We start from the raw sequence: 72,089 nt of genomic DNA on the forward strand, positions 1-72,089 counted from the left end.
GAAAATTCCATTATCAAAACTCCACAACTAAAATCCTCTTAGTGAATTGGAAAGTTCCCGAGTTTTGTCCTTTTTTTTCTATTTGTTTTCCTTAGTTTTAAATTCACAGCAAGTATAATATTGTTCCTAGAATTACATCCCAAGAGCTAACAATTATTCCATTTAGTTACCACATTAGCTGAGAGGGAAAATGGAGTAAATAACACAATAAAAGAAAAAGCAAAAGGAAATTTAATTAAAGCTTAGCAGTGGCACACAACTAATTTTTAAAGATTAGGCAGTTGCTTGCTCTCCTCGCTAGTTTACATCTATTATTAATGATTTCCCACCAAGTAACATCAAAATTGAGTCCATATACTGACAATATTTGCTTATTGGCAATATTTGCTTATTGACATGACAATGTTACATAAAATCAACACATTCATTCATTCCCATACAGGAAAACATCCTTGCACTAAAAACATATGGTCCTGCTGAAAATACCCTCTGATCACCTAGCCATGCACTAAAGAGACTGGGCATTTTCCAACAGAAAATTCACCTCTGCCACAGTGAATCGATAACTCCCTATATAACATTCTGAATGAAAAGCTGAGATTGTGCATGAAAAAGGGTTTTTTGTTTGTTTGTTTGTTTGTTTGTTTTAAACATTTCCACTGACCCCAGAAAACAGAAGTTGTCTTAATTTGGGCAGCAGTGTCACATGTCCTGAGGACAGAGAACTAAGGCACAGAATGGTAAAGGAGCAGGCACAACACTCTTTCTCCAGGATTAAGGCCTAAATCTGGAAAGCTCTCAGAACTGGGAAGGTTCTCCCAGCTGAATTTACATGTCTGATTATGCCACATGCTTACATAGCTGTATCTCTTTCTTTGTCTGTTCTGTTTCCGTGTTCAAAGCAAATTTCAGAGAAGAATTAGAATCATTTTATTTATGCCATTGCAATGGAGGGAGTATCTACTAATGGAGAACATCCAAAAATGTGCGAGGAAGCTTGGGATTATATAACAAGGTGGTCATTGAGAAAGACTGGTGCTTTATCACAGAACATGCAAGGTCATGTAGGTCCTCTAAAACAAAATAATTGTGGAAGTCTTTCAAGGCAACCAGAACCCAGCCCTTAATTCATGTTTTCAGAGTCAAGGTGGTTAGAGAAGACTTCAAAGGCTTGGTGTTTGCAACAGTACAACTTCTAGCAAAGGCTTAAATGGGGGAATCATGGAAACAAAGACCCATTGCTTTTGATGAATCTGTGAGCCTGTGGGTCTCTATAAACATTAAGAATGAAGAAAATTCATTGTAACAATAGATGGTTGTTACTTAGAAGATAACTACATTTACTATGGAGTACTTTTCTGACTACAACATATTGTGATAGTAAAGAGAATTTGGCATATATATGTAATATATAATACAAATACATAATACATGTATAATATTATACTATATAAATATATGCATATATATGTAATATATGTGTGTGTGTATATAAGATAGTATATTGGTAAAATTATTGATTCTGTAAATATACCTAAATTTGTACTCACTAAAATTTTGTAAAGTGACCAATGGTATATAAAAAGTCAAAGTAAATTTCAAGAAAATGTGCCAGGGACAGTTTTAAGCAACTGGGAGCAGGGCATGTGGAGATCAGATGACACTGTATCAATCTATTAAAATGACATTGAGTTATTTTACAAAAAAAAAAAAAACCCTTTTCATCAAGAAGTTAAGTGTGGTTGATATTAGGCAATATACTGATATATTTTTCACTATAGAAACTGACAAAGAGAAGAACACTAGAAGCTGAAAGGTATTTCTTCAAAATATTCAATAACCATTTTCTGAAACCTCATAATGGAGTAAGAATAAAGAAAATCAGCTCAAATTTGTTTAGCAGTATCTTTCAGAAACCTCGAGTAAGCATCATTCTTAATATTAAATGATAAACAAATTCCCCGTGTGAAGGGATAACAAATTGTCTTATGGTTTTCATTTTTTCTAAATTGCTTCGATTTCTTTGTTAGCCTCCAACTAATATGTAGCAGGAACTGACATGTTTGATTTTGTACAACTTAATTAAAAAATACAATGAGACCCAATAATTTGAATAGTTTCACTAGAAACAAGTCAGTGTCAATTCAATATGATATTTTGATTTTTTTCGTCAACTTTGAATATTTAGTTTGTTTTCTATTGTCCTAGCTCTTGACACAGCAGCTAAAGAATAAGAAGTTTTTCAGGAACTGTGGGACAACTGAAAGAAAGGTTCCTTTTGGTTTCAGATGTACCCTGAGGCACACATACATCATGAGCCATCTGAGGCATACGTTCTGTTCTTGTCTCTATTCAACCTGTGTTCCTTAGCTTGCAGTCCCCTCCTGTTGCCAGTACTATGTTCAGTAACTGTTCTTACAGTTCCCCTTTGTTTAAGCATCTCTTTCCGAGCTGCATGTTCTCTCTTTCCTGGATCCCAGATTAGAGCACTTGTCCCTTAGCCTCTCATCTTGCCACTACAGTTCTTGTGGTATACTTTCTTGATCTTATCTCCACACTTGGGCAATACCATAACTACAAAACCCTAACTGATTCTGTCTCTACAAACTCCCTAACTGATTCTGTCTGTACAAAATCAAACTGCCTTCAACTAGGATCTCTGTTGCTGCAAATCCAGCCTGCAACAGAGTAGATGGAAAATCAATGGGAATCCCTGTTCCTACCCAACAGGAATAATAAATGGAAAGAAAGATGGTGGCCAAAGGAAAGGTTAATAAAATAGAACTCAGACTCACTCACTTACTCACAAAGGTCAGAAAGCCAGTTTCCACAAAGCTACTTATAATGGTCAATAAACATAGAAAATGAATACCTACCCAGCATCATTGGCAATCAGCAAAATAAAAAAAAAATCAAAATAAAAAACCCCCAACTTTTCTTTTGTGAAAAACATAAGGATATAAATTAGCCTAATACAAGGACCCAAAAATGATTCTGCCCTAAATTTTAATGCTAGGTCCATGACCAATTAGTTATGGAATCATAATAAGGAGAGTAATATGTAATCTTACAGGGTTGCCTTGATGATAAAATTAGTTAACATGTTAGCAGTGTTTAGAACAGCATCCAATGAATAATAAGCATCCTTGATGTGCATAGACATAGAGAAATGAGTTATATGCCAGTTATTTTCAGATTTCTTCACACGGGCCAACTCTTGTTCTGGGCATCCAGGATACTAGATGGCAGATCACCCTCGGGGTATAAGCAATCTAATAAAAAAAAGAACATGGGGAAACACCTCCATAAAATGAGTTTAATTAGATAATTCTGGTAGAGAAGGCAAGGAATGGTGAAATGAGAGAGAGAGAGAGAGAGAGACAGAGAGAGAGAGAGAGAGAGAGAGAGAGAGAGAGAGAGAGAGGAGATAAGCCATTTTTGCTCCAGTGGTTAGGGATGATTTCTTAGTAGGGGCTTCAGTTGAGATCTGAATGAAACAAAGAACTCAGACTGACAGCAGATGGAGAAAAATCTATACCAGTCTCAGAACCGCAAGGACAATGAGCAGGATTCTTCCAAATGATTCCTCAGCAGCTGGGCTGATATGACCTATTAGCAAGGCCATCTGATGGTGTCTGTCAGAATGTGCACACTCCCTGACCCAATGGTTTCAACTCCCAGTGTATATCCTGCTGAAAAAGTGCACAAAACATTTGCATAGGACTTCATAATATAATTTTTATAATAGGAAAAATAGAAGCTACCTCACATTGATAGAAAGAGCAAAAGTGTATCATTGGCCTAAAATATGAGACATCAAGTCATTAATTTAAAAAAAAAGAAAGAAGAAATAGAACAGCAACTTGAACTAGAAACCACTCTGCTTCTAAAAACAGAGTATAGAATAGTCAGTGTCCAGCCTGGAATAAGTAGGCTGAAAACAAAAGAAAACAAAACAATCAACCAAACAACCAACCACCACCACCAACAAAACCCAAGTTTCTAGTTCCTAGCATTTAGGGGGAATTTCACTAGCACCTGAGGACCTTACATGCTACAATTACTTGTAGTCGGAGCACTACTGGGTATGAGATAGGCAGAATGAGTGCTGGCCTGTCCACAACCAACAAAAAAACTAACTTCGGTGCCACCTGCTCACAAGCCCTAATCATTAGCAGAACCCACGATGGAGAGTAGTCGAATATTTGATTCTAGTTTTAGTTTCTATGAATGAAATCTGAGAAAATACAGTCATCACAAGATAAGCAGAGACATCCAGAGCATAGGAATAGACAAGTCATTCTAGTTAAGAGAAGCCAAAGTCCAATAATCAAAATCCAAAGTGAGAGTAGAGGTCACAATTCAGGTAAAACTAATCAATCCAACTCAGACATACATGAGCCAGCTAGTTCATAAGAATGATGTGAACCACGGAAAAAAAAAGCATTTCCCCAAATGAATACCAGCATATAGAAAATCTGAACCTAATGAGGCTGGCTTAAAAGTGAGTGGCTGAACCTACAGTTTGATGTCTCTTCTCATTATGAGTCCAAGGAAGAAAGGAATTCACTAACATGGAGAAAGTCACTTCCCTTAGCAAGAGCCAGCATGACTATGCTCACTAAAGCTCTTTGTAGATGAACCAAATAACATTGTGGTACCTAAGGGAAACTTTCTACTTCCTATGAGCCCCTCGCTCATCGCCTCCCACTATTGATACTGTGATAGTGTGTGTATCCCCCAAGAAGTAGAAAAGTGGGCTCCCTTGTTAAACTCCCAAGCACAATGTTCCACTGTGATCAAATTAAGAAGTCATGGCCACAACTGACCCACAGGAACTGAATCCCTTCACACCCAATGATGCTCCCAGGAGTAAGGATTACTAGATGGCTTCAGCAATGATTTGAATAAGCGAACATAAGGCAGGCAGACAACATTGAGAGCCAAGAAAAAAGAAGATTGAATCAGTCAAGACCTTGATAGAATGCTGTGGGAGGCAAGGACTTTCTAGGAGACCTTCGTGTTCCAAGATGATGCTACCCAAATCCTCAGAGCCTTCTGTCTCAGAGATACCACATTCTACTATGTAGAGAACCAAGAGGGAGAGACCGGCTGCCTACTGACAAGAGCTTCCTGTTGGCCTTTGTCACAAGGGCAGGTGTATTGACTGGTTTAGTCTTTGTTTCATGTGACTTAGTTTGTACTCACTCTCAGAAGCCTGCACACTCTCCCCTCCCCCCCCCCCCACAGTGGAGTGGATTTATCAAGAGTCACATACCAGCTCTCAGAAGTGTCTTCCAGACAATCAATATGCTGAAAGGCTGGAAGGGAGGCGATAGCCATCACAGCATGTCCAGTTTCTTTGTGTTTTCACTTTTACATTTGCTAAAGGTCAGAGACTATATTTATCACAATCAGACATACATGGATATGGAAAAGAGATCTTTGTGAGCACACTGCTTGAAGTGGGGTGCCGTGTGGAAAGGCTTCCTCTGGCTTCTGGAAACTTTACATTAAAGCACATTACATGTTTATGTGCTTCATTCCATCAAAGGATTCCAAAGTACTCAAACAACTTTAATTAAGTTACTCTAGCATCGCTCAGGAGCAAATCGATATCTTTCATACTACTTGTTACAGGCTAGGGAAATAAGCCCTGGCCCCCTAGCTCAGATTTAAAATTCATTCCCTGAGATATGGAAAAATTCTTCTTGAATATATTTAATTACAAGAGACTGGTTTTTTTCCTGTTAATGTATGTTATGCTTTTTCCTCAGAAATATGGGGTCTGAATGGGGGAGCAATCACTGAAGAAGAAATATAAGAAAATAGGATTTGAAGAAGCCAGGGTATTAAAAAAGCAAAAACAAACACATTTTCATCTCTGGGCATCACAGGAGGATACTTGATGTTGGCTTTTTATTTTTGTACTCTATAAACAAAACAGATATAGTCCTATTTTTAAGACCTCCTCCCCAAAGGTAAAAATTGTTGATTCATAAAGGCAGCATGATCAACATTGTACCCATGCAATTGTCCATGCCCCAATATGAATCTTTGGAAGGATTCAGAATGGTTCCCATACAACTCTGGGATGCTAGCTTGAGGGAAGGGGATGGTATTTGCTTTTTTTTTTTTTTTTTTTTTTTTTTTGCCTTTGTGAGATAAATGAGTGTTCTGTGGCTCAGGATAAAGTGCTTAACTATACCATTGGACTTCTGCTGTGTCCAGTAGAAGCTGGGCTCTATGCAGAGTGCCAGGAAGACAGGGGAAAGAAGGTTGGCCTGCTCAGGGGTATATTGGGGATCCTGGGAAAAATAATCTAGGAGATAAAAGCAAGAAAGCCACTCACATCTCCACCTGGGGGCTGCCATAGGAATCAAATTGCTGTACTAAAAGCTACACTTGCGCCACCATCCTCAGTTCACCTTGGAGACTGATTGAAGCTTCAGCATTGGAGGTGTTTTGCTGTTAAAGTGAAACGCATGAGCAAACAGCTCTGCCACAGTGGCTTTGGGAAGCCAGGCCTTTTGTGTCTCTTGCTGGGGAAACTGAATCTGAAAGCATCCCAACCAAACTGTATCTAGACTTGCACTTGACAACAACTTCCAGGACGTTGAATAAAGTCACTCTTGATTTGCATTCTCTGCCCATAGCACAAAGAGAGGAGAAATCTTGTCTTTTGACAAGATCAGCTGACATTTTAGGATTATAGCTAGTTTCTCCTGGCTGGGTGATTCATTGAATCTTTACCATAATTACTCTCTATGATAGGCTTGGTAAAGGGTAGTGTCCAAGAGGAAGTTGGCCCTTGTCCCATTACACCTGTATTGTCAGAGCAAGAAAGATAGTAGCTTTCTCACCTGTGTGCACAGGTGTGATGGGATGCGTTGATGGCCAGGCCAACAGAGGATAGCATTTTTTTTCTCCCTCCAGACAAAGGAAACTACATTGTGTCCCCACAGATCCATTTGGGAAGGCCTACTTTGAATGAAAGTACTGAAGAAATGAAACCTATTCCCACTCGGTACAAACAAAACACGTTTGTGAACATGATTCCTCAATCCAATGTAATCAGCTCTGCACTCACTGTCTGGCTGGTTTATGGTACAATTGAATTCTGACAGTATCTACCCGGAAGAACAGCAGGTTAAAAGCTCAGAAATAAGACTGGTTTCCACTTCAAATGCCTTTTTAAAGCCCCAGGTTGTGAATCATCCTCATCCGCAAGCTGCTGGGATTTCCACAACTCTTCCCCAGGCAGTTAATTTCCTAGCTTGCCTCAGAGAAGTCAGGGAAACAAGGGACTTATGATTAGTACTTATTATAAAGCAGATTGCAAAGGATATACATGTACCAGATATGCAGATAGATGCACATGGTAAAGCAATGCAGGAGACAGTATGCGGCTTCCTGCCCTCCCTGGACCCCACCATCCAGGAATCCCCACTTGCTCAGCAGTCAAGAAACCAAGAAAGCCCATGAAAAGCCTTTTGGCTTTTATTAAGGCTTCAGTGCCTAGCCATAATTGAATACATCACTGGCCATCTGTAACCTATTGAAGTGATTTTATGGGGCATTTCTGCCCCCAATCTAGCCCGTAGAGCTGCAGAATAAAATATACAGAAACCTGGTGTTTTGATACAAACTGTAAGCCTAAACTGGGTAGCTCTTGAGCTATTCTAACCTATATCCTAGCCGTTGGCCACATGTTACCTGCCAACCAAGTCTTGCTCTGCTTGCTCTGCTCCATGGGTGCCCTCAAAGTGATTTTTTTTCTTGGTCACATGGTCATTGTCCATCCTCCTCAAGACAACCTCTTTCTTCCCTTACCTGTTTTTTCTCCTCATGATCCCTGCCTGAGACCCCTTACTTAATCTCAAGCCCTGCCTTCCTCTCTCCTTCCCAGTCACAGGCTCCAGCCTTTTATTGTTCAATCAGAGGTTATTGGGGAGCATTCCATACAGCACATTGATCAATACAATGCCCATGTCCAAACTGCAACTTGATATTGGGGAAAAAAACTCAGCTTCTGAATACATAGCACATAAGACCAACTCCAACAGTAGCCAGCTCAGATGTTTTTTTAATAGTTTTGGTTTTTTGAAAAATTTTATACATGAGCAGACACTATAACTATATCTCTTCCATCCCTCCCTCCTCCTGACTTTCTCTAATATTTATGATCTCTTATTTAATTTTATATGTTAATTATTTATGTCTATATACTATCTATCTACATATAGCTCTCTACATAATGAATATTAATCACATATAATTGATTAGTAATTAATGTTTTATATAATCAATATGTTTATTAATGATGTGTCATTTGACATGTATTATTAAACAATAAATTTATATTAACTTATCATTGATATTAATTATATACACACACACACATACACCAACATTTGCTCATATTTGCATGATTCCAGGGCTGACCATTTGGGAATGGACATTCTATGAATGTTTTCGTTTCTCAGCACCTGTTGAATTATAGCTCTTCATCTAAGAGTTGTAGCATTTAGAATCCCCCCATTTCCCCTGTATATATTGGCATGTCAACTGATATTTTCATTATTTCTTATTTTGTTCATGTAGTCATATTATTGGGAGATTGTGTATACATTTCTCCCCATCATAACTAGGGGCCACAATCTCCAAGTCTTGAGACTGTGGCTCTTCCAATTTTCTGTCCCCCTTCTAAGATTTTTCCTGACCTCAAAGGTATTGGAGTTGGTTGAATGATGTATTAGTTGGGATTGGTACCCCACTGTAACTTATCCCTACATTTGACAAGCTAAATATCTCTGTAACTGTCTCCATCTGTTTAAAAAAAAAAAAGATGTTCTTTATTAGAGGTGAAAATTACACTTACATTCTGGATATAAGGATAGATGCTAAGAAAAAATAAATAAACAAATGATATGTTCACAAGAATAAAGAGAAGGAGAAACCCTCTTTCACTGTTGATGGGATCACAGATTGGTGCAGCTACTATGGAAATCAGTATATAGCATCCTCACAAAGGTAAAAGTACATATATACATGACCTAGCTATACTACTTTCTGGCATAAGCCCAAAGAGGTCAATATCCCACAGATGTTTGCTTAGTTGTGCTCATGGCCCATAACAGGAATGGATAAAAACCCAAATGCCCTTCAACTGATGGGGGGATAATGAACATGTGCTATAGATACACAACGGTATCCAGCTCAATGTGAAGAAAAACAAGACGATGATACTTGCAGGCGAATGTATGGAACTGGAGATTACTATACAAGTGAGTTAAATCAGAGCCAGAAATGGCACATTTTTTTTGTCAGTTGTGAATCCTGTCTCTGAATCATTAAATGTAATTATATAACCTGCAGTGACATAGCCAGAGAAACCAGGAAAGTGAAAAGGGACCAAGAGTGGGAGGAGCTCAGAAATAGGGAATGACAGTACATAGATGCCACAAAAAGGAGGAAAAGGAGGGTAAGCTTTTATTAAGACTGGGAGAGGGAGAACAATACCAAGAGAAGGGATGGAGAGATATAAAAAGACTAAGAATTCTTGAAAGACATAGGGAATCAAATTATTTTATATTTACCTAAAATTATACATAATATTATATCACATATAATATAATATTTTTCTAAATGAAGTTATGCCACTTGGTGTGATAATGTTCTCCTCAAGAGCCATTGACTATATAACAGAAGTCCCAGTGCCCAACATGGAAAATTTTCTCTAGAGTTAGTCTGGGAAATATAAAAGATGCACAAGGACAATACTGCTCTTGTGTTGCCCTTGAATCCTCCCAGGATTTTAAGGTAAGACCCTTTTACTGAGGACACAAGGAGTTGGAGGAATAGACATGCAGCTGATCTGGAAGCCTTTTCCCTCCTATGGCTGAATAGCTTTCATAATATTAGAATATTATTATGTGCTATACAAGCTACCAAGAGAAAAAAATAATCAATTCCTATTTAGTGGTAATCCTATTACCCACGACATGACTGACATGGCAAGATATCCCCAATGTTGCGATTGTGGAACTTTTAGCTTGTGGGTAATAATCAACCAACCAAGTGTAGTTTGTCCTAAGTCCTGCTAAACAGGAAGGAATTCGTGTCTGGTACTGTAAACCTAGTCATCTACCTATGACTCAAAAAGCTAGACTCAAGAGGACAAGCTGCTTCTGCCAGTTGCAACTCAATTTTAGTCCCACTTCTCCCTTGCTGTTAAGAGACAGAGTTGAAAACCCCATTCACAATCTATCTAGAAGTCCCCAGTCACCTGTCATCTCAGGAGCTTATCACTCAACCACTACAGTGGTTCTGAACCTGTAGGTCACAATCCCTTTAGGGGTTAAAAGCCTCTTTCAAAGAGCTCACCTAAGACAAAAAATTACAGACATTTACATTGCTATTCATAACAATAACAAAATTACAGTTATGATGTAGGGAAAAAAATGAATTTGTCTTTGGGGATCACCACAAGATGAGAAACTGTAAGGGGTCACAGCTTTAGGAAGGTTGTGAATCACTGCTCTAGAGAGTCTAGAAATTTAGGAGATATATGCCAGGAGCCAGAGGCAGACTTCTGTTATGTATGTTTTATTATATGAGAGCATCATATTTACAAAATAGAATAATCATGTATCCTGGTCAATATATTTTCTGGAGTAATAATGGTCCTATGTATCCATACTATGTATCTATTTGGGATTAATGCGTGTGTATGCTTGTGTGTGTGTGTGTGTGTGTGTGTGTGTGTGTGTAGGTAGGTAGGTAGGTAGGTAGGTAGGTAGTATAAGGAATAAAATGGCTATCTTAAGGAAGGAATACTGTCTTAATGAATTGAACAGAAGTAAGGATTGGGAAGGAATCTTCTCACAATGCTCTGGACATGCCTAGTCTATGTACTGAAACAGGATGCGGGTCTAATGGTCCAGACTTCATCAAGACCCTTGCATGCAAGCTTGATCACCAGAAGGTCTAAATACTAAACGATCATGCACATGAACCTCACATGTATCAGAGACAATCAGTAGTATAAAGACTAGAGACCATCATGTCCTCCATTCTCTTATATGGATTCTCATAGAAGCCACCTGTCTTCAGAAACATACTACCGGGTTTGGATTTCTCCCAAATAATGACTCATGTGGGCACAAAGTCAGAACTAATTTGATTTAGAAAAATTAAACAATGTGACATTTCTTACAGTCAGGTGCAGAGGTAGAAATTCATATGCACTCTACCAGCAGTTAGGGGCGACTGTTTGAATCACTGAAGTAATTAGTATGCAGGTGGCTGTTGAGTCTGGGACCAGGTGGTTGACTCACAGTTCTTTATCTCCTTCAGTAAGCATGTAAGCTTGGAGTCTTCAGCAGGCTGGGATTTCTTCAGAGACTGGCAAGTTGAAGTGGAAAAGAGTGAAGGGAACTGATCATAGAAGCCTAGACAAGTAATGCAGGGTCGTTAGCTCATTCAATCAATTCCATAAATATTTACTAAGCACCATTACCTCTTTCCGTGATGCTTTAGAGTATCTTCAGTGTCATTTGATTCAATACTATGCTAAGTCTGTCTAAGGAATGCACCTTGTCTCCAAATGGTCACCAATGACAAAAATATGTCAGCCAGAATGGTTTGGCCCACAAATAAAGCAAGGAACTTCTATCCATGTGGGCCCAGAGATTCATCTAGGAGAGAACAGCAGAAATACAAAAGCAAGAATCTATTTAGGATGGATAGAGATAAAATAAACTGTGATTGGAAAATGCCCATGAAAATGAGAGGTTTAAACACATTACCTAGTTAGATTATGTTCTTCCTCTTCCTACAAAGAATGTAAGAGCAAAATGGCATAAGGTAGTGTAGCCAGCAAGAACACATGTCCAGTTTTATACAGTGTTTCATTTATTCAGGATAAGGATGCAAGAAGATGTAATCACCATTTTTGATTTTTTTTTTTTTTTTTTTTTTTTTTTTTAGCTTTGATATAATAAAGGTTTTGGGGAAAGGATATGGAGAAAGCCATGCTAGCCCTAAGTTATCAGGGAACCTTTTTCAAGCTAAGGTTCATGAATTAATGGAAGAATTTAATGTGCTACCTGATACTTCTCATTTGAGCATCCTAGGAAAATGACAAGAAAACTCAGTTATGAGTGATTGTGAGCCATAAGAGGCTACATGAAGAGCAGAGGTGACTAAAATTCACAGGACTTTGTATGTTTACAGTCCTGAGCAGCTCTATTATAGGCAAGGACCTTAGATCGGTACAATGCTTGAATAGAAGGATAAATGTTATTCCTGACCCTGTGCTAACTGTGGCAACCCTGACATATCAACAAAAGCTATTGTGGTTGTTCTTCTATCCAAATTGAATGCTTGTCAAATCCTATCTCACACAAACAACAACAATAAAACAATTAACAACAACAACCTTCCTCAAGGAGAACAGTGAAACATACCTCTCACATCAAGAGTGAAACCATTTGGCATTAGTCCTGAGTGGTTACCCAGGAGTTAATTGGACAACTGCTCTGTTTCAACTCCTGAGGCCACCAAAGAGCTATCAAGTGAAGGTGACCTCTAGCCATAGTTAAGTTTAGGTACAGTCACACCAGTGACCTTGAATAAGGAGGCAGTAACTTTATACTATCCCCTTTCTGACAGACTCCAGCACTCTTGGCACACCAGTGATTTAAGCCTTGCAGCTGTTGCATTAAAAATGTTTGTGCTATCACTAAAATTCCCTTGGTCTTGCCCCCTTCCCCCAATAATTATCAGTTACAGCACAGATATTAAAATGGTGCTTTAAAAAATTGAAATACAGTTCTAAAAACAGGCCATATAAATGCAGAATTAATTGCTGTATATGCTTCAAATTACCAAGAGGCTTTATTTTTTTTCTGTCACAGCAGAAAGTGCTTCATCAGGAGGAATTCATGTGGAGATCCAGCCATGTCCTAGTTATTATTTTTTGTTTAAAATGCCTAAGATGTTTAATTATTTTTGATTAATTCATTTGCCATTAAACTGCCCAAGGTCTTTGACATGATCTGCACTGTGTGGTGTACCAGTGGATTTGCGAAATGGGCTCCTTGGAGAAGTCAACATCAAAGCCCAGTAATATGGATCAAACCAGATTTTGATGAAAATCCTGGCTCCATCACTTACCAGTTGTGTTAATTTAGAAATTAAGCGATTCTAAGCTATGTTTTCATCATTTGAAAAAATAATGAATTCTACTTCACAGAGTATTATGAGAATTAAATGAGAATATGAACCATTTAGAGCTGTAACTGGTCCAGGCATGCACTCAATAAATGGTAATTATGGTTATTATTGTTCTGTAGAAATGTGAAGTGTACTACATAGTAAAATATGTACAGTCCTCACTGTTTTGCCCTAAGGTAGTTGTAGACCTCTTGAGATAAGCCCAGAACTAACTTAATAGATTAAATAGAAAGAAATCAAAGTAGCAGGGGATGGCAAACTGACCTGGATTACCTTTGGAATCTGGCTCATTTTTAGACTTACATTAATATTCCCAAACAAGATCTAATGTTTGTAACAAAGGGCTCCTTATCTCTATGGACAGTCTAGTACCTAATTCGGGTCTCCCACATAATATGGGAATTCTTCTGAGACCCCAACAGCTGAAGCTTCCAGAAGGCTTTAGCTTTCCTCTTTGGCATATCTCAAGGAGCATATCAGAATAAGACAGCTGAGAACTTGGGGTCGGGGAGGCAGGGAGGAACATTCACAGAATGAAATGTCACCTTGATGATCCAGATAACCTCCACCACAATGAAACCAAGTGCTCAAGGCCATACAGAAGGGTTATGGCAGGCTAGCAGAACCTAAGACTCCCAGCCCAACTTCATTCTTCTCAGCTTTCTTTGCTGCCACAGTTTGCTTGCTTTGTTTCACTTTAGCAGTTTCTTAAGTGAGAGTGAAGACTTAGTGAAATGCCTTGAAGCAAGATCTTGGCAGTAGCTTAAGGGATGTAGACATTAAATGGAAATGTCTTTGCCTTTGGATTGACTACCCATGTGTAAATGTCTCCAGAAGGAAGAGAGGAGAAGTGATAATTACAGACTCCTTATTCTGCAGCCAGCACCATGCTGCCATGTACTTTCAAGGCTCCTACATTAGGGACTTCCCTAATCTACATCTAAAAACTCAAGAAAATTGTCACCAAGTCTTTGGTGATGTCACCCATCTGCTAATGAATGCCTTCTCAGCTGGCATTTGATGTTCACCCTATCTTTCTCAATGATCACTGAGCTTGAAAATTTCTTTTTATTACCACTGGATGAGTGATCTGACCATGCAGTGTTAAGCTGCCACAATATGGGCACACACTTTTAGTGGGCCTCTATTCGTGTGTGTGTGTGATATATATATATATATCCTTCAGCCCTACTAATTAAGGTACTGTGATTTCCAACTTCAGTGCCATGTTCCAGTGAGTTCTAAAAGAAAGGAATTTTTTTTTTTCACAGAAACACAGCACCCAACTCCAGCAAAGTAAATTTTGTACTCTGGAGAGAGTTCTTTAGAGCTCTTCTTTGCTGATGACATCCTAATATCTTATGCCAAAAATTAAGTCCACATCCTTGGCAGATAGTTTATGGTCCTGGAATTATACACCCACTAAATTTATATTGTGACTGTGAATAAAATTTGTCTACAGTGTTTCTCTTTGATCTTGGAGTAAGATACTCTTCCATAATTTTCCTGAGACCCTGTCTTGACATAGTTCTTTACTAGACTTTCCAGACACATTTGAAATTACATGAAATAAGCAAATTATACCTGATTTGATCTTTTTTACACATCTCCTATAAGACATATTGCCCCCTCCCCTTTTAATAAAATGAATAACCACAAGTCAGTCATTAAAATTCAAAACTGAGTAAGTTGACTCAGGTGCTTTGGCACTGTGATTCCCACAGGGCTGAGAACATTTCCATTTAATACTTTCCCAAGAAGAATTTTCCCTACCACAGTACTACTTGGCTTGTGGCAGGGGGCAGCTCTTTGAGATCCCTATGGTTAATACGATTTTCTGCTGTGAATTAACGCATTGCAGGATTCTATGCTGCTTCTATTACCCTGTAACCCACTTGGATACACTCAGAGCACCTGGTGTTCTTTCACGGTGCACCCAGCCTTAACTATACACTTTATGCATCGAAAACAGGCCATTACCAAGGATGGTGCAGTGTGGTTCTGATTGTAGCTTATGATAGACTAGAAACAAATGAGTGGGGCTCTCTCGTTTCTTTGCAGTGACTAATAGAAACTTGAGTTTTTTGGTAAGTTATTAAAAAAAAGGGATATGAAATTAGAAGAAGAAGGGGGTGAGTGGATTTGAAAGGAATTTGAAGGAATGAGGATGGCTATGTCAAAAATATATACTTATATACAATTCTCGAGGAATTAGCAAAAATATTATAGTTTTAAAAGACTTGAGTTCATATGTATATTTGGGTGTCAACTTAAAATGAATTCTTGGAAGAGCACCAAAGTATACAGTTATGTACTATGTCTTCAATGATCTTAAAACAGGTCATTCATGAAGGAGCCTGAATGAGTTAACACAAGGTATAATGATAAATTGGAAATAAAACTTCCATTCAAACCCTCAAATACAATTCAGCATCCAAATGACTCTTGACTCTGATTTAACCTAATGACATTTTAGGCATATATCATTTACTGGGTGACCCCATGTATTCTCTACATCCTGAGGCTATTAATATGAAGAAAACATACAAACAAGAGTCCTTGGCATATTCTTTTCTTAGTATAGAATGAGCTTCACAATAGGACTTTTAAGAATGTGTACTTTCAACATATCACTGTGAAAGACAAGGTCAACAGGAAGAAACCTTTCCCCTTTAATATTCATCAGTGAGATAGTGAACATCTCTTAACATCCTGAAAGCAGTGCTGAACTTGACTTATTTTATTTTATTTTATTTTATTTTATTTTATTTTATGTGTATGGGAGTTTGGGTTGCATATCTAACAATGTACCATGTGAATGCCTGTTGCCCTCAGAAGCCAGAAGAGGGAATAGTGTGCTCTGGTACTGGGTATTATAGATGGCACTGGAAGTGAACCTAGGTCCTCTGGAAGAGTAGCAAGTGCTATTAAACATTCTGAACTTTCTGGGTACTCTGGAATCTCCATCTAAGAGCTCAGATTATCTGATCCCATATTTTTCAGTATTCACATGTGTGTTCTTTTTTCATTCCTTTATCACCCTTAGCCAAGATTCCAGCACCAAAAGCATGTAAGAACATGGACCAGGTTTTCTGTTAGAGGATCATATCTATACCTATACATATATCTATATCTATATCTATATCTATATCTATATCTATACCTCTACTTATATCTATGTCTATTTATATCATCTATACTAATCTATATTCCAAAAATGTATCCATATATGCATATATATATATTTGATATCTATATACCCATAGATATATATTAGGTATCTATATCGCTGTCTCCCTACTTCTATCTCTTTATATATGTATGTAGATATAGATGTAGATGTAGATATAGATGCTATAGATATATGCAGCTAAATACATAAATAAATATCTATCTATAGCTATTGATATCTCCATCTGTATATCTATCTATATCTATATTTATATCTATATCTATATCTAATCTTCCTATATATTTATATAGCTAGATACAGATACATAGATACATAGATAAATACACTGATATAGACATATAGAGATATAGAGAGATCAAATATACATCCATGAAATATCAACAACATGGTTGCCTCAAAAGGACTGGAGCAATGACAACAGCAGTTGATATGCTGACATAAATGGGGAACTCTCACAGCTCTCCATCTCAAATGAAGAACTACAGACAGTTAATGGTTACTAAAAGGGAAATCAATCTTCTCCAGGGGCAAGCTCCTTGATAAGTTATCCAACATGAACCCCAAAGCACATACACATGTGAGCAACAATAAATGGAATCAATCAGCTATATATATATATATATATATATATATATATATATGCAAAAATAATTAATTGACGAAGATGAGGTCATGAATTTGAGTGGGACGATGGGAACACAGGAGGGGTTAAAAAGGAGAGTAGCAGGGTTATGAGTATGAAATCTCAAAGTTTACCAGTGAGACTGTGTCTTCTAGTAACATTGGAAGCTACACCCATAAAGTCTCAGCAACATAAGTGTCTAAACTTGAGCTATGCAAGCACAACAGTAGACAAGCTGACATGGTTGAGGAAAAAGCCCATGAGACCCCAACCTTAAACCTATAAAATGTCTGCAGCATGACTGTCCAAATGTCAGCTAAACAAGAATGATATCAAAGAACATGCCCATCTGGATGGGGGAGAAGCCTACAAGGCCTTAACCTGACACAAAGAACTATAGGAAACTGAAGAAAGCTGGGAGCAAGAAGGGTGGTCTTCCCCATGGTAGAACACACCAACTGACTTTCCAGTGCCAAATGGTCAACCCAGAAACATTCATGGTACATGTTCTTGCATACTTTGGGTGCTAGAACCTTAACTAGGGTGGTGAAAGATTGAAAAAGGACAAATATGTGAACACAGAAAAATCGGGGGTCAGATAGTTTCATCCATATGTATATGGATATGCATATATGCATACAGTTACAATTGTATGGGCTAACAACAAGAATTAACAGGGTTGAATTTGAAGGAAAGTGGGATAGGAATATGGGAGGGTTTGGAGGAAGAAAGGGAGAGGAAGAAATTATAATTATATCATAACCTCAAAAATAAAAAAGTAAGGAAAAATAAAAATAAACTTTAATTAAAAAATTAACATTTCTAGCATTTTCAAAACAATTCCATAGTATATGGCATTCAGTCAAATATTAAGCTGATACTAGGAAAAATATGAAACCAACACAATTATCTATTAATGGATGAAAAGATAATAAAATAATGCTATACTATTGAATATACCACAGAGTACCATCCACTATCCTAAAAATATTAAACCCTGTTATTTGTTACAAACATGGATGAATCTGGAGTGCATTACAGAAGTGAAAGATGACCAACACAAAAAGTCAATACTGTACTATCTTTCTTATATTTGGTTTCAGAAACAAGTCAAATTCAGAGAAGTACAGAGTAGGATACCATTGCCAGAATATGAAATGCCACTTAGCTAGGCTCGAGTTGAGGAGCTGTCCTGCACACCATGGCAAGTGCAGGTAATAGCAAAGGACTGTCTTCTTTAAAACTGAGAAGTATTTTCATGACAAATGTGATAAACGTGTGAAGTCATACTAATTAAATCTCAATGTAATGAGACAATTAATGGCTGACTATAATGAATACTCATGATATGGTCTGAACATAATTAATACATGTTTTAAAACAAGTATAAAATAAATTGATGGAAATTTGTCAGGTTGAATAAAACTTGCCAGATTTCCCAAGAAACAAAAAGTTATGACTTACAACAATACAAAACCAATCAATTAAAACCAACTACCAAATGCATTAGCTTGTGGAACTCACACATAAGGCTAGATAAGCAATTATCATAAATTTATTCCATACTATGTATAATTGGAGAAAAGATGAATATGATGCTGAGAAAATTGTAATATCTAAATGAAACCCATGGGAAACACTGAGAGATTGCAGATGAAATATCTAAGATACTACAAAACTGTGCATTGGAAAATCAACAGCGAGTTGTAGACTTCTGAAAAATTTTAATAGATTTAGACAGCAATAGAATTTATCTAAGAGAAACAGTCAAACAGCAATACTGACAGAGCAGATCAATGACACATAGGACTGCATCACACAATTAAAGCAACATATATTTGAAGTGTTGATAAGAGAGAAGTCAAGGGCATAAAGATGTCATTTTTTTTAAATTTATGAGAAGTCAGAACCTTCTAGACTAAGAACATAATAATCACAAAACAAAATAAGTAAACATCATAACTATATTGCTGACAGTCTGATAGAAAATCATCCAAAAGAAAGGACCAACTAATTATGAAAGACCAAGAGGAGAATTTTATTCAATTTTAATTGAGATATTTTTAAGCCGGAAGACATCACAGTAGCATTCTCAAACCCTAGAAGAAAATAGAAGTTGGTCTATCTAGGATGCTATATTTAGCAAAGAGAGCTTTCAAAAGTGTAGGTAAATTTTTTTTCTGATAAGCTAAAGCTGAGAAAATTTATTTCCACAAGAAAAATACTATGAAAATTCAAGAAATTTCTTCATGCATAAAATATATAATGCTACTTTTAACATTGGCTCTGTTCAAAGGAATGGACTGTCAGAGATTGAAGTAACTCATAGAGTTTCTAATATACTTAATCTTTTCCAAATGTAAATAACCGTTTAAGAAAATGTCAATTATGAATTTGGATCTATTCAAAGGAATAGATTGCACCTGTACTTTTGGGCTACATTATTATGTTCTTATATCTACCTCCCTTCCAAACCTTATTCCACCCAAATCCTTTCCATCCCCCCAGTACTAGGTAGAGAGAAAAAAGGTTAGAGGGGAAAGGTGGTATAGACTCTTTAGACTACTTCCTGCTAACTAGGGGTATCAGGTTCTCTGAGTTAAGTCTGATTTTCTTTGTCAAAATATCTCCAACCAATAATCAAGCAATCCAGCAATCCGGCAAGCCGGCAAGCCAGCAACAGGGGCTGTGGAGGAAGCACAGCAGCAGGGGGAGCAACAGTGGCCACAGGCCCTCTCAGAGCTCTCCCATTTATACTCTCTCCAGGGCCCCAAACTTAAATTACTTGCAGCTGGCAAAAAACCCCACGCTGCTCCTATAGCATGAGACAATCATAGTTAGTGGCTGTGGGCAATCTAAAGCATCCCCATATCCCATACCTGGGATTAAAACAAAAACACATTCACATAACATAACTGGATATTTTAAAAGTTGAAATGTTCACTATAATGGTTTATCATAAATCTAACTTGTTTTTAAAGTTAATCTAGTGAACCTTTTTCAAATGTAAATAACAACTTAAGAAAATCAGTAATGCCATGTGATGTGATAAAAAAAAAACATATGAAGCATGAAAACATATTTAAAGCACGTCTTTAAAAACATTATTGGGCCCAAATGTCTTGATAATACATGAAGTTATTAACATTTTATTCACAAATAGACTGTAATAAGCTGAAGATGTGTGTGGTGATGATTAGAGAAACTGCTAAACGCAGTTACAGAAAACGAGACAAGAATGAATAAAGAAACCATGGCAACAGCGAAAATCAATAAAATAGGGAATGTAAAACTGATAGAGAATATCAATCTTCATTTAGATTCTTTGAACCCACTAACAAAATAGAAAACGATACCCAGACTATTCAAAAAAATTAGTAGAAACAATTTCAGTCAAGAATGCCAAAGAAGCCATCACTACAAATTCTTTAAATATTAGAATTATAATCAGAGACTCTATGAGTCACTTTATAGAAAATGCAGATATTATTGTAGACAAGTAATAATTCTGTAAAGGACACAAAGTATCAAAACAAAGTATCAAAAATGAATGAATGAATAGGCGTGCAGGTGGGGTGAGGTGGGGGGGGTTGGAGGGAAAACCTGGGAGGAATAACATTTGAAATGTAAATAAATAAAATATCCAATAAAATAATTAAATAAATAAATAGTATTATATTTAATTTAAAAACTAAAGTAAAGAGCTTTAAAATGTTTCATACCTAAAACTTGAGAGACAAATAGCATTTTTGGTGGATATTAACACTTAAGAAAAGATATCAATTGTGTGATGAAGCTTCCTCACCTGATTTTATGAGGCTAGCATTACCATATATCTAAAGATAATGTTAAAATGAAAGAAAACATGGGCCGATTTTGTTTGTGAATGCATATGTGCACATCCCTCACATACTTTAAAATAGCAAAACCGCTGGGCAGTGGTGGCGCACGCCTTTAATCCCAGCACTTGGGAGGCAGAGGCAGGCAGATTTCTGAGTTCGAGGCCAGCCTGATCTACAGAGTTTCAGGAGAGCCAGGGCTACACAGAGAAACCCTGTCTTCAAAAACAAACAAACAAACAAAAAGTAGCAAAACCGAAAATAAAAGCATCATTGGCATAAGAGAATTATCCCAGAAATGCAAAGTTGGTTTAATATTTATAGATGGTGAATCATTCTGTTTGTAATCAAGCATGAACAGCTCTAGGTCCAAGAGAGGCTATAACTCAAAACTGAGGCCAGGAGCAATTGAGAAAAATACCTTGTGTCCACCTCTGTCCTCCATGTTGACATAAATGCACAGATACACACAAAGACTTGTACACACAGACGTATTCCTCTTTTCCCATGTACAAAATCAACATCTATATGAAGACTTCAAGTGATTTAATTTGATACAATTCGGTGGACATTCATAATAATATCAGTATGGTAGAAATAGAATTTGTTGAAAGATGAAATGACATCTCTAGCAAGATATGATTCATATTCCAATTCATGGTAAAAGACTGTGTTCTATCTCTATAGACAATAAGTGGGCATGAACCTTCTTAAAATTTCTGTTAAAAATTGTCCTAATATCTTTAAGACAGATTAAAAACAATAAAATCAGAGTGCTCAGATATTAGAAAAGAAGGAACAGAATTTTTTTTCTTTTTTTGCCAATGACAGTTATATACTGAAAATTGCAATTGCAATAAATTTACCAAAAAGTGAGCAAAAATGATACAAACATTAGTAGCCATGTATATAGTGTTGATGTATGTACCATACCATGTTTGGTGTTTGGTGCTTGGCATAGAAAGTGTTTTGGTAACATAGAAGGGTACCACACTAATGTCAAGTTTTTATAACAGTTGTCTTAGCAATTGCTTTCAAAATTTGTGTTTCTCTTATGGCCTGGCACCAAACTACATAGTAACATCCAAATGACATTAATCTTTCCTAAGGAAAGAAAAGTTTGTTTTTATTTGGATAAACCTAGTATATGTCGGAGACTGTGCTAAATTAAAATCCATACATTTTACCCTTTAGCTCTGGAATCAGACACTTATGTCTTGGGCCTGTTTTTCAAAGCCTGTGACATGTAATCCTGGTCTCCCAAAATGAGAAATTACCTCAGTAATACTATGTGAGAAAAGAAACAAACACATATTAACACTGGTGAACATTTCTTGCTTCTAAAGAATAGAGGATTGGAATTATGCTAATGAGGAAAATCTGAATGTTGACAATGACTTTGAACTCTGTAGAGAAGCAACACAGCAGCCCAACCCACTGATGATAATGGTGACTTACCAATACAAGGTGTGTGTTCCTTAGGAATTATTTTTCAGGCAACGAATTGCTATAAAACCCCACATTTAGGAGGCAAAGAACTGGCCTGAAATGTCTCCCTCTAATGTCCTCCCAACGTTCTAACTGCATTCACTCCTGCATTTTGATTCTCAATGTTGAATCTTCTGATAAGTATGAGGTTTGTAGCTAAAGTCCAGAGAATAATGATCAGAAATAGCTTGAGTATGATAGATGTATTATAGAACTGAGGTTAGATGCAGAAGCCATTATAAATTAGATAATACCCAAGGCTAGAACATGGCAGTAAAAAACAAGTTATTTTTTTCCAGTTCCTGTGACTTCCCTAGAAGTGGAAATCTTAAGATCTGCTTTCAACTGTAAATCGTGCATTCTTCCAAGATGACTTAACGTCTCAGTGTGAAGAATGTCTCTGCTCCTGCTGCTTTCATCCTATGAAATTAATGAATGCAAGGAGTAATCTCTGAGACAGAACTATAGCTTTAACCTAAGCATAGAAGCATTTCTTGCCATGAAGGAAATCCTGAAGACAAGTTTCATAGGTATCTACTTACAGAGCATAGAAGAAGCCTCCTGAGAGATAATGTGATGTGAGACAGAGACAGAGAGAGACAGGGAGAGACAGAGAGATACAGAGATAGAGAGAGACAGAAAGAAAGAGACACACACATACAGAGGAAGAGACTATCTACCCAAAGGATAAAGTGAAACTGGGAGGAATAGGTTCCATTGCTCTCTGTCTCTTAGAAGAGACACAAAGAGGTTAAAGCAGCCTGTGCAGAAGAGGTAGCCAAGGCCCTGCTACTGGGGCAGGGGCAGCATCAGTGCCAGCTGCAGAGGCAGTGAGTAGCAGGGGGGTCAACAGCATAAGCCTGGCATGCCAGGCAGGACCAATGTCCAGTGATGAATGCTTTGGGAGAGAAAGAACTCATTCCCAAGTGGCTCAGATCAGTAAAACAGCCACTCTTGGACAATCCTCCATGAAATAACTTGTGTACTTTATCACGTGTGATCAGGGTATATTAACATTGAGGAGTAGGGTGGGATTTAGGGGTAAGGCTTTCCTATTGGCTCAATTTGAGATGTTAGTGATGCTCTATTTGCATGGGGAAGAACTCCAGGTGTTTTCCCTACCTGACAGATTGTCATGGTCATGGATGTTGTAGTTGTGTCCCAGTGCAGATAGAGTTAAGCAGAGAATAACTTCACTCCTGCTGTTCTCAATTCTGAGATTCTCAGGATCTGAGCTCACTCACCCTTACCAGTTCTTCTATCTGGTGGCATGGTCCACTTGTCTCATAAGAGAGAGAAATAAAGAAACGGGCTCAATTAATATATAATAACCCATAATGGAAAGGAATAAGTAAATCTGAACACATAAGATTATCACTAATATACCCAGTCTACTTCCTAACTGATACCCACATTCCAGAAAAAAATTTAAAGGCTAGAGGATGACTTGGAATAACAATGTCACCATGACCTTGAGAGCATGATGGGCTTAGATCATGACTCCACCAAGGATAACAAGAACACCACCAGTGACAACAACTAGCAATAACTAGGCATCTCTCCTAGTGAGTGTGTTGGTCCACCAGTTTCCAGCCATAGTTGGCCTACACTGCCATCCATCCAGAAAGTGCACTGGAAATCATGTACAAGAGGGCACATATGATATTCGAGGAAGCACTCATTACAAAATATATCCTCTTTTGTTTTCTTTTTAAATAAAAGCCAAATACAGACATATTTTTTAAAAAATGAATCTGTGGAAATACCATTATTTCAAAATACTCTCTTTTATGTTTCCATGGCATTTACCCTTCACACGGTCAAACTCCACAATTGTATCCACAGAAACCATCGATTCTTTAAAAGAAACAAAAGGGGTAGTTTGTGGTATACAATATTATGTCACAGGCTATTATTTTTTTTCCAAAAGTACCAGAAACCAGCATTTAGGACATGAGATTATAAAAATTTCCTTTGAAAACTGGGTTTACAAATTATACCTGAGTATATAAAATGTGAACTTATATGTTTTTAAACAAACTTAATTAAATGTTCTTATTTCTTTATTATTATTATTTTATTTGTATTGGATATTTTCTTTATTCACCTTTCAAATGTTATCCTCTTAGAGGATGGCCTTATCAGGTATCAATGGAAGAAGAGGCCCTTCATCCTGTAAAGGCTTGATGCCCCAGTGAAGGGGAATGCCAGGGCAGGGAGGCTGGGGTGGGTGAGTGGGTGGGTGGGGAAACACCCTCACAGAAGCACGGGGAGAAGGGACAAAAATCAGGCCTTTGGCCTAGGATTCTGATTCCAGATATGAGAGTTTGAATAACTAACTTTGTTAGTTATTCAGCCTGGGTGCAGCTTATACTACTGGTTAAAGGCTCAGACTTGGAAGGGAGCCATGTCTTCTGAAATACATCCATACCCAACCTCATCACCTAGTTCTTATGATGTTAAAAATATGGACACCATAAAGGTGTTCCTTACAGCGCATCTGCCTCCTTCCCTGTATTGTGTAAAAAGGTAACAAGAAGTCAGGACTAAAAGTAACTGTTGGTAATGATAAGTGAATAAATAAATTGGTGATAAAGAGTACACTCAGAATTATACCAACATAGTGTAACAAAACACTGAAGTATCAGGATTTTAACCCCACCCTGAAAGTATCTTACCCCAGAATAAACAAAGAAGTGAGGCTCCCAGCATACCCTTTGGACCACAGAGAGGAACTCTGAAGTATATTTTACAGAACTTCATTTTCACTACTTCCAGGCTTTGAAAACCTAAAGGGTAGCACATACCTCAGAGCATCTTTCTTTACAACAGTAAACTACTATATATCACAGATCCTTAAAACATGTCTTTTTACTTGAACAAAATGAATTTCTCTCTCCTGGAACCTAGTACATCGCCTGTTCATAGACTGTGGGGGAGGAACATCACCAGAAACAAAAGATCCAAAGGTATTCTGAAAGATGGAAAATGAGAGCTGGGTCCTGGATGGCTACAGAAAGAAGGTTACAATCAGCATGCTAATGGAACAGGAACATAATGAAGGCTCAGGAGCTAGGGTTCCAGATGCTTCAACACCATAAAGGGTGAAGAGAAATTTGGATAATTGAAAGCTGCGTATCTTGAATTTGACTTTCAGACACTCTATCTCTTTTTTATAGATTTATATTTAATATCTATAATTTATATATTAATATTGTATTTATATTAATATTATATTTATATTAATCTGCATATATGTACTTACACACCTGTGTTTAAGTATAGGTACACATACATGTTGGTGTGCTTGTCCAGGCCAGAGATCAACTCCAAGAATTATTCCTTAGAGATCATCTTTCATTTTATACCTTTCAGAATCCTGTGGACTTATGGTTTCTGTGCTGTCATTGACAATAAGGATTATCCATCACACCAGTCCTCTTTACATGAGTTCTAAGGATTCAACACAGGTCTCCATGTTTGCATGGTGAACATATTACTGAGTTATTACTGAAAGACCTATTTATTTTTAGTGGCATTTTTATTAGTACATTTTGCAGTTTTCTTCTTAAACCCAGCTAGCTCCCAAATCATTGCGACTGAACTACTTATTTAACAAGCTTTAAGAGCACAACAACTGATCAGTGTTACTCTATTTTAATCCTCTAAACTAATCTGGCTACCTGCCAATCAAAATCTCTATGATACTTGCATTTTAGTATTGAACTGGCTCTTTAGGCTCCAGATATTTTCTCATGTGACTCCTGGACCCTCTCCCCATGGCTAATCCTCACTTCCTCTCTCTCCTGCCTTTCCTCTGGCTGGGAGGAAGTCCAGCCCTATTCTCTCCCATGCTCTGGGATTGGTGATCAGGCAGTTTCTTGATCAACTCAGAATAATCATGGAGCCATGTTTAGACAGCATTGAGACAAGAGATTGTTAGAATAAGGATTTCAACTAGATATGAGGGCACATAAATCAGCATTTGAATAATACAAGAATAATCTTTACCCAGTACACAATAACATTATGCCTACACTTACTTTTTAATTTACTTATTCAATTTGCTCTTTAACAGTTTCAAAGAGATGCAGAGTGGATTTTGATTCCCGTTACTCCTCATTCTCTCTTATTTCCTTCCCATTCCTTCTGTCTTCTTCAGACATTCTGTTTCCAACATTCCTGTCATTTGCTTATGCTTTGGGGTCTACTAAGTTCAACCAGAGCTGTTTGTGTGGTCAAGGGTGTGGTGATCACTGGCATGTGTCAGGTTAACTAGTCAAGTCATAATTTAAGGTGATGGTTGTCCTGCCTCAACCCATGATTGGCAGTTGACAGTGTAGGCAGCTTCTGTAAGACCATACTTGCACTGCTATGTCATGCCCAGAAGATAACATATTCTAGACTTTCTTCCTCCCTATCTTCCAGTTCTTATGTTCTTTTTTCTCCCCTTCTTCTACAGTGTTCCCTGAGCCTTACATGGAGTAGAATAAATGCCCTGTTTATGGCTGCTTACTCAACTGTCTCTTACTCTCAGCACATTGAGTGGCCATTTATCCCTGCATTTGTTGCCTTTGGAAATGAAGGTGTCATATAAATTTGTGGTTTCAGAGGCTCTAAGCCTCCCCTCCCCAAACAATGCAGTCTCTTGCCATTCTTCTGGATTAACCATCAGAACAAGTTTTTAAGACCCCATTGCTTAAGCCATCATATATCTGGGTTATAAGATACAGAGAAATTAAGGAGAAATTTCAGCCTGAGAGTGTGGGTATACTTACTACTATTATTTAGCCAAATTGACAGGTTGCCAAGCTACCCTCTAAGTATTTGATTTATGCTCATAGACACAAGTTACTATTTACTTCTGAGAAACAACTATGTTGCCTAGATTGGTCCTGATCTATTTCCAGTGCTCTAGTGATCTTCCTGCCTCAATTTCCCAGATGTTGCAACGTAAGAGAAGCATTCTTATCAAAAGACACATATCAGTCAAAGATGGAAAGAAAAAGTGGAGGGAGTGTGAAAATCAGAGTAAGTTTTTATGGGATGTACTACTTTCAGAAAACTGAGAGAGAAAAAATACCTGGAATTTCCTAAATAAGACAAAAGAATAAAGGTATTTCAGAACTGTTCAGTATTTGAATTGATTATAAGAACAACTGTTTCTGTTGCAGAGAGGGTAGGTTTGAAAGACTGAGTGAAGGAACAGTCATGATAGCTGGGACTGGAGTATGTCTGCCTACACCCAGTTATAATCAACAAAGCATCCATAGAAAGCCACTGGCCATCCAGCTCAGTCTCAGGCACATCTCCTTAGGTTGTCTTCCACAAAAATACTAGAGATGTCAAACTGACCGGTTTTGAGTTTAAGAAGCCAAGCCACATCTATGTACAGGGCTCGTCTGAGTCGCCCAAATGTGTAACCAAAGCACCAGAGACTCTGCAGGCCAATATGGACCATCACAATTATAGTAGTAATGGCCAGCAAAGCAACTTTATTTTTTTATAAAGTATAAGTAATAGAACAGACAGAAGTCAAACAATCAAAAGCAATTTAAAGAAAAATAGTTATACTGGGGTTGATCACTAGACACTACTGGAATTCTTGCATAAAATAACCAACAGCTTTCTTGGCCCCTCCAAGGCAGAGACGAAAATTCCTTTGTGTCAGCCAATGACTTGTTCATCACCCACTCTCCTTCTGCCTCTCCACCACCTCATTCCAGGCTGCTGGCTCTAGGGTCTCCAGCCTATGAAGTGTGGGGCTAAGCTCCAGCAACATTGCTTTAAGAACCATCCCTGTAGGCAACCGTATATATAGAGGTTCCCATCATCTGCAGGATAAGAATTCCACTCTATTATATGGCAGAATGGGCTCTCATGGTCAGGCTTTCCTGTCCAGCTTGATCCTCCTCCATCATGTTTCTCCATTCTTAGCACCATATTCTACCCATAGCAATGTTTTCCATCCCTAGCACAGCTAGCTTTCTAAGACTCATGGAATTTTACACACACATTTTTTTTTTTCAAATCCCACTCACAGTTTTGTTTTGTTTTTATTTAGCACTGTGAACTGTTTACCTGAATGAGTGCGTGCATGATAATTAAACCCTTGAGAGGAGGATCCCTGTCTAGCTGTGTGGTGTGGTGGTATGATATCTGTATCGTATACCACAGGGGCAAACTCAAGAAAAGAACTCAACAGACATTTGTTGCATGAGCACTGAATGACATATTCATCCTATGTATTCATCATCATCTATGTGCTTCTTAAAACAGTAAATTAGTCATGTCTGATTCTAAGCTACTCTTAGTTGCTTGAATAAATGAATGTGTTATATGCTCCCCTCTACCCCGCCCTTCAATTTTACTTGAAATCACACTCTGCAGACTTCAAATCTGTAAAGGCTGAGAGTTCTGTTTATCATCTGTATTGGGTATCATAAGACTTTACAGGTAGTGGATGCTTACAATTAAAAAGAAAAAAATCTGTTTTTGTTTCTCCATTTGCTGACTCAACATGAAAAAGTATGGATACTCTATTCGGTCTGTACAGAAAGCTTGATACAGTTTATATTAGACCTGCAGTCTAGCCCTTCAAAGGAGGCACATGGTTGGCTTTGGAGATCTGAAACCCATTCCATATGGACCAGCATAAATGATATGCCAGGGACACAGATATTCTGCCAGGTTGCAGCCACAGTGTTTTTCTGCAGGAACTGTTCCAGAAAAGGGCATACCTGTTCCCTGAAGCTGGGGGAGACCAGGATACTGGTGAATGAGGAGAACTGACATTTTAGGTCTGGAAATTAGAGGTTTTGGCATCCTTGGGAAAGAAATGATGTGGCCATTTAGCGACCGCAAGAACTTCTGCCAAATGTCTTTCCCCTTGAAACAGAAACCATGTTCAAGTCTAGATAATTACCACTGAGCTGTGCCAAGCCCACAAATCCTTCTCAGCCAAGCAGCCCCGTGGGGAATTGAAATTTACATTTATAATCGTTTACCTTCAGAAACTGCTAGTTTCCAGAAGCCAGCTTCATGCATATAACCTTGGGGTTACATCTGAATCAGGCTCCACCTAGCAATGTGGGCTTAAAAAACATCTATAAAAGAGGCAGATGTTTCCTGCTGTACTTTAACAGAGGATGCTTGAAAAGGAAGCACCGAAAAAGAGGAAACTGGCTGAATATTGGAAGGAAGTTGGCCTTTGGAGGACCATGTAGCCTTTCTATCTGGGACTCCCTAGATCCCAAAATGAGCAAACTGTTTTCATCTGATCTCCAGAGACTCTCAAAGATGTGTGTGTGTGTGTGTGTGTGTGTGTATGTGTGTGTGTGTGTGTGTATGAAGAGAGAGAGAGAGAGAGAGAGAGAGAGAGAGAGAGAGAGAGAGAGTTAGTTCTAGAATCCACCTGGTTTTCATTGCCTATCTAAGCGGAATCCAAACATACCAATGACAAAATATTTAGTCATGCAACAGAAGTAGCCAAGACCAATAAATCAAATAAAATAATTACCTGCTAAAAATGCAGATTGAGTTGCCTGACTTGTCATCTGATAGTCTAACCAGTTATCAAAAACACTCAGTAGTATTATTCATGTCTGATTAATTCAGCATAAGTTCTCTGCTGTTTCAGAATGGCTTATGAATTCAGAATCATTAATAAACTATGTCCATGTTTCTATTTCTTTTGTGGCCTGGGGAAATTCATGTCACTATTTGTTGGTTTTTCCAATCTTCATCCAACAGGCCAAGAAGCTTCACATTAGAGATAACTGATAGCATTGTATATGGGGGAGAGTGAATGCTGCCAAATTAGGTGGAGACAGAAATACTTGAATTTCTGACACTACATGAGGAAGCTAATTGCCCCTCCCCCTTCCTTAAGTGCTACAAGGTTAATACATTACTGACAAAGCTTCTGAGGATGTTGGGAAACAGCCTTCCAGCTGCTCTAGTCAGTAAGGAAAGCCATGAGTCTTGTCAAGTCCTTTTGCTACTTCACAGCATAAAGCTGTCACTTCATTAATTAGATGAGCGCGTTGCCACGCGACTCCTGCGCGCTCACTCTTCACCACTGATCTTAGTCAATTTGGGCAATAAAACAGCAATTTAATAATCCCCCCTTACACATTAGTAACTGTTTTATGATGGGATTTCAGTTTCCTAGTGGCATTTGATTAATCAGTCTGGGGAGGCCTTAAATAGATATATTAGAAGCTTAATTAAAAGGCAGTTTGCAAAGAAACTAACAGTAAGCAGGACAGTGCTGAAAGAAAACAAGTTCACATGACTGTGGGATAGAATTAAACAGACTAGGTCAGTGGTAGATGTAAGGCAGCCAGCAGACTTCCTCTGGGCACTAAAGAGCTTATGCACTGGTTTATACAATTGCTTTTCCTCCATGTCCTGCCTACCAGAATCCCTCTCCCTATCAAAAACAGTGACCCCAGTAACTCAGGTGCCTCTTTGGGGTTCCTGTATAGGGTACCTGGTAAGAGCCATTCTTGGGTCAGTTGGATGTGAGGTTTTCACTGAAGAGATTTGGAAGTGACCTGGTATCTTTCTTATGGAGGCATTAATCGAGCACACACTAGGAGCATGCAGATGTTAAGAGAACTTCAGTCTTCTTTGGTTGGTGTTTTAGTCCCTGGGAGCTCTGGGGGAAGGAGGGTTTAGATATTGTTGTTCTTGCTATGGGGTTGCAAACCCCTTCAGCTCCTTAGGTCCTTTCCCTAACTCCTCCACTGGGGTCCCTGTGCCCAGTCAGATGGTTGTCTGCAGTATCTGTATCTGTATTGGTCAGGCTCTGGCAGAACCTTTCAGGTTACAGTTATTATCAGGCTCCCCCTGTCAGCAAGCACTTTTTGGCATCAGCAACAGTGTCTGGGTTAGACGTCTGCATATAAGATAGATCCTCAGATGGGGCAGTACTGGATGGCCGTTCCTTCAGTCTCTGCTCTACTCTTTGTCCCTGTATTTCCCTTAGACAGATGAGAGAGCACCCTCATAAAATCAGGGGGGAAGGGAGGATAGGATTCGGGGTTTGCAGAGGGAGAACTGGAAAGGGGGATAACATTTGAAATGCAAATAAATAAAATAACCAATAAAAAAGTAGAAAAGCCAAAGTTGAAGAAGAAAAGAAAAAAAAAAGAAAGAAAAAGAAAAAGAGAACATCTGTCATTGCTAGCTCCCTCGAAGACTTAGGCAGTAGATAGAGTAGCAGGGCAAAAGGGTGTTGAGAACCTTTTCTCTGCCTCAACGCTTTGGGGCTAAGTGCTCTGCTCAAGAGAGAGAGTGGGGCTCTTGAGGCAGGAGACACGAAGAATGGAGACAAGACAGGGTGTGATCAAGTCTCTTACCAAGTCTCAAGTCTCCTACCAAGTCTCTTTTATTGAAAGGAATTCTGAGGTATTTATACGCTTTTGCCATGTGCCTTGTAGGCGCGTGGATACCACGTGCCTTGCAGGTGTTCATATGATATAAGCCTTACAGGCATGGCTAGTGTGGATAGCACGTGCACCGTGTGCCTTGCAGGCTTGGCTACCACGTGCGCCTTGCAGCTGGGGGCAGTAAACAGCAACACAAAATATGTGGGATATCAGAGTGTGCTTCACCTGTTGTAGGCTATTGAAAACCAAATCTCTTATCAGGGTATATGGTTCCAGATGGCTGCAAAGATAATCTAGCCACTTTCTGCTAAAAGTCGGCTCCCAACAAAAGGGAACAAAGCCAGATCTGCTTTGAGACATAACAGTCCTTGATTGATTCATCTACTGTTGGGGGCCGACTTTTAGCAGAAAGCGGCTATCAGCTTTGCAGCCATCTTGAGCCATATACCCTGACATGAGATTTGGATTACAATAGCCTACAACAGCTGAGCACACTCTGATAATTTTGGTTTAGATACCTTGAGATTAAAGGTGTGTGAGATTAAAGGTGTGTGAGATTAAAGGTATGTGAGATTAAAGGTGTGTGACTTAAAAGTATGACTTAGAAGTATAGAGATCAGAGTTAGAGACAAGACCTAAGGGCATGATTAAAGGTGTAACTTAGAGGCGTGGCTTAGAAGTGAGACATATAAAAGGCAGAGACAGAACAGATCAGAAATCAGACTATAGAAGACAGAACCAGAAGAGACTATAGAGGGAGAATCAGACAGGAGACACTTAGAGGAAGAGAGATAGAAGAATAAATGGGATTGAATCACACCCTGTCTGGTCTCCATTCTTTGAGTCTGCTCTCACCCTCACTCTTGCTGAACTCCGACTGGCAGACCTGAGCAGCAGCTTGGGCCGGGATATAGTGGCCGCCCAAACGTGGGTCGGCCCGGGCCTCAACATTTTGCCTGGGCTGCAACATTTATTTTGGCTGCCCCAACGTGGGGCTAGTGTGGACCCCAACATTATTTTGGCGCCCGAACAGGGACTTGAGCTTGGGCCTCAACAACCTACCAGCCACATCAGTGGACAGCCATTTTTATCTGCTCTCCTTCAGTTTTCTCATTTCCAAGAGCTCTAATATCCCATTTCAGACACCCTTTACCCTCCATCCCAGGGCCTGAAACCTCCTTATTTTGGTGCAACTTGGCAAGTGCTTTGAGGTCCTGAGAGGAAAGGAGGTGTTCTTCATTGTCTAAGAAAATTTGCAGCTCAAGCATGGTAGTTCAGACATGTAACTTGGTGAGTTGTAGGTGACACTGAGCTATACCAGAGACTCTGTCTCCAAAGATAAAAGAATACTCAGGTTATAGATTTTATGATAAATCTTACTTGAAGAATCTTAAACTAAATTATATATCTACAAAAGATCAAATTCCTAGGGTAGGAGTGAGAGAATCTTTCAAGTCATGAAATAGATGTTATGGAAAACCGAGTTCATAAATTTGATGTATGGGAGGGTTTGAAGGATGAAATGAAAGGGAGAAAGACTGACATTAGATTACAATCTCAAAAAACATAAAATAAATCGTTTTTAGAAGGATACGGGCTACATATAGAGGCAAATCTGATAGCCACTGGATGGGAAATAAATCATTTCTCTTGAACTTCTCCATACAGTGACCAGATTGCCACATCTCCCAGTGAACACAACCCCTCTGCTTGTCCAGATGTATACGTCCTTCCATGGCAGTTCTTGCTGAAGTGGTTGGCTTTCTTACCATTTTCCCATGCTACTTCAAGTTGAAGACGTATTGTGAACATTAATACTTCTTTGTGAAATAAATGCTTTCACATTCTAATAGTATACTTAACAATCTCTTATCCCCTAAAGAGCTGGATACTGACTATTCCTTACAATTGTATGTATTATGGTAGAACCTTTTTTTTTTTTATTTCCAGTTTATATTTTCATTTCCCCTATTCTTTTGAACAATATTTTCTACCAAGGGCTTTCCTTTTTAATACAGGTAAATTTGAGTATCTTTTCCCTTTTGGTTCCTACTTTCACATCTTGCTTTAGAAAAAGTTGCATGCCCCTTTATCATCTCTATTGCCTAGCACAATTTTTCAATTTTTGCTTTTGCTGTTGAGTATCAGTGCCTCAGAACTCGTTTTCCTAATGGGACACACACATCTGATTACCTAGTCAGAGGAATAAGGTAAGAAAGCACAAGGCAAGTCTTGAGAACCAAGAAATAAAAGCATCATTATTTGTAGATGATTGTGACTGTTCACTTAAAGATAGTTCCATGCCATCAACAAAGAACTTACATAAAATGCATTCCAGAATATATTATATAAATTATACATACAGATAGTAGAGTTGAAGCATTTGAAATGAATAGTATAAAAAGGTCTTTGTGTTCTTATAGATCAATAATAAATAATAAGAAAATATAAATGTTCGAATAAAGTCACACAGCCAAGGAAACTGCAAAAATACTGAAGAGTAAATCTTACCAATGGTGTTTAAGGACCCAAGAGAGGTTGCTAAAACATTTCGCTGAGATATCTTACAAAGAGCACAAATAACTGGTCTTCTCCTTCAGCTGTGAAAATTAACTCCTTGTAGTCTCAATATCTGAAAGCCGGCTCCCATTCATTTATTTTGGGCTGGGGCTATAGTGTTGTCCAGATAGAAGTTTCTGCATTGCCTATGGAAACACTCATTTTAGCATTCCTTCATGGGTGTTTATGGAGGCATCACCTCGAGGCTTCCTAGAGAGAACTGGGTTGCAGTAAGTGCTCCAAAGATTTTCTGTTCTTATCACCTCTGTTCAAATTCCCCTGATTTATTTGATGAACTACTGTAGTTCTTTAGGCAGTTATTTACTGTTTTGTCTCCTGCTTCTTGACCTGCACCCTCATCTTTCTTTTGAAGTTCATATTACAGCTTCAACATTTCACAGTTTGCATTAAATGAAATTAAAATGGCTCTGCATTTCCATCCAAAACTGTAGGATAATTTGTATATTACTCCTGAAAAATGGGTCCTAACTATCCTGCCCTAGGAGGTATTCAAGCATCTGAGTTTCCTCTGATGGAGGTAACAGATTACATGCCTCTCCCTACTATGAACCTTCAAAATGCACAGAACTTGAGGGGAAAAGATATTCACACTGAGAACTTATAAAATATCTTAATTAGGGTTTCTTGAGAAAGGGTCTTGTTACACAGCCCTGGCTGTCCTAGAGCTCACTGTATAGTCCAGGCTCTCCTTGAACTCAGATATGCCTGTCTCTGCCTCCCAAGTGCTGCTACACCCAGCGTAATTAGAGTTAGTGTGATAAAATACTTTCCCAAGAGCAACTTGAGAAGAAAAAGGTTTATTTCAGTTTACAACTTCCAGGTCATATTCTATCAGGGAAACAAATCAGGGTGGGAACTCAATGCAAGAACCTGAAAGCCAGAACTGAAGCAGAAACTATGGAGGAATACTACTTATTCACTTACTCTCCTTGGCTTGCTCAGCCTGCTTTCTTATAGAACCCCGACCCCCCCAGCCCAGGAATGGCACTTCCCATAGTGAGCTGGACCCTTCCGTGGCAGGCATCAATCAAGAAAATGCTCCACAAGATAATCTGGTGGAGGCAAGGTATTTTCTCAATGGAAGTTTCTTTTCCTCCAAATAACTCTAGCTTGTGTCAAGTTGACATAATACTAGCCAGCACAGAAAGCTATCCAAGTTAGCAAGTGCCACATGTCAGCCTATTCAAACATATTCGATTATACTCTCCTTCAATTACTTGGTTTCGTGCCACCTCTTATGAGATGCCATAACTTAACTCACATATTGGACAAGATTTCAGTATCTGTCATGAAATTATGGGAAAGTCATTTTGAGTACTTTCCCTCACGCTGGAATCCATACAGTGATTAATACTTGTTTCATGAGTGTGACATTTGCAGAGACTTTAAAGAAAATCAACATTAGAGTCTAGCCTGCATGTTTCTGCTATTAGATTAGGACTCCAGAAGAGCACACCTACCACTTTCAATAATCGTTTCTGCATCAGTCTGGGTCCCAGGATGAAGACAGCATGGTTCAACTGAAACACCTTAATAAAGAAATTATTTGTAAACCCTAAAGGAAACTGTAGTGTGAAGAAACAAGCTAACCCTTACAGGGCTAATTCCCCTAGAAGTCCTAAATAAGCAAGAAAGAAAAGCAGTCACAAAACCTTAGAGTGGTAAGCTTAATGCTGCATATTGACTTATCTCCACTGAAGAACACCCAGTAGTAGAGTTCCTCTGAGTTGTTATTCTAGCCACAAATGCCTTCTACCCTCTGGTTCCCTGAAAAAGCTTCCCATTGAAAACCCAATAGCATACCCAAGTGTAAAAAAAAAACAAAAAAAAAAAAAACCACTGCTCTTTGGCAACAACAGTGTCCCAAGGTGAGAATTAAGGAATGTGTGTGTGCGTGTGTGGTGGGGGAGGGGGGGGAACAGATCTACCTGAATGAAATGAAGACACATAGTACATGCACTGACGCTGACACTGCTAGTTTAGGGAAACAGACCAAACAAAAGGAGCCCAAACTAGGAACAACAGCACAAATGATGCGTTTCACATTTCACATAAGGAGTTCTTAAAATGTTTTTTAAATATTAAAAGACAACACGGAGGAGGCAGAGAGGCCTTGGTGGAACTGACATTTCTATGAAGCAAGAGAGAGGTCATTGGCAAACAGGTGCATAATTTACCACAAGACTAAGTGTTTTAAGCCCAACCAAATAAACAGACACTGTAGGAAAGAGCACGTAAATGAGAAAGAAGCTCTTTCAGAGAGCAGAGTTAGAAAAGCTTGGAGGGAGTAGCAGATGACCAGACATGTGAAGCAGAGCTGTAGGAATAAACAGTACAGGGCTGGAGATGAACGCTGTTCTAGGTAGAGAAGGCTGTCAGTGCAAGGGAGCAAAGACAGGGTGAGGCTTGAGCTAGTTAATGATAAGGCAGGTGGGAAGGGGTTGAGTCTATAAAGTGTGACTTGTATGTGTGTTTAGGGATGACACTTGGGACTGGATAACCATCAGGAAGCTCATCCCTGGAGAGGTCTAATTCTACCTCTCTCAGCAGCTATTACTACATGTAGCTCTTCATCTGTCAGGGGAGCTGTATGAGATTTCCCTCATCCACATTGGTATGTCAACTGGTGTTATATTTGTGCTAGTCTTATTTAGTAAAACCATATTGTCTTAATATATAGAGATCATTATTTTGATAACTTATAAGTGAAGCTTCCCTGTCATATATAAAAGACACTATCTCACAGCTGACTTCATTTATACCTAAGTCTTCAGCATCTAGAATAATTTGTCTTATAGTACATGTTCAGAGAATATATTAAAAATGAAATATTAAACATATTATACCTAGTCACTATACTCAATTCCAATCAAACTACGATGAAGCCTGCTTAGTCTTTATTTGCATAGTCTTTTAAATTCCATTCTATGAGATAAAAATGAGCAAGTAGTAACTTTAATAAAACAAAAAATTCAAGGCAAGTTTGAATTTAAATATTAAAAACACCAATCATAGTAATTTCTCATTGTTTCAGTATCACTGATTACTTGGTTCATTCTTTTATATTGTCCAATTTAATCCTTATAACAATACTGTATCATTAGCCTCACTGTGCATATGAAAAAATGAAAACTAAATAGATTTAAGGGGCTTGACCAAGTTCAAGCACGTAAGGAATGTCAGAGGTAAGATTAGAATCTATGCTTTTAAGAGGTTTCACCTGGGTATGCTCATTAGATCTCATTTCTGATGTCCACCTGCATCTTTCCCACCCTTGCTGAGCCAGGCAGCATTAAAAAAAAGGTTGAAGTTTGCATCCCATGGTTTATATTATGAAAATACATGTCTTTAGAAATCAGACTGTAATTTGAAAAACAGGTTTTCTGACCCTAGAACTCTGAAAATGAGCAAGAAGGGCAGTTTGGCTCTGTAAATACAATGCTTGAACTCTTTGGTATAGGAGACAACTTCCTGAACAGAGCACCAATGGCTCAGGCACTAAGATCAACAATTAATAAATGGGACTTCATGAAACTGAAAAGCTTCTGTAAGGCAAAGGACACCCTCAATAGGAGAAAACAGCAGCCTACAGATGGGGAAGATCTTCAATAACGGAAACAGGGCTAATATCCAAAATATATAAAGAACTCAAGAAGTTAGACAGCAGCAACCCAAATAATCCAATAAAAATGGAGTATAGAGCTAAACAGAATTCTCAACAGAGGAATGTCAAATGGCTAAGAAACACTCAAAGAAATGTTCAGAGTCCTTAGTCATCAGGGAAATGAAAATCATAACAACTCTGAGATTCCATCTCACACCCATCAGAGTAGCTAAGATGAAAAAAAAAAATCAAGAGATAATACATGCAGGCAAGGATTCGAAGCAGGGGGAACACTCCTCCATTGCTGGTGGGAGTGCAAACTTGTGCAACCACTCTGGGAATCAATTTGGTGGTGTCTCAAAATATTGGAAATATCTACATCAAGACCCAGCTATTCCACTCCTGGGTATATACCCAATAGATGCTCAACTATCCCACAAGGACATTTGCTCAACTGTGTTCACAGAAGCTTTATTCATAGTTGCTAGAAACTGGAAGCAACGCAGATGTCCCTTAACTGAAGAATGCATAAAGAAAACATGGTTCATTTACACAATGGAATGCTACTGAAATACAAGGACATCATGAATTTTTCAGGCAAATGGATGGAACTAGAAAATATCGTCACGAGTGAGGTAACCAAGACCCAAAAGGACATGCATGTTATGTACTTTTTAAAAAGTAGTTATTAGTCATAAAGCACAAGATAACATGCTGTAACTGTTCACAGACCCTAAGGAGCCAAACAACAAATAGTGTTTAAGGGAAGATGTTTGAACCTTTTCAGAAGGGAAAATAAAATAGATATCTGAGGTAGATAAAGGGAGAGAACTGGGCAGGAGATAAGATGAGGAGGGAATTGGGTGGGGAGTGGGGGCATCTCATGTAGAGAGAACAGGGGAGAGAGAACAAAAATCATGAGGGGAATATCTCTAGGACATACCAGAGACCTGAGACAAGGGGAGGCTCGAGGATGTCTTGGGGGGTGGCTAGAGATGAAACTCCTAACAGTGGGGTATACGGATCCTGAAGTAGCCACTTCCTATAGTCAGGCAGGACGCCCAGTGGAGGAATAAGGACAGAAACTCACCTACAAAACCTTTCACTAGAAATGTGCCCTGCCTATAAGATGTGCAGGGACAAAGATAGAAAAGAGAGGGAGGGAATGGCTAACCAATGAGTGGCCCAAATGAAGACCAATCTCATGTACAAGAAAGAATTTCTGACACTATTAATGATAGTATGTTATGCTTGTAGACAGGCTCCTAGCATAATTGTCCTTTAAGATGCTCCACTCAACAGCTAACTGAAACAGGTGCAGAGACCCACAGCCAAACAGTAGAAGGAACTCTGGGAGTCTTATGGAAGAGTTTCGGGAAGGATTGGGGGACCCGAAGAGGATAGGGACTCCACAGGAAGACCCGCAGAGTCAACTAACCTGGATCCTTGGAGGCTCCCAGAGACTCAACCACCAACCAAAGAGTGAGCATGGACTGGAACTAGGTCTGCTGCACATATGTAGCAGATGTGGAATTCTGTCTTCATACGGATCCCCCAACAACTGGAGTGGGACTATCTCTAAATCTTTTGCCTACCTCTGTATCCCATTCCCTTACTGAGTCACCTTGTGTGGCCTCCATTAGAGAGGATGCACCTAAACCTGTAGTGACTTGATTTGCCAGAGGAGGGGGGATACCCAAAAGGGGCTAGCTCTTCTTAGAGGAGAATGGGTGGCTGGATAGGGAAAGCAGCTTTCAGAGAAGGAGACTAGGAGGAGAGGAAGGCTGGTATTGGGTTGTAAAGTGAATAAATAATAAACAAATTTGAAGCTAGAAGAGCCACTAGTTGGCTATGTAAATTAGTGAAACACAGGACTGCACTGTTGATTTGCCATCTTACCTAAAATTTTCCCAGAAATACTTCTTCTGCTTTGCTCCTTTACATTTTTTTCTTGACTTCAAGGTGGATTTGAGTTATGAGGTTAGACTTTGGTATGCCCAGGAACCTAGCACCAATTTTTAGGTTACCCCCTCCCCTCCCCCCCTCCCCCAACAAAACCTGTGTCTAGCACCAGTCTCCAGGTTATTCTCCCAAAAATCTGCAACTCCAGGTTACAAGCCTACCCCTGGCACTTGACTTCCTAACAACCACCAATCAAGAGGAAAGCAGAAGTTAAGTTTATGGTTTGGCTCCCAGTACCAGCCAATTATGTTAAAGGCCACAGTAGCCCTCCACCCCCAGTTAGATGCTTGCCATTTTTTATAAGACCTTGTCCCAATGAGAGGTCAGGCTTCTCCACCGAAACTGTCCTGCGGGTTGGCAGTGAGTTAAGCCTGAGTCTTTATTGTTGAGTAAAGACCCTAGTGTGATTGCATTGGATCGGCTCCTGATTGGTCTTTTGGGGTTCACAAATGTTTCTTGGTACTACACCAACAATTGGTCACTACACAGGGAATAGAGACCACAGAGTAGTCAGCTCTAAATGAGAGAGCAACATCACTCTGTTCCCCACAAGGTTCACGAATAATTGTGGAAGAGGGGTCAGAATGATTGTAAGAGCAAGAGAAAGGGGGTGGGGGGTGACTATAATGAAACTTTTTTCTGCACACAACATGGCAGTTATACAAATGAAATCACAGTGGTGGTGACATTATATACAAAACCTGTAAAAATTCAAACCAGAAAAAAAATCCCAGCATAAAGCAGGAGGGAGAGCACAAAGTCCAACCCTGATCTGGGAAGCTATTGGCCATTGATTGGCAGTTTATGGGAAAGGGAGAATAAGTTTTCTTTAAAGTTATGTGCCCTAGCAGGTCAATCAAACTGCAGAACAGGTTCTACACCAATGATTATCTGAGCAGCACAAATTGTACTTGATGCGGGGACAAGAAGAGGACACAAAGTTATTTTCTAAGCTCGTTTCTACACTAGAAATTTATTTCTTTTCATGTAAGTTTTATCCTGGTTATTTCTACCACAAAACTGGAAAGGTAAGGTCACCTTCAGATTTTTCTTTTGGGGGAAGAGGGAGAATCTATTCAGTTAATCAGTGATAAAATTTTATAGATCTCATCAACAATGTGCCTCAAATCAGTTTCCTATGCTCACACAGAATTATAGTCTTGGAAAGAAACTCTGCTTGTTGTTCTGCATGCAGGCTCTCCTTCCCATACTAATGACTGCCTAGATGAACTTCTTCTGGCTTGATTTTGCCATTTTTGTTTCAAACCATTCAACAGTTCCAATTCATCTTCAGAGTAAGTCCAAACATTAGCATTATGTAAAATGTCATTTAAAAATAGTATATGTTTTCTCAAATTTGTGGTTCTAAGACATCATAGAGACATATAAGATCTTTTTATGTATACACGACATAAAAGTAGAAGTGAAGGAACATGAAGTAAAAACGAAGTACAAGAAAGTGCCAATGAAGAGGTGATGACCCTGATTCCCAGACTCCACAGAAAGAGAGAACAAACTACCAAGTATTTAAATGCACATGCACATAGTAATAGTAATACTAACAATGATACTAATACTGTTAAAGTAGTAAATAATCATAACGAACAATGAGTAATCTTTTAATATAGAAGTGAAGTCACCTCATTAGCACAGTAAATAGGTTTAGCCCATCTATCTTATAAAAATGTAGAAGTGAAATTGTGTCAGAATTGTGTCAGAATCCCTTACATATATTTGTCCAAATATCTGACCCATGTTTTAAGTATGTTAATGTTCACTTCTATGATGGACCTTCCTTGATACTTCTTCCTCCAGCATGTAGGATTGGGTACCTCTTTTTTAATTTTTAGATTTGACATATGCATTCATAACCAGTCACATGGAATCAAGTGTTGCTGGTCTTATGGCTTCGGGTGACCCTGGTGATACTGAGCACATAACAGCCATTCATAGCAAACAAGTTTCTGAGATTGTGAAGTTACTCTTATTAACATTTTCTGCTGCTGCTGGCCACTGAATTCTTTATTTCAGCAGGTAGAGAGCATTAGCCAGTGTGGGTGTATTTTCTTTTAAAATTAACACTTAAGAGTGCTCCATAGTTCAGAAACATGACACCATAAAACAATTTATTAAAAACAACTGAGCTTATTTTCTAAAAAGAGATCACAGAAAAGCAAATTACTTTTATATAATTACTTTAAAAATGATTGTGGTTTTGCTATCAGTTTCTAAGAAAACACTTGATTTAATGTACCTAATAGCAGGGCCTTAGGAATAGGTCTCTGGTGGGGACATTCCTGCATGACCATCCATGGTCTCATCTCACCAAACTTGGTCTTCTCAGGAGGATTGCTTGTTCTTTCAAAACAATTCTAAGCACTTTAAGATTTTTTTTTTCCTTTTCTGTGTAGCTCTTGAAGTGGCTGGCCACCCTGCAGAACTTACACCAGCCTCTGCTGCAGTATGGCTCTCCTTCCAGGACCAGAATTCTTTCATCCTGCCTTTTATATTTTATTATCTCTACTTTGACTTACACGGTATGCTGTTGGGATGTGGTTTTAAGCCCTCTTGTAAAGATCTATTTTTCCTTACCTACTAGACATGGGAACTGAAAATTGTTCTCCCTTCCTATTTACAGCCCATGAAGTTTCTTGCATTCTATCATAAAAATAGTGACGCAGAAAATTACTTCTTAATCATGTTGTGCTTAGTTCAGTGGCTTCCAAATACCTTCATGTGATGGAAGCTCGCCTAGAAACTATGTGAAAATTAGGGTTCCTGAGCCTCAACTGAGCCATTCAAAGCATTTCCAGGATCCAGGCCCTACATTCTATGATTTACAGGGACAGAGGCAGTCCCAACTCCAACCTGGTATGAGAATTTGTAAATGCAGAATGAAAAATATCAACCTAATGTCAGTAATCACTATTTTCTGAACTTAAGAAAAAATAATGAACAGTTGTCAATATAAGATGACAAATGAAAGGCACTTTGAGACTTCTAGAACTTTTACTACACACATTGGGGGCAGACAATATCTCCATCTGAAGACCCCAGCTGCCAGACAAGGCTCATGCAGTGGTTGACTGTAGTAAACAACAAACCGGCACATTTGTAGTACCACCAAGAAGAGTCTTCATACACTTTAAGGCAAGAAAAGGCATAGAAGCAGCTAAGACTGCTTGATTTCAAACTCCAGAAGGGGCCTACTATCTGCCAGATGATCTGACCATATTAGAATGTCACACTAGGAGTATTTGTCAATCCTGGGTATGAGCTAAGGTTGGGAACCTCCTTGAGGGGAAAATTAGAAACCAGTAAAGTTTTAGAGATTCATTTTATAGGACTAGTGTATTAGCTAGCTATTAGTCCTGGTCTCAAAAATACTATGTAAATTGAAACAGAGATAGAAGAGGACTAAAGAAAATGAGCAAAAAAGACTTAATTTGCTACAAACACTACTAAATGTATAGGCCCGGTCTACTACAAAAGGGACAAAAACCATGTTGAAAGAGGACCATTGCTAAGCATTTTCCAGGGATTGATGACATATATCAACTATGCAAAGTATAACTAAATGATTTTAATTTAACTTAGGTTAAAAAAAAAAAAAACTTCATGTTTTTTTTTCCTCTATCAGTTCTAACTTAAAAACTTTAAATCACTGCTTGCTCAGGGTCAGGGGTTTCTGAGTCATTGATTACTTTTCTTAGCATGGGAAGGATGTTCTTAGCCCCTTCTACTTGAGAAGCTGACCCTAGACAGGAAGCTTCTATCCTAACTGCCTGATTTCTTAAATTAATTTTTTAAGCAAGTGATGAGTTTTCCTGTGACATTTTTATGTCATTATGCTTTGTTCAAGTTCACCATCCTTTCCAATTCCTACTGCCTTCATCCTGCTGCTCTCCTACCTCTTCCCGAAGTCAAATACCAAATTTAAGGTCAGGGAACCACAAGGATACATACACAGACAAACATACACAGATGCATCACACAGACACACAGATATAACAGAGTGGGGGGAGTGAGTGGGGAGGAGGAGGAGGAGAAGGAGAAGGAGAAGGAAGGGGAGAGAGAGATGGGAGGGGAGGCAAGAGCGAGCGAGCGAGAGAGCGAGAGCCAGAGCCAGAGCAAGAGCGAGAGAGAAGATTTGATTTCTTTAAAAATCCACTTATATTATGTGACTATGTTTATGTTTTAAACCCAGGTGAGGGATAAGAGGCTGATGCACAGCAGGTGACTATGGTTTGCCTCCTGCATTAGTAGGAGCATGGTTTTGCCCGCTGCTGCAAGAGTTTACACTTAGAATTCTGAGTATTTCCATGGAGGTAGAAATGTGAGAGCACCAAGAAAGGCCAGGAGGCACCAGCAAGAAGGTTGCTGCTCCTACTTGCTGCTGTTGCAGTTTGTCAAGAATTTGTGAGCAATGAGACAAGAAGAAGAAGTTAGAAGGTTGGACTTGTCCCAAGGAACTTAATGTTCCTATTCTACAGGAAATATTCTAAAGAGGTCTATACCCTCTTTCCTCTTCCAACTTTCTCTCCTGCCTAGTGTTGGGGGGTGGAAGGGATTAGGATAGAACAAGGATTGGAAGGGATTAGGTTGGAACAAGGGTTGGAAGGGAGGCAGAGGTATAAGAATCCAATAAAATAGCTTTTAAAAAGTACACACACACACACACACACACACACACACACCCCTCTATGTAAATTAAGATACTTCTGAAAACCTCAGGCAGTGAGGGAAACTAAAAAGTAATGAAGTAAAAGATCTTAAAAGACTCATTACATCAAAAGAATAGTAATCAAAAGTGATAGCCTGACTTTCTGGAATAATTTAAAGCAAAACTCACCAATATATTCATATACATTCGTATATATATAAATTGTATTATGTTAGTTAATTCTTGAGAATTTCATGTATAAGTATGGTATTTACATTTATTTTCCCCTTTTCTTCTTCCAACTCTTCCAATGCTCTTTGTTAAATACATGACCTCTTAATTTTTATTCTTATATCTGTATAATATATATGCATACTGACACACATGTGTGTGTGCATGCATATGTGTATGTGTGTGCATGTACATGAATGTGTGTGTGTTTGTGAGTTTACTTGTGTTTAGGGCTTACTACTTAGGACTGAATAATCTATCAGGGAACTCATTCCTGAAGCATACTGATTCTCCATTTCTCGTTAATTGCCTAGAGATTTTCTCTCTCCATATTGGCATGATGACTAATGCTTTCAATTTTTCATGCCCTCTTTAGTGAGGCATGTTTACTAGACTTCATGGGTCAGCTCCCCTGTCATACATAGAATACACTGTCTTGAAGTAGAAGCATTGGTCTGATAGCTCTTACACTTTTCTGTCTACCTGTTCTGTGATGTTCTCTGAGCTTTTCGTGCAGGGGTTGTGTTGTGGATGTATTCATTGGTGTTGGATACCCACATGGTCAGTTGTATTCTCCAATTTGACCAGTTGTGGATTTCTTTTATGGTCTTCACCTGATACAATAAGAAGCTTCTTTGATGAGAGGATGAAATAATAATTACCTGTGGATACAACACTATGTATTTAGAATGCTGTTAAAAATTATACTGGCTTAGGGGAGTGGCAATAGTGGGTTCTCCTCTAGGCTCCATAACCTCATCATCCATGGGCAGTGGGCTAAGTCTACATGCCAGACAAGACATTGTGTAGGCTCTAAGCTCAATTGGATAGCTGTTGGTTGCCCTCAAGATGTAAGTGCCACTACTGCATTTTTTGAAAATACCTCACCATCTGGCCATATGAACCATATTGTGGTTCATAGGTATTACAACTTGGTAGAACTATTGCTCGCTTTTCTCCCTTGGCAGCCGGCATAGCTGTTTCCAGCACTAAGAGAGCTAGTCTTCTCTGTCAATTCCAGTTCAGTTCCTCCAAGGCCTGAGGCCTAAGTACCTTTAGCGTTGTGGTGACTTTAGCGCTAGGATTTTAGCTACAGTTTCTGACAGAAAACAAAGGGCCATTACAATAGCCATATGTTGTATTGGGAGACAATTGGAGTCCCCAAACCAACAACTCTAAAAGGTTCTCCATGGCAGAAGTGGAATTTTTGTTAGATAATAAGTAGAATACTTTCATTTAAACCCACTAACTGGACTTAGTGTGTCATAAGTAAAGAAATAAATGACATGAAGTTGGAATGAGGGGATATTTGAGGGATATAGAGGAATTGGAAGATAGAAATAAGAATTGAGCAAAATCATATTTCATATATATATGTACATATGTATATGTACATACATGTACACATGTATGTTAAAATTGAACAAAATCCAGTATGGTTCCCTATAACTTTTTCAACCACCCTTGGAGTAATTCATTCTTCCTCCATTCCTCTTTCTCTTTGATGCCATGATATTTAAAATCTACAATATAAAATATTACTACAGAGTGTGATCCTATTATTGAAAACACCCCACACTGTAGCTGCAGCACAGCGAGAAATCAATATTAAACAGAACAGAAACTTCCTCATTGATGACTAACTTTTATAGTGCCAGAAGGTGCCATGCATGTTGCTGGAAGAGAAGAGATCAATTGATTTACCCAGTGATGGGCCCTGCATTTTGCAATACCCATCTCCCAAGCAAGGTGTGTCCCTTTGTACAATAGTGGCACAGCTCTGGTGGGGTAGCTAACAGCTTTCTAATTTGGTTTGAAGCCTACTTCATAGGAGGTATTTTCAGCTTACAACTGTAATCCTGGTCAAAAACTTGTGGCTGAGAAGGTCATAGGTACTAGAGTAAAACCTGCAAAATATTGTGTTTTTTTTTTACTCTGTAATCTATTAGTAAACTTCCTTCCTTCCTTTCTTCCTTCCTCCCTTTCTTTCTTTCGTTCTTTCGTTCTTTCATTCTTTCCTTATTTTTTACACTCCAGGTTCTTTTCTTCTCCCACAATCTACTCTCTGACTGTTCCATATCCCATACTTCCTCCCCACCCCCTGTTACCACGAGGATGTCCCCACCACCCACCACCCACCCAAACAGACCTCTAAATGCAATTTGGCCTTCAGGTTCCCTTCTAAATATTATACCCATAGGTCTGTCAACCTTGATAAGTGAAGGTTCTGGGTAATTTTTGTTTTTGTTTTGTTTTTGTTTTAGAAGCAGTAGCAAATCAAAGCACAGATACATAGCTGGTCAAAGTGCTAAGAATAAAACTGAGTTCACAAGCTTAATAAGATATCTTTATTAATCCCATTACCACCAAGGCTCAGGGAACATCACAGAAGAGGAAGCAGAAAAAAAAATGAAGCCAGAGAACAGGGAGGAATACTGTGGTGTGCTGTCTTTTTCACATGATATGGCTATCCCATTCACCAACAGCTGTAGTTACCACAGAATACATGTACACTATCAGGCCAGCATCCATAGAGTAGATGATCTTTAGGGCTCACTCATTACTGAGGAGCTATTGACAATTGATAGTTGCTAAGGGAGAGAAAGACATTCCATTTCAGGATCTAGCCACCATCTTCTATTCCTGAGTATGGGTAGATTATGTCTTGAGTAAATATTATTAATCTTTTTGCTTTGCAAATACATATTTGTTGGAAAGATATGAATATCCTCTCGGCCTTTTGACTGCAACTTACACTGTGAATGTTGGCTACATCCTTGCTATGCTTGTGAAAAGATTTGATCCAATGGATAGATCAACCCTTATACACATAGGGGCAGCACTAACTGGGTTTAGTGAATTATCAAAATTAATTAATTAGTTCTAAAGAGGAGGACAAATTGGGGGAATATGGAAAGAATCAGAAGGTGGAAATAAAGGTAGATATGACCATATTTCAATGTATACATGTGTGAAATTCTCAGAAATTAAGAGATATTTTAAAATGCTACTAGAATAGGATATAGAAGCATTTATCCTTTTAAAATCTAGGGTAAAAAATTATTTTCAGACAAAGTATTTGCTTAAGAGCAAGCCTGACAGAAATGAAAAAGAATAGAAGGAACTTTTCAAGTGTACAATAACTGATCCCAGCTGTAAAAGCTACCATACAAAAAGAAATACAGAATAAGGGGACTCATAAATGCAAAAAACATTACTCTTACAAACAATAATTTAATGTTTAATAGGGTTTAAAATGAAAGTAGAATTAAATAGATTAGTGTAAAATATGTTGGAAGAAAGATGTTAAAAGAAATTTAAAATAGCATTGAGAATTTGAAAAAAAATCCATGGTTCATATTAGGCTGTAATCAGTCAGAGATGTACAAAACCTCTAGGAGATTGATAGAAAGATGTGTGGTTGACAAAAAACAAAAATCACAAAATATTTGGGTTCATTAAAACATTAAAATAAACAAAGAGGCCTGGGGACATTACTCACTGAGTAAGAAGGCTTACATAGAAAATAATACATAGAAATAAATATATAGGCTATGGAGATAGCTCAGTTGGTACAGTGTCTGTGGTGCAAATTTGAAGACATGTCTTTGTTTTCCCAACAACCACATCAAAAGCAGGATAGGCAGTGTGCTTCTGTAACCATAGAGTTGGACTTGTGGCAAAGATGGATAGCTAGAGTTTATTGGCTAGCCAACCTACCCTCACTTATGTGTTTCTGGTTCAGTGAGCAGCACTAACTCCAAAAATATAAGGTTAAAAAATTGCCTAAGAAAGGTATGCTTCCTGAAATGTGTCAGGTGTATGTCCAAAGCATCAGTATTCATAAAGGATAAAATGTGAAAACAGCTGTAGGGTACACTATACAATTATCACTGAATTGAAACAGAGATAAAAATATCAAAGTAAATATCTGAGTGATGTCATCATCATACCCGAACTGTTTACTCTGCTTTCACCAATGACATTTTCTTCAAGTATACATAAAATCGTGGAACATTATGAAAACAAAGTTATAAGTAGTAACATACTTGAAAATGTTACTGTTCCTTATTGTACATGTTCTAGTTGTTAAAATACAGCCTCAGATATCTTATTTCATGGGAATTAAGGAACATGTTGCTATTTTCAAAATTACCAAAAGAAAAACTGGAACAAAACTTAGAAAATATGTTGACAAGAATAGCAATGGAGAAGTCAACATTCACAACTTGAATTGCAATCAAAAGGCTGAGAGGAGATTGCACATAGCTTTCCAATGGATTTTTTTTTACAAGACTAAAAATGGAATGAGTTTTGCTGAAGACAAAAGAAAAGAAAGCAATCAGCAGAGGAAAAGCTGATGAGAGACAAAGGTATGTCAAAGGAAGCCCTCAAAGCACAAATGAGTTCTTTCAAATAAATCAAAAGTGGGTAAAATTCTAAAAGCAGCAAATCAAGAACATCTAGGGGCACAATTATGAGTCTGGAGAAGTGGTCACTACTTCAGTGATTCGCTTCAGCAGTGGATACAACATCATGACAGAAAATCAGTAAAGAAACTTGAGCAACACTGTGGATCACAGGGACCAGCATGTCTAGTTGTTGTTTTTTTCTCTTTAAGTAAATAAAACTGATGAACCACTACATAAGCTAAGAAAGCAGAGAAAGCAAAAGTAAGCAAAAAATAAAGAGGGAGACTTTTCCTTAATGGCATACTAGGAAATTTAATTCACTATCACGTTAGAATTGCAGGTTCTGACCTGGAGGATTTTTTTCCAAGGAGATTGGATTATTCAGAATGTGCAAATCAATCAGTGTGATGTACCATGACAACAAGAAATCAGAAACCTCATGATTATTACAATGGATGCCTTCACAGGGTGTGTGAACAAGGTCAGCATCCTTTTATGGAAAAAGACTCAACAGATTAAATGTATAAGGAACTTATCTCATTACATTAAAGACTGTGTATGGAAAACAGTACATTAATACCATCATAAATGGAAGAACTTGGACATCTTTTCCTCTAGTGTGAGGCACAAAACAATACCCACTCCCACCTCTTAACAATAACACTCTAAGTCCTAGCCAGGGCATTTGGACAACAAACTGAGAAAAAGGCATCCTTTATCGGCCAGAGAGAAAGCTTGGTACTTAAGAGAACTCAATGCTCTTTCAGGGGACCCCAACTAAGTTTAAAACACCAATGTCGGAAAGCTCAAAATAGTCAGGAAATCCATGTCCAGAGTTTTCATGACTTCCACGAGCATTAGCACACATATGTAGCTATGTAGCTATACAGATGTAGATATACACATACAATACACATATACATACACATTTACACACATACACACACACATACACACACACACAATCCAGCATAATAAAAATAAATCTTTTTTAAAAGAAAAGATGAAAAATTACCTCTATTTACATATAACATGATGATACACATGAAAAACACAAAGGATTAATACAAATTTAGTAATAGAATAGACATCTCAGCTGAAGTGGGTAGGGGTCTGGATCAGGGGTGGAGATGGGATCAGGAGGTATCAGATGAGGGGAAGATGGAAGAAAGTACTTGGAGAGAAAACTGGAACCCTTAAATTTGGAAACATCTCTGGGATGAGCTAGAAATTTAGTGCAATGGAAACTCTCAGTAATATATAAGGGTGACTTTAGCTAAGACACCTAGCAACAGAAGACATGGAGCCTGCACCAGCCATCTCTTATAACAAGGCAAGACTTCAGTAGAGGGATTGGGACACCAACCTAACCATAAAACCTTCTACCTACAATTTGTTTGGTCTGCAAGATATGCTGTAGTAAAAGTGACACAGAAATTTTGAGAGTGGCTAACCAAGACTGGTCCAACTTGAAACCCATGTCATGAGCAGGAGTTCACCCCTGACACTGCCTAGAGGGCCAGGAACCAGAGGTTGGATAGCCCAGAGACTAGGATAGAATCAAACATGACTAGGAAGAAACAGTCAATGAAATGACTCTAATAATTCTCTGCTATACTCTTAGATTGGTGCCTAGTCCAATTGTCATCAGAGAGGCTTCACCCAGCCACTCGTAGAAACAGATGCAAAGCCAGACTTTAGGTGGAGCTTGAGGAATCCTGCAGAAGAGCTAGTGAAAGGATTTTAGGATACAGAGGACACCATAAGAAAACCTAAGGAATCAACTAACCTGAGCTTATAGGGACTCACAGAGACTGAACTTCAAACTAGGGAGTCTGCATGAGACTGGCTTAGGCCCTTCATTATATGTTACAATTGTGTAGCTTTTTTTTTTTTTAACTTCTAACAGTGGGAGCAGGACCTGTCTCTGACACTTTTGCCTGCTTTTGAGACCCTTTCCTTCTTCTGTATTTTCACGTCAGCCTTCATAGGAGGGGAGGTGCCTAGTCTTACTACAACTTGATGTGCTATGGCTGGTTGATAGCCATGGGAGTCTTGCCTACTTTCTATTTTCTCTACAATTTATAAACCACGCTCTTCCAGCCAGCATCTGGCATATAGCCCCATGTGGCTACCACTAAATGAAGCTTATCAAAAACAGTATAGAATAGTGTTCAGGCTAGATCTCAAAACATGAACTGTATAGTGTTACTTGTATGTGTTGACATTTTTGGTAGTAGAAAACCAATTCTTGTGTTTGTCCCTGGTGAATACTGTTTTGCTCTTTCTTAGTATTCATTAGTTGCCTATAGTTCTTTGTCCGAGCTTGAGACCTCATGGGTTTTCCCCTTCCACAATAGCATGGCTATTAATGTCATTCTTTTAGGCAGCCATGTTGGTGAAATATCATGGGTGTGGCTTCTGACATTTCTAGTAGACCATCTCACAGCAGAATTCCCATTACTCTGACTCTTACAATCTTTCCATTTCCTTTATAACTCTTCAGCTAGGCTCTACAACTTCATTTATGTTTTTGGAATATATATGTATATACACGAACACATTCATATACATATCATATACGTGGTGGTTTGAATATGTTTGGCCCCAATAGACTCATATGTTTGAATGCTTGGCCCATAGGGAGTGGCACTACTGAGAGGTGTGACCTTGTTGGAGTAGGGATGGCCTTGTTGGGGGGAACTGTGTCACTTTATAGGCAGGCTTTGAGGTCTTCTATGCTCAAGTTTCAGTCAGCGTGAAACATAGTCTCCTCCTCAATGTCTATGGATCAAGATGAAGAACTCTGGGCACCTCCAGCACTGTGCCTACCTGGATGCTGCCATGCTTCCCAGTATGATGATAATGGACTAAACCTCTGAAACTGTCAAACAACTGTTGTTAAATGTTTGCCTTTATAAGAGCTGCTGTGGCCATGGTGTCTATTCATAACAATAAAACCCTCACTAAGACAATATATATGTTAAAACAAAGGGGAAAAAAGAACTTAAAAGAGAGCAAAGGGGTATGTCAACCGATTTGGAGGGAAGAAGGGGAGAGGAAATGATATAATTATATTTTAATTTCAAAAGATATTTTAAAAATGACTGAAGAAAAGGTGGTTTAGAATGAGACCTCTCTCTTGTGTAAAATGTTAAATACTTTAATGTCAAGTCTGAAATTACTACAGGAAATCAAGGGAAGCATGTCAAGTTAGGCACAGCTGATGCTTTTCTGAAAAGGACTCTAAGAGTTCAGGAGATATTAGAAAATGCATTGACAAATGATTTCCATCAAATTAAAAATATCTGAACAACAAAGGAACCAATGGGGTAAAAAAATGGTTTACAGAAAAGGAGGCAAACTTTGCTAACAATTTTCCCAAGAGAGGATGAGTATACAGATTATTTAAGACATGAATAGAGCAATTTAAAGCTCTTTAAGACCAATGGAGAAATAATCCAATCTATAATGTACAAATGCACTACACATACTTTTTTTTCCAAAAGAAGTATAAATGCCCACAAATATAAAATTCATTCAATATCTTTAACTATCAGGGGAAAATACAAATCATAACGACACTGAGATTCCACTTCACTCCAGTCACAATGATATACAGTGATTTTGACCAACATGTAAGAGGAAGAGAATCTGTTTACTGTTAGTGAACACTAAGTGTTAACTTAGTGTGACCATTATGGAAAGAAGTATAGACTTCCCCTAAAAAATAAAAATGGAACCACCAGATATCCACCTGTACTATCCTTGGGGACACATCCCAAAGAATCCAAATCAGGATACACTACAGATACAAGCTCACACATGAACAGTTTAGCACTATTAATGATAAACAAATTATAAAAAGCATTTAAATGAGATTCTTCTGCTTCCACCTCCAAAGTCCTGTGATTACAGATGTTTTCTTTGAGGCCTGAATTAAGAACAAACAATATAAGTAGATTATAGTAAGCTTGCCTCCTCCAGATTAATTTTCCCATAGTCCAGTGTTGCAATCATAGCAATATCATATGTGATTAAGTTGAACTGACACATAGAAATACATTTCAATTTTTTAAATTTCAAACTTTATGTTTCTTGACAGTATCAATAAATGTATATGCTAGTGTCATCCTGCATCTAATAATTCTGTCTACTTTAAAACACTAAAGAAAGGGTGAGTGAATAAATAAAGTTGTTCCAACTTCTGAAGGCAATGTGAACTATATGAATCAAACCCAGTGGATGGATATTAGTCCATGTAGTCTAGTCACCTAGAAGGGGATGGTAACCCTCATAAACTATTTATTGACCAGTAGGAAATGGGAGACAAAAAGAGACATGTGAAATAATTATGCCTTCCCACATTTCCATACATTTCTGGAAGAAACTGTGTTTCCTGAAGAGTAGGTTTCAGGGAGAGACCAGATAAGTAGTCAGTAGACACATCTTGGTACCTCCTCAAGACTAGTCATGAAGCAGTACCAGTTTGGAAGTGCATCACATCTAATGTCCTGCCTTCTTCCATATCATGCCTAAGTGCTAGAATTGTACATCAGGCCCAGTTTATGTGCTCAAATGATCATCTTAAGCAAGAGAAAGAGAAATTCTGTTAGTGCAATTCCCATAGAGAAAGAATCCTTGAAAGATAAAGAATTTCCAGAGGATGGTACGTGCTCTAATCACAGAGAAACTTCTAGTAATGCTGTAGGTGTTGAGATGAAATGATCAGGTGAATGAAAAGGGAAAGCTGTGCCCAGAAGAGAAAAGAGTGCCCAGTGCTCAGAAGGCTCAGCATTTTTTGCTCCATGACACAGGGGATAAAAAGGCTGTAAACACCCAAGTTAGGAGAACAGATCAAATCACAGGATGGATTACGGAAGCACAAACTCCGCAAAGATGATTCAAAGCAAAACAGTATTCTAAGTTGAGATATATTTCCATCACACAGCCATACACTAAGGTTATACCAAGTGTTCAACACTAAAGACTCTGAAGGCTTTTGCCTCTATTGTGGAGTGATATACTTCCATCACACAGCCATACACTAAGGTTATACCAAGTGTTCAACACTAAAGACTCTGAAGGCTTTTGCCTCTATTGTGGAGTGAAATGTTTGTAGTCAAAACAAAACAAAACAAAACAAAACAAAAAAGATGAGTGTGTTTAATGGTTCCAGGCTTAAGGAATATAGCTCTGCAGTTTCAAACTTATTCTAGGCCTCTGTAAAGACCACAACATTGGCTGTGCTGTCTCTGTTCTTCATGGCTACATGAGATTACAGCTAATATACCCCACATATATGAAGTAGGCACTTAGAAGCCATTTACCCAAAACTAGAGTAGATATTATATCAACAGTCTAGGCATGGGGGTAGGAAATGGGTTGTCTATTAACTGACAACTGGTTTCACGTACTGAGATATAAAGTACTGGAAACCTATTCCACTTGCAGCTAATGCCTCATTTCTTTTTACAGAACAAGCCACATTGGGTTCAATGGGCTAGATCCTGTCTCTGTCTTATTCTCAATCCTGTCTAGCATACCTTTACAGTCAGTGCAACTTGGTAGTTTACACTTGTTTCTTTCATAGTTGAGAAAATAATATTTTTCACATTAAATGCAACTCCCTTGTCCCCATCCCATTTACATGTTTCAGATTTATAAGGCCTCTTCTTGAGCCTCTATAATTGTCTACACAATCCAGAACTTTCCTGTGAGAATCTCCTTCCTAGGATATTTAAGGTCATGTTGAATTCTTCCTTGTTTTTCAGAATCTAGAACTTGTCCAAATTTATAGGAGGTCAGCAAGATGGTGCACACCATATCATATCCAGTTCTATATCTTTAACCCTTTAAGTGATTAGCCATAGTAACTGATTGAGCTGAAATTACAAATATTCAACAGTTGTCAAAATGGACTATACATTAAGGTTTATATATTTTGATTGTCTGGCTTTGATATATAATAATAATTACAATAAAAAATAACTTAGGGATACACACTATACTGTTCCACTTCAGGGAATATTCTTTCTCTATGAATTTCTTATATGCTAGTATCCTTTTCTCTCTACATCAGATAGTTGATGTGAGATATTGATCAAAATACTAGTCTGGTTTAAACATATGTGTATTGTTTGGATCTGCTCTGCTTCACTTATATTGTAAAGAATAAAGAAGCTGAGAGAGGCTGGGGGAAGGTTAAAGGGTAGGAAGAAGATATTATTCATATTCTTTCTTTTCCCTTTCCCATTAAGGCAGCATCTTCAGAAGTGGCTGTATTACTTACCAGTGCAACTTCCAGGGAGAGATAGCCTCTCTACCATGGCTTTAAACTGGGACTACCTGATTCTTGCCTCTGTTGCTGACATCTTTCTTTATTCTTCTTAATTCGTTCCAATTGGACTTTATTACACTCTTTGCATATCTGTCATCTTACTTATGGTTAGAATGTATACTACCCTATACTGGCTCATGTGTATAACTATTTGGGCCCTAGCTGGTGTGTTCTTCACAGAAGGTGTGGAATCTATTGGACATGGGCATGGATGTCTGATGTAGGTTTCAAAAGGTGGGCCATGGAAACTGTATTGCTCTGTTTCTAGTCTAAGTGCTCTGATCCATGAGCACTCAGGATATGAGGACCAATGCAATCAATTCCAACCACTACATCCTGGGATGCGTCAGCCGCCATGTATTCCTATTAGGATATACTGCATGTCCTAAACTGTGATCCAAATAAATCTTTTCTCCCTAAATTGTTTCTGTCAGATATTCCATCACAACAGTGGGAATAGTAAATGTATTCCATACAACCAAATGTCTGCATCTTAATCTCTCTGTTCTAAATATTTTAAATACCTTTTGTCCAATACATCCCAACTCATGTAGCACACCAGGCTAAAATTACATATCTTTTACTCAAACAAGCATGAGTTGACCATTCCATTAATATCATAAGGAATGAGAAGCCAAGCTTTTTATTCAATTCAATTAACAGCTTGTGCCTCAGAAATTACTGTCCATTAAATTCACCATTGAGGCTCTGCTTGGTATGACTAGCAGTCCTTATAAATCTGTCACATTTGCTACAAGATAAAAGCACAAACTAACAATTCCCTTTCAATAAACATAAAGGCTGAGTCACAAGGAGGCATCATATTCATAGACTGCTTTGGATGAGTGGATATGGGAAAAGGCTGTGCACTTGAGAGGCACTCTCAGCTCAGAAAGGCTGCCAGTGTTTAATCCAAAATATTTTGAAGGGGGATGCTTGGTGAGAGAATTTGCCTGGCATGCACAGAGTCCCGTATTTGATCTTCAGTGCTGCCAAAGTAACAATAAAACAAAATATTTGCCAAAATATTCTGAGAATCCCCATTCAAATATCGTATTTTATAAATCCACAAACAGAGAACCAGAAATATGAGGCTTTTCCACAGTCAACTGTAGGTTCAAAATACCATGGCTCTTGGCTCTCAAAACCATACTCCCCTAAAACTGACAGTTCAAATCAGCTCTTGTGGTTTGCTTACTAATTATTCTCATTCTCATTCTGAGAAAGAATTAGGAGCTGTGATAATTCATTTCAGGTTTTTATTTAATAATAAAAACATCTATGTGTCATGTGATTCATAAACCTCATAGATCATTGGAAAATGCTCTTAGTCTCAGTCAACATATGCTGTCGGCAAGTAATTTTTAAATTATGATTCCTTCTGTACCTTGTGTGACATAATCTGGACTTAATTTAAGGAGGTATGATCATTGACTTCTATAATTTATTCAGTCACTTAACAAATATACTTTGAGAATCCTCAGTGATGTTAACAGTTTGGTTTTGGATGGGAGAGCAATGGAAAAGAAAGCTATTCCCAGTCTCCTGAAGATTCAAAACCATACAGGGAGATCATTCATAAATAAGACATAAATAACCGAGAAAAAATAGCCTGCAATAATTACTATAATGGAACCAACAGAATGCTGTGGTGAATGTTAACGTGAAAGAATGCTGTGTGTAATCATGTGTAATTTGTACAACACAACTCCAGGAAGAGTCACAAGTGTTATGAATGCTGCAGAATTACTTCAAAACTCAATTTCTGGCAGATGACAGTGAAATATTTTTTTCAAGCAACCTTTTACTATGATTATTTTTCTGAAAGATGGAAGAGCAGAGTCTTGAGGAGGGGGGTTTTGGTTTTTTGTTTGTTTGTTTGTTTTGTTAGTTAGTTAGTTTGTTTTTTGTAATTTGCCCAAATGCACCATGGGATCTGCGTAACAGAAGGAAACACTTTAGAAGTCTGCTAGGTGAGACCACTTGCATGAAGTAACATGTCAGTGGATCAGGTGGTCATTTGGAGAAAAGAATAAAAGAATAAAAGCACCACCCTGTCTTTTCTTCTGTTCTGTTGTATGACATTATGTTCTGATGACATGCCATGAGGCTTGTCATAAAGGAATGTGAATTCCATCAGCACCTTGTGCTTTGAGTCCTTTTTGTTCCTTCAGATGAATCATCCTTTCCTCTCTAGCATACAGTTATGGGGTTCCCATCAAGGTTAGGAATATAATCTTGGGTTGTGGTAATTTAATTAACTAGCCTCATTAACAAGCATGTCTGAGCATCTTGTAATTTGACCTAAATGAGTTTCTAAGAGAACTACCACTCAGTGTATTCATTCCTTCCATTTTCCTTTTTCCTGTATACCAGGTACTATACATTTAACTATCAAATAGAATTAACAGACCTTATTCTTAATGCCATTATGAAAATAGTAACTACTAACATTTTCAAATATTGATGAAAATGTCAAGGACTATGTGAAGAGATTTTATAGTCCTACACGCTAACATTTTTAATTAATATAGACAGGGTATTTTACTCAATTTATAGAGGAATTGGGCTTAGCACACTATACTGTGTATTTGACACAGGTAGAGTCATTTGGAAGAAGGAACGTCAATTGAGAAAATGTGTCCATTAGACTGTAAGTCTGTAAGGCATTTTCTTAATCCTTTATTGGTGGGGCCCAGTCTACTGTGAAAAGTGCCATCCCTAGGTCCTGAGTTGTATACTGGCAGGGCTCAGTCTACTGTGAAAAGTGCCATCCCTAGGTCCTGAGTTGTATGAGAAATGAAGCAGAATAATCCATGAGGAATAGTCCAGTAAGCAACATTCTTCCACACTCTCTGCTTCAGTTCCTATTTTTAGGTTACTGCCTTGAGTTCCTGTCTTGGCTTCTATAGGTGAACTATAACTATAAGCTCAATAAACCATTTCTTCCCCATGTGGGTGATGGTGGGGTGATGATAGAATTTGATACTCAAAGATTTCCACTCTCCCAGGCTCCTTTAATAATAGTAAGAAAAATATTCCAACCTTTTCTGCTTCTCTATACATACTTGCATATGTTACTCACCTTCTTAATTGTAGAAATTCCCGTTCTTTCCTAATTTCTTAGAATGAAACATCCTTCACAATCTCCTCAGAGAATCTAAGCACAAGGAAAGGGATACCAAGTTTATGCCTAAAAGTATTTTTCATGTATCTAGTGCTGCACTCCCTATAGAACTCTCATGTAGTTCTTTAACTATCTGAAGTATAAGAGAACATCAATTAACCAGAGAGCAATTTGCCCTTCTCATATATTGCAAGAAAATTGCTAGAATATGTAAAATATTGTGTGGCTGATAATTACTGAAATTTGCAATCCTCAAGTAAAAGGAAAACCTACATCATGATATTAATTTGATAAAAAGACAATTCCAAGCCAAGAGAGTCTTTAGACAAGTCATTTTATTAAGCATCATAAACTGCTGTGTTATAGGCACAGCGGAACCAATAAAGCATTAATATAGCATCATGCAATAGCCAAGAGCAGAATCACAACCAGGTTTGATCAAGAACAGGTGTGAGCACAGAGCAAAAAGCAAATTGTTCAATTAATGGGAACATAGTTAAACACACTTGTCTATCAGTAGGTAATAAATCATTGTATCCCAGTGGGAAAAGCTATCATAATTTCATAAAACAAAACAAAATAACCGTACAATTGCACAACACCCTGTAGTAAATCTTTTGTCAGCCTCATTTTGGCACCTCTGTCCCCAAGTTAATCATTATTCTGTGTGTCCAGCTTCAAACAATGTCCAGTAAGGAATATTTCAATGAGCAGACCAACACGTCAGACTGTCTAGCACTAGGAAGTCAGTGGCTCATGCTGACTGGTGTAATGGGGCAAGCAGAGGAAATTACAGTGAAACTGGATAGATGCTCAAGGGAAGCCAAAGAAAATTAATAGTCTCTCCAAAAAATATGCAACTAGACACTCCATCTTTGAAATTAATGCTGAGATTTATTTTCCCAGACAAATGTGTTTGCAGAGTCTCTATGGCTGAAACCTCTCCGTCTCAACTAAACTCTAAAACCAGCAAGCACAGCAAAATCAAACTTGAAAATCTAGAACGTAAACTATAAAAACTGGGCATGATCTCTGTGCCCATAATCAAGGAACTTCAGGGTTGCTGACAGAACAAGAACAAAGTATTTGAGGGCAGCCTAGGCTTTATGATAAGTGCCAGAGCAGCCCGTTCTAAAAATATGTGTATAGTAGATATTATGTATATATGCACACACACATACACACACACACACAAATCTGTGTGTTTATAATTTAAAACTGTTGAAGTGTAGCTGAGATGACATGTGAATGAGTTCCTTTTTCTCTTGATTTGTAGAATCCACTCAGCTTTCCATTTTGACAACTGTAACTTTAATATATTAGCCTAAATGTTTCTCCAGGACTCATCTGTACCCAACTTGAGGAACATATATGAATATTCATTGAAATAATAACTCACTATTCAACAGTCAGGTCAGCCTTAGTCCTGACTCTTTTGATGTTGCTATATGAGTCAACGTCTCCCTGTAAAACCCAGGGTGTCCTGTCCAACATGCAATCATCCTGCCTCAGCCTTCCAAGGGCTGTATTCTAAGCAGATGATCATTCCCAGCTTATAGCTCATTCTTGTTTTCTTTATTCCTTATTAACAAGTCCAGTATCTAACTCTCTCTGCACTGCCCAGTTATAATCATTGAGCTAACACCATGAACTCTGCAATAACTATGCTTTGATTTCTGTCTCTGAGCTTTAGTTTCTTCAATATTTATCTTAAATGTCTACCTATGCCATCAAATTCTTTAAAGGTACCCTTTTATGCCAGAAGTATTTAAGCCATTTGTTTCTTCTCTGGCCAAATGTCAGGGATAATAGAGAAGGGTGTTGTTTCTTCGTATCTCTCTTCCCCATATGAGACTCCTTCCTGGAAACTATATGAGATCATGACTAAAACAGAGGTACCTGGAACCTTTGCAAGTTGGCCAACTCTACTGAACTGTTTATCTTCCTTGTCTCTCTGCCTCCATTCACTAAGGCCTTATTAAATCCAATAATATAATCCTCAGTGGTATCCTCCTTTTAGGGATTTATCAATAGGTAACATAGGTATTATTTGAAAGCTTTCATCCTATTAAAGAGAAACCAAATCTCTCATCTCAATAAGAATGAGAGAGAGAAAGAGAGAGAGAGAGAGAGAGAGAGAGAGAGAGAGAGAGAGAGAATTTATAAGGAAGCCAAATATAAGAATCGAGAATTGGGTTACCTAAAATACCATGTTCCCGCTAGGTAATAGTGTCACAAAGTTCTTACAGCAATAGGATAATGAAAGTCATAAATCTAGACACGTAAAAATATACTATTAGAAATATCAGGTTACAGCTAAGTAAGAAATTCTCTGTCAGCTATCTCAATAGATAACTGGTGCTATTCTTAGCATTTGAGTTGGTAGAGGCTAAGGATCCATTTGTACAACCCCAAAAGGATTTTACTGTCTTGCTTTCTGTTAAGTTTCTATTTATGAATCTATTGCAAACTTCTTTCTAAAAGTCATCCTCTTATGTCAATGACTTTCTTTTCTTCAAATTCACGATACAAGGACCTAGATGCCACTGGCTCTGTGGATGTTTTGTGTGACTGTGAGCATCAGGCAATTTTACTGCTTAGGCTAATCCCATCAGAGGAGAAAGGCAGAGAGTATTGGGCAACCTCAAAGATTCCTGTATTGTGGTTGTACACCAGTTGGTGAGGCTGGCTGGGTGGTGAGCTATAAAGTACTTACATATTCTGACATGAGTGGGTTTTAATGGAGTACCAGGAATACAAACCACAGCTCTTTATGCGTACGCAGGAAACACTTTACCCACTGAATTTCAGTTAGAATATTTTACTTTGAGTTGTACCATGTCCTTTGTTAAGTGAAACTGAACATTTTCACAGAGCTTTTCAAATGCTTTTCCTCAGTAGCCCAGCAATACCAAATAAGATTTTTTTTCCTGATTAACAGCATATAAATTACAGTTAAACTGAGAAAATGTGTTCCTTCTTAATGGAAACATAAGTACCACCCAATTCCTTAGTTTTCTTCTTTGCTATAAGTGTTTGTCAGTGTTTTTCTAGCTATTACATACTATGGCCTGCGTAAGGAAAGTCTCAAATAAAAAACAACCCAGGGTAGTATATAATGTATCACACACAGACACAGAGAGACAGAGAGACAGAGAAACAGGGAGAGACACACAGAGAGAGACAGAGATTCACACACAGACATACTATATGCATATAATTTATATAAAATACTTGTAATTTGTACAGTGAAGGGGAGGTATTCAGAAGTGCAGATCCTAATACTAGAATACTATCAAGTTGTGAGCTGGAAGCTAACAAATGAAAAACACATAACATGCATCAAATCATTAGTAGTTACCTTTGAGGATTATGGATTTTACCAATTAGCAAGTTCTTGAAAAACATACTGCATATTCATGGACTGGATTTTATTTATTTCACCGAATCATCAATTCTATCTCTCTCAGTGACCGTAAGAATGAGGAATCTGGGATTATTCTATGCCCTGGGGTTGTTGTATAAGATGTTTTGTATTTCTAGAAAATAAACTGATTTTTTTTTTATTAGAAGCAAGGGGTTTGAAGTTTAGTCCCTATTCCCAATAGCTGCATACTATTGTGCAAGATATTTAACCTGTCTGGGGCTTAGCATTTATATCCATTTAAATGGCATTAGCAATATTAATACTAACTGATCTCTGTTTGATAAGGCTTTTGTGACTGAGCTTTTTAGTGTTTGTTTGGTATGATAATATATATACATGCATATATATATGTATATATACACATTTATATACATAATAAAGTGAGTTTTATATATACATAAAATATATATTTTAATATATAATATATTAAACACATATAAATATATATTATATAATAAATATATATAATATATATATTATATAATAAATATATATAATATATATATTATATAAAGTGAGTTTTCTTATTTTTAATGGAAAGTATTGTGGCATGCAGTAACTATATGCTACTGAAGAATTTTCACCCTGTTGAAGAGAAATTAAACCTGTCACCTCAACAGGAATGAGAGGATGACAGAGAGAAAAAGAGAGAGAGAGAGATTATTAAGAAGCCAAACATAAGTATTCATGGCTTAGGAACACAGATTCATGTTACTGAAAATACCATGTTCCTACTAGGTAGTACTTTCACTAAGTTTTTGCAGAAATAGAACAATGAAAGTCATGAACCAAGATGCTTAAAAAACACACTAGTGAAACCATGAGGGATAGGGTATGGTTACAGACAAGTAGGGAATTCTCTGTCATGAGTTTTAAGTGATATCTAATGATATTCTTAGCCTATGGGGTGGTGGTAACAGGGTACCCATTTATACATCCACAAACATAGTTTACAGCAGAGTCATAAGGCTTTCATGTCACACACAGAGGTGGTCAATAAATATCACAAAATAATGAAATTAATTGAGGCGCGTTTCAGAAAATACAATTGTCTGCTTAGAAAATCCCACAGAATCTACTAAAAAAAAAAAAAAAGTTCCAGAGTATCCGTAATAAAAAACATGAGATAAACTTACAAATCTAATTGTATTTTTATCACAAGTAAAACACATGGGGACTAAAAATGAAAATGTAACACCATTTATGATTACTTGTAAAAATTAAATGTGTAGTTGTAACTCTAACAAAATGTGTGAAGGAGATCCAGCAGTGAAATAATTTCACAATGCTAAGGGAGAAGTGAAAAGAATAGCAAGTGGAAGTATATACAAAGTTTATTGACTAGAAGGATCTCCATGATGAAGGTATCACTTCCCTCCAGCAATGAGACACAGACTCAGTGGAATTTCCATCAAAATCTCGCTGCACCACTTTTACATGGGAGGCTACTCTGAAATTTAAATGAAAAGCAAAGGAACCAAAATAGCTTAAGCAGTTTTGAAAGAGAAATTAAAAGTTGGAACAGTCAGTCTAGTTTCAGGATTCATTATATAAGTGCCATATCATAGTTGTGTGAGATGACAAAGTTTTTTGTTGTTGTTGGTTTTGCTTTTGGGGGTTTGTTGTTTATTTGTTTGCTTGCTTGTTGTTTGTTGAGACATATTTTAACTCCATAGCTCTGAACTGGCCCAAAATTCACAATGTAGAGCAGGTTGGCCTTAAACTCACAGAGATCTGCCTGCCTCTGCCTCCCGAGAGCTAGGATTAAAGACCGTGTGTCAAATTCTAAATGGAGATTGTTTTAGGGTAATACATTTTATGACTTTAATATAATCACAGGACTTTATCTTGAATGACTATATTTGGATAAATTTCCTCAACTAATTATTAGATACAGCCAGAATATTCAATTTTTGACTCATAGCATACTCTGTGGGTGCGTCTATATGTGTCTCTCTGTGTGTGTATTTGTGTATGTGTATGTATCTGTGTGTTTGTATGTGTGTTTGTGTGTGTGTTTATGTGTATGTGTTTCTGTGTGTGCATATGTGTATGTTTGTATATGTGTGTGACTGTGAGTATGTGTTTGTCGTGTGTGTGTGTGTGTGTGTGTGTGTGTGTATTTGTAAGCATTGTGGATAAATCAGAAGTGTCAACAATTGAAGATACATTACATAATGATGCCTAAACATCGTATATTCAATTTATTCCACATAGTTAAAATATCTAATCTTCTAAGCCCTCTAAAGAATGCATCCTTTATTGATTTAACCCAGAGTATTGAATAGGAGTTTTGTAGATACTATACTAAATATTAATATGTGAGATGTCTAAATTATAAATGATTGCCCAAGAAGGCAGGGACAAACCAGAAATCTGACAGTGAAGACTTGCTGGTTCTCTTTATACTCAATTTCCTTAATTTAGTGATAGTGCAATTCACAAAATAAATGATCAATTGTAAAATTTCAAGAAAAGGTGGCATGGGATGTACACAGATGATGGAATTGAATGATCTAGAAAAAGCACACACGTGTATGGCATGCTGACACAAAGCTACCAATGATTCAGTGGACCATGAAGGGCCTTGTCAACAAATTGTGCTGAACATTCCAAACTGAACATCTATCTCACAGGTAACACAAAGAGTAAGGATATCTTTTAAGTATCACACAGGGGCTGATTAGGTTTTACACTGTTCCAGAGTCATCTGGGAGGAGAGCTTCAGTTGAAAAAATAATCTCCATCAGATTTGACCGGAGGCAAGCCTTCATGGGATTTTCTTGATTAATGATTGAGTAGGAGAGACTAGCCCACTGTAGGTGGTGCTACATCTGGGCAGATGGATTTGGGTTGTACAAAGAAGCAAGATAAACAGTCCATGGAAAGCAAGCCAGTCAGCAATGTTCCTTCATGACCTCTACATCCATTGGTTCGCCTCATTCCTATTAATAGTTCCTGCACTGACTTCTGTTCATGCAAGATACTAGCTGTGAACTGAAGGAAGTCCTTTCTTCCTGAAGTTGCTTTCGGTTATGGTATTTATTACAGTGATAGAAGTCACACTTATACTTCTGGAAAAAACTTAAATTATTGGTGTGGTTGCTCAGTGGTTAAACATTTGCCTTATTGATATGAAGCCCTAAATTCTACTCACATATTACTGAAAATAATTGATTTGAAATAGATTGCAAAAAAGGTAAAACTATAATACTGTTACAAAGAATATGTAGGAAGGCATTCTCAGTCTCTCAGCTAGACAAAATGATCTTGACCTTTACCTTAAAAGGATGAACCAAACAAGAAAATCATGTGAGGCAAATTTCTTCATTCATGGCCCTTATTTTGTGAAAAGCCATTAGGGGAGGAAACAGCAAACTACAGACTGGACGAAAATGCTCAGACACTGTTACTGACAATCAACCAGTACCTAGAATTTAGTTTAAAATTAAAAACAATTTGACCACATAAATTTTCCATTCAGAAAATGATCGAAAGATACACAGATGACAAATGTAAAGATATGCTCAAAATCTTTTAGTTTTCAAAGAATTGATGTTAAAATTAATAGCACTATACACCTTTAAGAAGCTCTGAAAAACACTTAGCAAATATATCAAGTGCTGGATCAGGTGATAAGAAACTTGGTCAGTTGTACACTGTAACAACCAGTGCAGAACATTTTGGACCTTCTGGAAACAATTGGCAGCTTCTTTAAATACTTTGTTTTTGAGTTTAATTATCCTGTAGAGCAGTTGACTTTTCTTACTTCAACAGAGTTTCTGAATTAGAACCATCGACCAAGTAACTCAGCCACAGAACTCATTTTCTCACAGCCACAGAGACTGAAATTTCAAGATCAAAGTACCAGCCAGTTTGAAGAGTTTTTTTTGGCTCCTGCTATTCTTGGCATTCACGTGGCTTCCTCTGCGTTGTGCGTGTCCTTATCTTAAAAACCACTGATCTTAATCATTCTTAGGACCCATTTGAACTTACTCAACAGCTTACATGCAGTCAAATTCTAAGGTACTTCCAGTAATAATTTCAATTACAGCTTTTTTTAGGAGCACAAAATAAAATATAACATAAAGTTGTGTTTTCTCAAAACAATCTTTCTACAATTTTCTTGATTTCTCCAAAAGGCTAATATAATATGTCTGTGAAATGAGGGGGAAAAAGATTGTCATCCACTTAGAAATCAACTGGTAAACTCCTGACCATTTATCTAGAAAAATTAAAATGCATCATTATACAAACTTGTGCATAAATATTGAAGGCCTCTTGAATTATAACAATGATGATGTCCTTCACCAAATATACAAATAAATCCTGAGACAGTTGTACCAAAAAATACTTCCCATACATAAAAGGAAACAAGTTGATAGTACAATGACCTAGATATCTCTTCACAGAATTATGCTGAGCCAAAAATAATCTAATTTCAAATAATTAAATGTTCTTTGAATTCATCATATCAGTCTTAAGGTGATGGAACTTTAAAAATAGAGAACAAACCAGTGGTTGCCCCTAGGACAGGACAGGCAGTATTATAATGTTCTGTACCTTGCCAGACTCAAAGTCTGTGTCTTGGTTGTCATTTACTAATGAGTTTGAGTATGGAGACAAAAAGCAAATGGATAAAAAATATGTCCAAAATTTCTTTGTATTTCTTACCAATGCACTTTGATCTATAATTTCCTCAAATAACAAGCTTAGTTTAAAAAGTAGCCATAAAAATCACTGACAACCACCCAATGCAAGCTTCTACATACACAGGGTGCCAAACCACCCATACATCAAAATTACTGACGAGGATGCGGATCAGAATCACAAAAGCAAGAATTAGCAAGAGTTATCGAACTGGAGACATAGCTGCAAGGATGTAGACAAGGTTAGAAGGAGGAACCGAGTATAGTAACTAAGGGAGAAAAGACATCAAGTGCTCTCACAAATCATTGAAGCCATGTTCCCTCTGTGACAGTTACTGGATCATTTGTGTACTGAACAGAACCAAGGCAAAAGGCAGAAAATATTATTTTTTAAAATGCAACTTATTGCTGAGATTTGGGGGAAATGAGACTTGGCATAATCTGAAATTGAAAGCATCCGCCACCATTACTCTCTGCAAATGGAAAAATTCAACAAAGTGCCTCTGTGAGGAGGGGACAAGATTCAGCATGTGGTGTAGCTAAGAATAAAAAATAAAGGCTGGTGCAACTGTAATGATTTCCCTGAAACGTCACTGCAAAATCAGAGCAGAAATAAAGTTCTATTTTGGACCCCTGGAGTATGAATTTAGACCTCATGTAGAAAACACCACTTAAAGAGAAACAAATGAGACAGAAGCTCACATCGCATCTTCTTCTTTCTAACAAAGAGAATCATTTGATTTTTAAATACACACTGAAAGCCTCTGTGGAAAGTAATGTTGTGTATGTAGAAAACTGGTTTAGCTTTTGCATGATGTCTTAGCATTTTCTGACCAGAATATGATAATCTGAGTGTCACGCTCTTACGGAGAGAAGCCTCTTAGATGTTCAGTTTCATGTACTAATTTGGCAGGGCCATAGGACACAGATATTTTGTCAACTATTATTCTGGACTTTTCTGTGAAGGTATTTTTACACAAGATTAATATTTGAATCAATAGATTCTGAGTTAAAAAAGATTATCATCCATTATATGCCTGAGCTTTAGCCAATCAGCTAAAGCTGTGGAAAAAAACCAAAACAGAAAAATTAGAAATATTACCTCCTCTGTGGACAGGGAGGTTCTACCCCTGTCCTGCGTCTAGACTCAAGCAATATCAAGTCCTCTCTGCTTCCAGTTTGCTGTCCTCTCTTGTATGTGAATCACGCATTCAGTGACCATAGGGTGTGTTCTGAGAAATATATCATTTAGAAATGTCATCATTGTGTGAATATAAGCATGGGCTTTACCACAGCCCAAGGTGGTATAGCCTATCAGACCTGGTTACTAACCTCCACAACATGAATCTATACTGCGTACTTTAGACAGCATAATATAACAGTAACATGTCTCAATAGAGGAATAGTAATATATATATATATATATATATATATATATATATATATATATATATATGTATATATATATATATTGTTTATAGGAGAACATCTGTAAGCAGAGCTGGTAAGGCGCCCACCATTCTAAAGCTCAGGAAAGCCAGGAAGTGAATAATAGGTGGCATCTCTGCTCTGTGCTCTACAGATACTGTACGCTTAGGCTGGACTAAGTTCATAATAAATATCACTTAGATGCTAAATTAATTGTATCATTATGTTCTAGTTTCTTTTCTGTTGCTGTGATAACATAGTTTGACCTGACGCAACTTAAAGAAAATGTGTTTGTCCAGTTTATACTTTATCGTCTATCAAGGTAAGCTAAGGAAGGAATTCAAGGTAGAAGCCTGTTGGCAGGAACTGAAGCAGAGGCCATGGAGAAGTATTACTACCGGTGGGCTTCTGGGTTCTCGTTTAGCTCCCTTTCTTATACAAGCCAAGCCAAGCCAACCTGCCTAGACGCGATACCTGTACCTTCCAGAGTGAGCTGAGCCATTCCACATAAATTACCAAGGAAGGAAGTGCCTCCCAGACATACCCATCAGCCAGTCTGATGGAGGTAAATCCTCAACTGATGCTCCCTATCCTTAGTTGTCTCTAGTTTGTGTCCATTTGACCAAAACTAAATAGCATATCACATTTAACATATTTCACTTTTTATGTACTTCCATTTTTTTTTAACTTTTGCACTATAAAACAATCAGTTCAAAACAAATATATGTATACTTCAAAAAACATTTATGTAAGTTTTCTATGAACATTTTGTTTTGAGTTTTAGTTCCTTTTATTTTTTGGTTAAAAAATTTGTAAAACAAGAATACATACAGTAACCTTGTCACATTAACAGGGTCATTTTTCAATGTTACCAGCTCCTGCCTCTGTGTTTTCTACTGGCAAATATTCAGAGACAGTAACACACATGGAGCTGTCATCTTCTACATTAACAAAGCTTGCTTCTGGATGATAGCCTAGTATATCTTCCTGAGGTTATTTGAAATTTAGTATGTTTTAGTAAATTTCAAAGTACACTTTAAAATAATGCTAAAGCACAGTGAAATACAAAAATTAGGAACATACTTATCATCATCATCCAGGATTATATCTGTCCAATGATAAATGGATAAAGAAAATGTGGTGTGTGTATACAATGAAATACTATCTATCCACAACCAAAAATAAAAGTCCTGTCATTTACAAAGACATGGGTGGAACTGTGATTTGCTATCCTAAGTTAAATAAGAAATGCACAGAAAGAGAAGTGTTTCATTATGTCACTTATAAAAGGACTCTAGCAAGTCAACCTCATAGAAATTGAGAGTACAATGAAGTTGGAAATAGAATAGTGGTTACCAGTGGATGAGAAGAGTTGGCTGATGGGAATGGTGGGTTAATAAGTATTAAGTTACAATTACATACAAGCAAGACTTTCCTGAGTGCTGAAGCCCAGCAGGATGCTTATAGGGAGCAACAGTAGACAATACAATTCAAAACATTAGAAACCTTGCGGGTCTTTACCTTAATTGGTAACACAGTTTTGAGGCAACAAATATGTTTAACCTTATCGAACACTATATGGTACATGCATAAAATCAGAACAATGTCAATTAGAAATGTGAAAAACCCAGTTTCAATTTTAGCCAGATTTCTCTTGTGGCAGTAGCTTATGAGGCACAAGGATCAGCAAGCCGATATGCCTGTTGGCTCTAGAAACTCTAAGGAGTTCTGAAGGAGAAAATGAAGCAGTAGTGGTCGACTTGGCCCTACAGAAGAAGTAAGCTGGGGACAGCTCATTGTTGTCACCATTCTAGATTACCGAGACAAGTATTTGAATTACAACACAAATTGAACTCTTAGATCTTAAAAGTTCCTGCCCTTTAAGTAAAGACGTGAATTAAGAGCAGTTGGCAATGGAGGCATGTCGAAAGAAGATACAATGAGCTTAGAGACATTGAAGGTTAATTAGGAATACCCTGTGAGGTCATAACTTGAGGAGGAGAAGGAGAATAAGAGGGAGACAGAGACAGAGAGGGAGAGAGAAAGCAGGAATGGAATTCTGCACAGGTGAATCACTTTCTTCTATAACTTCCTGTGCCTTTGGCAGCAGCATGACCCTGTCTTATATATACCACTCCTATTGGATAATGTACCATCGCTTTGTATGCCAAAGCTTTATCTCTGGTGGCCAAGCTATATCTTGCTGCTGCTGGACAACCCCAGTAGCTAGGTAGTTTCATGACCTGTGGCTTAACAGTGATCTTCACTAAGGCCCAGTAGTAGTCCAAGTCTGCTTCTCTAATGGAAAACAGCTGTCCACAAAGGGCAGTAGGGCTTTGCTCCAGAATCCCAAGGTATTCTGTGATGCTGACAGGCCAGTCCATTGAGTTTCTTAGACCCTGGGCCTATGTGGCAGAATAACTTGTGTGACAACTGGGATGTGAGTTTTAGGTGGTGGCCAGGGACAGTTATAAATTTTACTTCAATCATTTCTCAGCTAATGGTTATTGGTAATTAATATCTTGCATGTTCATAGTCTATCATTTTCTTCCTTTTGCTTAGCATTTGGTTGTCTCATGAAAGAAACTCCACAGTGGTAAGAATAAAAAGGAGATATCTATGTTAGTTTGAAGATTGTCAATATGGTTAGAGGATGGCTTTGGACTTGGGAGCAAGCCGTTAGGCATTTTCTACACTGTAAGATAGAAGAAAGAAAAGCAGACCTGAGGCCTAAGTGTGGCTGACTACAACCTCCCCATCTGCCCATCAAGTACAGCAGCCTGTTTGATCAGAGATCCTTTTGGAAGCTCAGTCTTCACACAATGCAGGGAGCATGTACACCTGCTTGTTGTTAACTTTGAAACTTTGGAAGTATGGTCCATTAGTTTCTGAATCTCTAAATTCCAGAAACATTCCAACTGTTTTCACAAAGTTTTGGGGTGACACTTTTGCCAATTTTAAAATTGACAGTTCTCTAAGAACATACAATTTGCTAATCTTCAATGGTCAGATACATTTTTAACTTTGTTTTGTAAAACCCAGAGAGAAGTAAGAAGCAAACCAGTCATGAGAACAGTCTCCCAAAAGCTTAGTAATCCTGTATAGGCCATCCTGTAGCTATGGTCCTTGACCTTTCTAAACCCTGAAAACTAAACAGCTAAAAAGATGATTTTGCAAACTGTCTCAAATATGTTTCACCCATAGAACATGTTGTAATTTCTACTTTTCTCTAGTTCACTTTCTATTTCTGTAATCAAACATTCTGACCCAAGGCATCTTTGGAAGCAGAGGGCTTATGTCAGTGTATCCTTACAGGTAAGAGTCCATAACTGGGACATGAAGAGGAGAAGGCAAGAACCTAGAAACAGGAACTGATATTTCTGATGTGAACAAGAGATCACAGAGGAATGCTGCTTACCAGCTTCCTTGTGCTGGCTTTTTTGGCTACATTTCTTATACAACCTATACGTAGCTACTCAATGATGGCACTACCCACACTGGGCTCAGCCTTTCCAAAACAATGAACAATCAAGACAAGATAATTCCCCACAGGCCAATTTGATAGGGGCACTCTCTCAATTGAGACTACCTCTTCCTAAGTGCTTCTTGGTTGTATCAAGTTGACAATACAGCTAACCAGGACATCCTCCAAATTACAAAGAGAACAATCACAGGCTTCAGTACAAGCTCTGTTGAAGAAATAAATGCACAGCTCTTGGAGTCACTCAGGTTTGGTAGGATGTTATTATATTTGTCAGGGTTCAGAAAAGTTTAATTAGTAACAGAAAAGAACGTGAACCCATCAAAAATAGAGCTGAACTGAAAAGAGCAGCGAATCACATTGATACTGACAGGAGTCACAGACAGAAGAACAGCAGGAGCAAACACCT

This window comes from Arvicanthis niloticus, chromosome 16 (assembly GCF_011762505.2).
Source record: "Arvicanthis niloticus isolate mArvNil1 chromosome 16, mArvNil1.pat.X, whole genome shotgun sequence".
Taxonomy (NCBI): domain Eukaryota; kingdom Metazoa; phylum Chordata; class Mammalia; order Rodentia; family Muridae; genus Arvicanthis; species Arvicanthis niloticus.